Source organism: Chenopodium quinoa, unplaced genomic scaffold, assembly GCF_001683475.1.
Source record: "Chenopodium quinoa cultivar QQ74 unplaced genomic scaffold, ASM168347v1, whole genome shotgun sequence".
Taxonomy (NCBI): domain Eukaryota; kingdom Viridiplantae; phylum Streptophyta; class Magnoliopsida; order Caryophyllales; family Amaranthaceae; genus Chenopodium; species Chenopodium quinoa.
The window spans coordinates 2,746,153-2,818,241 of NW_018744113.1; the positions used below are offsets into that span (position 1 = coordinate 2,746,153).

Genomic DNA, 72,089 nt, shown 5'->3' on the forward strand with positions numbered 1-72,089 from the left:
GCTCGACGGTGCAAGAAACGCGTTTCTTAACTCTTTTATCTGTTTAACTAACATTGTTTTGCAGGTATCAGCGTTATAAGAATGATTTAGGATCGCAGAACGTCCTGAATCATTCTCCGTCCCTATCGATACTTTGACTTTTGTTTTCGAAACCTAAGTTTCTCCAAACTCAGTCAAAGTGGGGGCTTCTGTAGACACCCATTTGTGTCTCCCCAAAACCAAGCCCAGTGATGAATACCTTTCACGTCAAACCATAATTGAATGAGGTGAAAGTGTGGAAATGTCAAGTGTTGCGGTTTAGTTTTATTTAAAATTCTCTTCTCTCTGTTTTTTAAAATAACTCTATTTATTAAAAATAACCAAACCAGTTTAGTTTGGTCCATAATAAGGGTCCAATAATAGTGTAGTTGGATGGGTTCGAAGAGACCTTTCCAACGATATATTATAAGCCCAATTCCGATGAATATTGAGGAAGTTATGGCCAAAACACTAAACTGGGCCTGGTTAATTATTTACATACGACCCAATGATCTAGAGGAGGGCCCAATGTTAATTATTATTCCTAAAATTATTGGGATTAATTATAATTTTCTAGAAGGTTCATTTTAATTCTAATATTATTAGATTTAATAATTATTTTAAGATGGATTTTTATTCGAAATAAAATATTATTATTTTATTATTATAATATTATTTTAAAGATACGTTTTATCTTCTGTACGGATTCCGTAGATCAATTTGATTAAAGATCGGATTCCGCGTGGAAAAGCGCGTGCAAGTCAAACTGTCGCCAAACGAAAAGTCTGTCGCTTGGCGACAGACCTTGTCGCCTCGCGACAGCGTGTATTTCTGGCGACAGCGTGTAGTTTTATTCCTTATCAAATTCTATACTTTTCCGGATTATTTTCCTTATAAATAGGGTCTCAAAACTCTGTTTTCATTCATCAACAATCACCCAATTCTCTCTATTCTCTCTCTTGAGCAATATATGCTTTCTTTCTCTCTCTCTTTCTAAACCAACCTTTTAAACACAATTCCGCATACACAAGATTTAGAACCATCTAGCCAAGTTCGAAGTTGCCTTCGCCCTAGACGTGCAAGGTTTAATATTTTCTGAGGGTTTGGTCCAAATCTAGTCAAAACTTTATTTAATTTGATTCTAATTTAATTCTTTAATTTTATATTTTCATTGAAGTTTACTAACTTGTGTATTTTGTTATTAGAAAGAGGTACGTGGCTTCAAAGTATGTAATCTTGTCACTCTCTTTCAATGTAGAAAGCATGTTTAGATTTGATTAATTCCTAGTATCATGTTAGGATGTTTTTAATGCTTTCTAGTATCGTGTTTAGTGTGCCTTTACTCTTTTCTAATATTCTAATATCTTTTTAGTATCATGCCTAGGATCTTGCTATTATATTTAAGCTTTATTATGCCTTAACATGATTATTGTTAATATTGTTATTATTATTATTATCAATTATGTTGCTTGATATATTTTATTGTTATTGCTTGATCACGCCTTTTATGCTTGTTAAAGGAATTTGTACTTGAAATCACGCTTAATAAGATAATTAATAAATTGTTTTAGGATAGTCAAAGAAGTCCGACCGACAGAAGGAGAGTCGGCCTGCTCATTCGGCTCCCAAGCCAGAAGAGAGCAAACAGAAAAAACAGGTCTGGGCCGTTGATAACTCCGATCAGCCGGCCCAGAAAAAGAAGAAAGAGTGGAAACCGTACATTCCAATGTATGAATTCCACAAGGACTGCTACTCCATCCTCTTGGAGATCAAGGATCGGCTGACTCTTGAGAAGCCGACTCCTATGAAAGGTTCCGCTGAAAATCGGAATTAAAACAACACTGCCACTTCCATGAGGATGTCTTCCATGACACAAACGACTATTTCAGTCTCAGGAGGGAGCTTGACCGTCTGGCCGTCAAAAGACAGCTGAAGTCCTATGTGAAGTCCAAAGTGACTTCCAAAGCAAATCCGGGGCAGTCCAAGAAAAAGACTCCCCAGCCTACTGATAGTACCGAGACGAATGAGGATCCGGTATATACAATAGCAGGAGGATTTGCTGGAGGTAGCCCGACCATTCGAGGCACCAAGGACCATTTGAAAAAGATGGTCAATTCTGTTGAAGAGGGAGAGGCGACAAGCATATCCGCCTTCCCTGAAGTCATCATCACCGAAAAGGACAGAGGCAAAGTCCGTCGGCCGCATGATGACCCTGTGGTCATTGAATGCAAAGTGGCCAACCAACTGGTTGGTCGGATTTTTATTGACACAGGTAGCTCCTCTGACCTCATCAGCCTTAAATGCTTAACCAACCTCAAGTACAAACCGAATAGCATGATGGAGGTCTCCCACACCCTTGTAGGGTTGGGGGGAGGACTTGTGCACCCAGTCGGACGGATTGATTTGCCCGTCCGCCTAGGAAAGAAGGGAAGCGGTATGCATCTGATCATCCGTTTCCTAGTGGTTGAAGAGCTCACTACCTACAACCTCATCATTGGCCGACCCACTCTAAACGAGTGCAAGGCTGTCATCATTACTTCCTTCATGCTAGTCAAGTATGAGAAGGATGATGGAACAGTCGGTTCCCTTAACGATGACCAAAAGACGGCTCGGGAGTGTTATCTCTCGGACGTCAAGCCCGCGGCCGCAGCATCCATCTAGGGCAAACAAACAATCGACCTAGATGATATCAAGGAAGATCAGGCAGCCCCACCAGCTGCTAAAAAGAGAAAAATTGATCAGCTGGTGGTGGTCAAAAAGAAAAGCAGTAGCAATCACTGACCGAGGAACGCTCAGACGACCTCCGTCCTAGCCTACTGGTGATCACATTGACATCCCTCTAGACGACAGTCGGCCAGAGCGGACGGTTAAGGTGGGGATAGTTATCCACTACCAAAGATCGACAGTCTGGTCGATTCAACAGTCGGACATGCCCTGATGAGTTTCATGGACGCCTATTCAGGCTTCCACCAGATCCCCCTGTGGAAAAAAGATCAAGAAAAGACGGCATTCGTCACTGATCACGGGTTGTTCTGTTATACTGTGATGTCGTTTGGTTTAAAGATTGCGCCTGCTACATTCCAACGAATGATTAATACGGTCTTCATTAATCAAATTGGGAGGAATATGGAGGCGTACATTGATGACATGATAGTCAAATCCAAACCATTTGTATTGAGGGATTTAGCTTTGAGGGACAACCTCTTTGTCCCCCTGTTCGTTGGTCTTGACGGACACTCGGAACAACCCCTTGTCAAAAATCTCCTCCTAGCCCGCTTAGGGAGAGGCGGCAGGGCACTTTTGCCAGCCAGGAGGGGCGGATCCTTGTTCCACCGAATGTACTTCAGTATCAGTCGGCTGTTGGAGGAATGGACTATGTAGAACTTTGTTCTCCAGTCCTTCCACTTATTCTCCTTGCCGAATTCCATCATGTACCCCTTGTAAGTGGACAAGGTGTAGCAGTCGTCCTCTCCCTTAGCTGGCGCCCGGCTGAGATAGTGCATATGGGCGAACGCCTCAAAACTAGGTTCCACCTGCAGCATCTCGCAAGTGGCAACGTACCCAATAATGTTGATCCAGGAGTTGGGCACAAGTTGCCAGATACCCAGTTGGTATCCGTCTAAAATCCACACTACGGCTAGATGGAGAGGGAAGCCGAGGCCAGCTTGGAAGACCACCTCATAGCAACTGAATGCTTGGTCCCTATAACTACCCAAGCTCGGTCAAGTGATGGTGTCTCCTTCTTGGGGACCGACAAAGAAAAGCCATGACCTAAAACGACCTGAGGGGCGGAACATGATGATAGTAGGGAGCTTTGTCCAAGTGCCGAGAAGCACTCGGCTTTGCCCAGCCCTCTCCCATTTCCACTCACAAGGACTCCCTTGCAAAGCTTATTTTGGTTCTTGCCTCATCAGAATTGATGGAGGCATTCTCAGAAGATGACGAGGACGACTCGTCACCAGAGCTTTCATCAGAGGTGGGGGACTGCCGACTGGTACTGGCAGGGTCATCCCCCAAACTCTCTTTTGGCGCCTATCCAGAAGGCCCGGGTCAACATTGATCATCCGCCTCCACCAGGATTCCATCACTAGGAGTCCCACTTGAGGTGGACGAATGGTAGTAGGTGGGGGTAGGAGGAAGGTAAGAGGAAGGACTTGGAGGGTTTTCAAACACCTCGTCAACAGGCGCCCTTACAAAGCCGTCTGAATAAACAATCGACCCATCCGAATGGTATGTACCATCGGAGTTATACTTTCTTGCAATTCTTTTCGTTCTAGCCATAGTGTCCTGCATAGACACAGAAACGGTCGGATTCGGGAAAGTTAGCAAAGCAGGATCGTTGGCCAAGCATTCGGCACCGCTATTTCTAGATTCAGCCGTCCCCGGTGACTGGCTGATCACTATCCTATGTCATGCCGCATGCGTTTGGGAAACCATTTTTCAAAAACAAAGAAAAAATGTAAAGTAAAATAAGAGAACAGGCGGTTACCTTAGGAGAAGGTACTGAGAGGCACTTAGTTTGCTGAAAAACAGACGGACAGTAAGCCGAGTGTCGGATTCCTGGAAAAGTCAAGTCCTTTAAAGTCTTTGAAAGTCTTTGAGAGTCAAAAAGTCCAGAGTTTCTCCAAAGATTTGCAAAGGTTTGAATCCAAGGGGGGGTCAAACCTTCCTATTTATAGCGGGTAAAACCCTAATTATTCCCTCCAAACAGTAAAATTTTGAATCCGGCCATACGGATACCGACATCTGTCACAGGAGACACATGGCAAGCGCGTGTCCCCTGTGAGGAGCAAATGATTTGGGTATTTTTAACCCATCTAGCTGGCCCAATTAGAGCCCGCCATGTGTCACTAGAAGGGGCGCCACTTTGGACCTTCCAGATGGCGACACGTGGCAGGCAGATAATGGCCCCTAGAAATGGCGGCTTTCAAGGCCCAAATCCCAAGGGGCCTGCAAAAACGGCGTGTCCTTCCCAAGGGCACAAAACCCTAGGAAGGGCACACATTCCTAGGACCCTATAAATAGGGAACATTCCTTCATTTATGGGGTAAGATCTGATTCTTACAACCTTATGACATAACCATAATTAAATACCAATCATTGTCTAAACTGTCACTCTCAAGAAACAGTACACCTGAGCTTGGAATTCAAGCAGATAACCTTTCTTTCGCACGTTTTCTTTCCGAATCCGTACTAACTTAATCTTCGGAGGCGGACCACTGACCATTCGGTGCTCCGTTGTTTTGCAGGTACAGGCGTCTCTTGCTGAATCCAGTCTTAGTGTTGTAACTCTCCGGAGGGACAAAAAACCCTGAAACACCTATGATTGGGCCAGCTTGGCCTACGCTGATTTCTTGCTCGGATTGGGACTCTTCTGTAGTCATAAGACATTCGAGGGGGACATTGCACTCTCCAGTTTTTGAAGAATCATAAAGGTATACTTTATCTCTTATAAAGTTAGCTCTAGATTTGTATTAGCGCTTGTTGATTTTTCCTTTCTACGAATATTTTCTGTTCCTTGCGTCGACGAGACCTTTGCCTTGCGAGCTCCCCATTGGTGCCTGTTGGGAAGGTCGCATCAGCGACTGGGCTAATACTGCTCGCATATGAGATTTGATCCTCTCGTTATGTTCTTTTGATGCTTATCTTTTGTATTACCTTTTAGTAGAGCTTCTTCTCATGGACATGTATTTTGTAGGAGCATGTTGTGGTGTTTCGGCCATGGGCCGATCAGGCTATTCGTGCGCTTGCTGCGCTGTACACTACTGAGCATCGTGACTTCTGGGGGACGTACGATGTTGTTTTGTACTTAGGTGAGAGAGTGGATATTCAGCACTCCTCAGAGGCCTTCATTGTTCCTACTCGCCCACCTCAGCATATGTTCGATCAGGCGAGGGTGAGAGATTTGGAAAGGAGGTCACCTGCTGGTACTCCTTGGCAGTCTCATGCTCATCCAGAGCAAAGTTAGGGAGAGGATTTGCTGCCACGTTTGGCTCCGGCACCTACTTTGTCGGAGGAGGTGGAGGTATACCTTTTATCTCGTGTATTTTCTTTTTAGATAGCCCCCAAGTAGATTTTAATCACTTGGATTTATTTTGCTAGGCTACGCCTACCGAGTTCGTTCATCCTTGGGTATCTATCAGCTATCAGGGGATGTATGGTCCAGTTGAGGAGATGATTCCTCTGGCTCTTGAGGACAAGCACTTTTTTGAGCGGTCGATTCCTCGTCATCAGACTTGGGTGAGTTATCTGTTTACCCCTTACTTGTATTTATCTTTGACTGTTACTGACTTTGTCTCTTGATAGTTTACTTGTGAGGCAGTGACGATAATGGCGAGGTGTATAGACGCCTTTCGTCATCAGCTGGTGAAATTGAGAGATCGAGCCACTTGTCGTCCTGACAACGTTGCTGAAAAGATATCTCTCTTTCTTCATTTTACATTTTCTTACTTTCTTATTTTCTTTGCGTCTGACTTAATTTTCTTTTGCAGGGACAGCCTATTCCTCCACTACGTACTCGGACGAGACCCAAGGCTAGGAGAGAGCCGTCCAGGTCTGGCTCGAGGCGTCGTCGTACTGCTTCTGGTAGCCAGGGTGGCCGAGCTGACTGGAGAGCTTGGGCTCTTCGTTTGAGAAAGCACATGATGGGCCTACAGGCCAAGTGAGTGGTGGGACATATGAGTTCGGCTCGTCGTCGCAGCAGTCTCAGCCTCTGGATATTCAATATCAGGGTGAGCCTGGATGGGCTTGCCCTTACTTGTCGATGCCGACTTATGGCGACCTTTGGAGCTGGTGAGGGGAATACTCCCCGGTCTGCTTTGTTTTTTGACGCGATGAACATTCCTCCTCATTTGCGTCCTCCAGCACCGTAGTTGTACCTTTACTTTCTTTAGCTTGACTTTGTAAGACTTTGCTGGTTGTATTATGTGACTTGTACTTTAGACATATTGTATATACAAACTATTATATATTGTGCCTATTTTATCTTTGCATTTTATTTTTCATTTTATGTGCATGTGAGTGTGTGAGAAAATTATGACTAATTTTGCGCAAAAATTTTCGTCATTTTCATTATCAATGGAGGGTATCCGACTTTCTCCCCCCAAAAGAAAAAATGAAAAATAAAATAGTTTGGACTAAAATAAGCCTAAAATTAATTAAGCTCAATTTAATCAAAATAAAAGGAAAAGTGTATTGACTTTTGTGGATAAGGTTATTGAACAAAGGGCGAAATCGTATAGTCATTGTACAAAAATCGAGTCATAGTCAAGAAAAAATGCGGTTTGCACAGTGCGTTGAGCTGGCGTTGCACCGCCATTTGGTCGCCGGGCGTTGCGCTCTGTCGCCGGGAGCTGCACCCTGTCACCTGGTGACTGGCTTTGTCGCCAGGCGCTGCACTTGTCGCCTGGCATTGAGATTTTTCCTCTGAATCCTTTTGGGATTCGAACTGTACCAGTTTCGTGCATAAATAGCCCCCTAATCTGCCAATTTCTATATAATTTGAACAGATTAAAAATAATCATAGCCTTAGTTTCTCAACAAGTAATCATGTCTAAGAGATTTAGCGATTTACTCGTGAGTGGTGTCGGTCTTTGACTGCTAAGGAGAGGAAAGATCTTAACTTTTTCCATTTGGGCGGTATTCATGGTATTAAGGGGGTAGATATTGACATAGATATTATTCATACCGCCTTAGAATATTGGCATCCTAATAATCATTGCTTTAGACTAGACTATGATGAAATTAACCCTTTACCAAAAGAATTTGGTGTCATTCTAGGCTTCCCTTCTTTAGATCTTGCGGTAATTCCTAGAGTGAGTGAGTATTATTATAAAGATTTTGAGTGTTTCTGTAACCTTAGGGATAGGAATTTAAATAACATTGTGCATGGAAATGTTGTTAATTTAAAAGAATTTGCGCATCATTATTTTGATAGACCACACTCTGAATCTTTTCATGTTTATAAGAGAAAAGCTTTCCTCTTTTTCATGTTTTGCCAATATCTTCTTACTAGTGGTAATAGTAATGAGGACAAGCAATTCTAATATTTGTCATGGAATAAATTGAATTTGGGAGGAATCCAATGCCATTAATTGTTGGAGAGACTATGCACCTCTTCGAGGCTCTCCAATTTTATTACAGGTAGAAAAATAATATTCTCAATTACAAAAATCGAAAATATTTATTTTTGTATAGTAATACTAATTATTTGCATTGAATCTTTGCAGATGTGGCTAATGGAGAGGCTAGAATTAATTAGTCCTCATGACAATATTGACAAATATACTCCAAATTGCTTTGTTAAGCGAAAGAAGCGCTTTTCCATAAAGATAGGTCGCCGGGAGTGGGGCAAAATATTTTAATCCTCTAATTTTTCCATCAAGTGGGTCGTTCCTTGGTGGAAAATTGAAAAGATGATTGGTGTCAACAACCAACCCTTCTGCCATCTTCCTAGCTTATCCAAGTTGACCTTTTATTATCCCTCTAGGGTGAAAAGACAATATGTCCTTGCTCAAGCTATCCCTTCTAGTGATCTTCGTCGTCCTTATGAATTTCCTGTTTCACAAGACATTGAGAGATTTGACAATTATTGGTGTGCTAGGCCTTTATGGGAAATCATTACCCAAAAGGTTCCACCTTCTTTGTATAAAGATGTGAAGCAGTGGCTACTTGGTAGATCTCAAAAGGACAAAACCAAAGTTAAAAATAAGACCAATGTGAAGAATCGTCTGGGAAACTACAAAATTCCTGCTAAGGAGCGCCTAGGTGAAAAAGTTGAATTCAAGACTCCTATTATGCCTAAGAAGAAAAGTGCTACCAAAGGCAAAGGGGAAAGAAAGGTTGACTCTACAAAAAAGAAAGTTTGGGTAGAAAAGAAGACTAAGGAAGAAACCAAAGTTGAAAGTAGATCCTCTAAAGGGTGTCTAATAACAAAGGTAATGGATGAAGATGAGGACACTGACTAAAATTAGAAAAAGGCTAGGAAAGAGAAGACAGATTAGAGCATTGCTTTACAGTCAATTTATTAGACAATTTTTATTTTTAAGTCAATTTTATTTTTAAGCCTTATTTAAATTCCATCAATAATGTAATTTTACTTTATTTTATTAATGCAATTTCATCTTTTTAAATTAAATCAACTTTTACATTTAATTTTTATTAAAGCAATGAAAACAACTTAGATTATTTTCCAGAAATTATTCGAGTACGGAAGTTGAAAATTTTCCGAAATACACCGAAATTAGCCCAGATCATTGTAGAAAACTGGCACCACGATTTTAAGTTTGTCTCTAGATTTTGTCTTCATCGCCAGGCGCTGCAGTTTGTCGCCTAGCGCTGTATTCTGTCGTTTGGCGACAGACTTCTTGAGTTACGCTGATGTTGCTGATTCTTCGTTGATGCTTGGATGCGACATTTGTAAAATTTAAAGTGGTCGCACCCTGTTAAGGGCTACCTACGTATCCTTTCCTAAGGAATCTTCTATTGGAAAATCCGCTAAGAAGTCCGAGACCACAGATCCTTTAATGGCCTTTTGGGGCTTGAATCTTACATCGAATTGGGCTAAGTTGACTATCCATCTTGATTAAGTGTAGATTTCTCGAAGAGATACTTGAGAGGATCCATTCGAGATACTACGAAGACTGTGTGAACGAGCATGTAATGTCGTAACTTGGTTGTGGCCCATAGGGCTGTGCACGGTGCGGTTTGGATCTCAAACCGCACCAAACCGCAAAATTGCGGTTTATGATTTTTTCAAACCGCACCAAACCGCACCGCAATATACAGTTTGGTGCGGTGCGGTTTGTGGTTTATCCACAATTTTTTTACCTCACAAATAATGATTATTTGCTAATCTTCTCTTATGAGATTTTTACTTGAAAAATGTACAACTATGCAGATGATTCAATGTTTTCAAAAAAAAAATGCAGATGATTCAATACAGATCAGAGGTAGTGCTTTACCTCAATGCTAATAGTGACCTAAGTAACATGCCAAGGCAAACATGAAGCAAAATCATTAAGTAAACCACAACCACTCCATTATAACTTAACTGATAAAAAAACCAAAAGTTATATCACAAATGAAAAAGCCTTACAACTCCAAAGCACAAGAAACGAGAGTAAGAAAGAAAAACTTTTGGTTTTCTTAATAATGACCCACACAATCAGTAAATATAAATACAATATAAGAGTCTACTTTCTTAATAATGACCCACACAATCAGTAAATATAAATACAATATAAGAGTCTACTTTCCACGTTTCCTTCCCACACCAGCTCAGATTTCTTTGTGAATATTGTATTGGTGCGAGCAATTAACAATCTAATTGTATGTGGTGGTCGATTGTTTGAAAATCAATGGTCTTGACCTCTCAAAAATTAAAATTTGAAAGATAAAGACATAGTAGAAATTGTGAAATTGAATCAAAGAGTCAGAGAGGAAGAAAAATGAGGGAGAGGAAGGATAGATGAGAATTAGAGATGAAGATGTCGGCTACTAATGTATTATAAAATAAAATCAGTAACCCTAAAAACTTTTAGGATCTTTTATTTTTACAGTTGTTTATTTTTTTATTATATATTTTTTTATATATTTTGTGAAAATTTTAGTATATTTATTGATTTTACGATTTGCGATGCGGTTTGATTTGAATTTTTTTTTGAAACCGCACCAAACCGCGAAACCGCGGTTTGGTCAAATTTGAAAACCGCACCGTAATTTCCAAACCACAATCGAACCAAACCGCAAAATTTGTGGTTTCGTGCGGTCTAGACCACACTCTGCACAGCCCTAGTGGCCCACACTAGTGCGAGGCACAATTTCTCAAGTTATGTGTAGCGTACTTCATACTTGAGCATCTTCTTACTTAAGTAGTAGAAGGCATTCTCTTTTCCTTCTACTTCTTGTGCGAGCATAGCCCCCATTGTCTCTTTGGTGACTGTTAGGTACAACCTAAGAGGAATTCCTGGGAGTGCTGGTGCTAATACGGGAGGATTAGCGAGATAGGCTTTGATCTTTTCAAAGGCTTTTTGACATTCATTGTCCCATATTACTGGCACATTTTTCTTAAGTTTTTTTAATATTGGTTCGCATATTGTTGTCAGCTTGGATATGAACCTACTTATGTATTGCAACCGGCCAATAAATCCTCGAATTTGCTTCTCGGTTTTGGGCGGTGGCATAGACATGATTGCTTTGATCTTGGTTGGGTCTATCTCTATTCCTCTAGAGATTATGACGTATCCCAAGAGTTTCCCTAAGGTGACTCCAAAAGCACACTTGGATGGATTCAACCGCATGTTGTATTTTATTAGCCTCTCGAAGATTTTTCTTAAGGCCACTTGGTGTCCTAGGCGATCTTCTGATTTCACAATCATGTCATCCACATAGAATTTAATTTCCTTGTGCATCATATCATGAAGTAAGGCAGTCGCTTCTCGTTGGTAAGTGGCACCCGCGTTTTTCAACCCGAATGGCATTACCATGTAATAGTAAGTACCCCAAGGTGTTATAAATGTTGTTTTCTCCAGGTCTTCTTCCGCCATAAGGATCTGGTTGTACCTTGCGTATCCATCCATGAACGAGAGAAGTGTGTGATTCGCTGTATTATCTACTAAGATGTCGATGTGTGGTAAAGGGAAGTCGTCCTTTGGACTTGCCTTATTTAGATCTCGATAGTCGACACACATTCTTACCCTTCCATCCTTCTTTGGAACTGGGACCACGTTTGCGACCCATTCAGGGTATTCGGATACCCTGATAAAACCTGCAGTTATTTGTTTTTGAACTTCTTCTTTTATCTTAAAAGCTACGTCTGGTTTCATTCGACGTAACTTTTGTTTTACAGGTTTCATTCCTGGAATTAGTGGTATAGTGTGTTGAGCTATTTCTCTATTAATTCCTGGCATATCTTCATATGACTAAGCAAATACATCAATAAATTCTTTAAGTAGATTAATTAATTCGGTTCTTTAATTTCATCTTTATTAAGTGTTGGTCCCATTTTAACTTCTCTTTTAATGCTTGGATCTTTTGAGATATCAACCGTTTCAGTATTTTCTATTACCAGTGTTTTATTTTCAAGTGTTTCCATTGCTTTAATGATTTATTTATCACTTTCATTGTTAGTTAAGTAATGCTCATCATCTTGGGTTAATGAATGACACATGGAGTAAGAAGAAGAAGACATATTATTGAATTCTGAGATCATTACATCAAATAAAGAAATGTCCACTGGGACTTGATTACTAACTATTCTAAGAGTAGGTGCTAAAATTGAAGAATTGGGGGGAGGTGTTATAGCTAGGGTTTTAGAGGACTCGATAGGGGAAGAATCTGACTCAGACGACACTTCGAACATTGGTCCTTGTCCTGTTGTTATGGAGATCTTTCTTCCACTTGGAGTAGTCACCTTCACAGTCTTGCGCCATCCTTGCACTAAATCCTCTGCTGGAGAGATAAGCTTCGAAGGATCGAAGTTCTCACTTTGTAGAACTGTTTGAATGAGTGAGGAGTTATCCTCAACATATTTTGGCTTATTCTTCTCGCACCTAAAGAGGGGTCCCGTGACATTAAAGTCAAAGCATGGGGGTGCTTTCTCCTTTTGTATAGGAATTTGGATGTCATCTAAAAAGTTGCAATCTAGAAAGATTTCGAACCCAGGTTGTCTTATCCCATTCACAACAAAGAGTTCGAGAAATTCATGGCATGGATAATCCTCTCCTTCTTTTATAAACTATCCATTTAAAGTAAGAGGGTAGTAATCCATTGGGATTGCTTTCTCTTGGGTGCGAGCGTTCCTATGTGCATTAGACTTTTCCCGGGCTCGTTTAAGGTTTTCTAGAGTCGGTTCAAAACCAAGTCCAAAAGTATCCAATTTTGTAACACCCCAATAATTCTCTCTTAAAACCCTATACATAACCTGAACAATTTCAAGAACAGTTTTCCGCCACGTGTTCAAACGTTAAGGCTATTTCAGAAATTAGCACCGGAAAACTTAAAACAATTATAAATAAACCTCAAAATCAAAGGATTAAATCAAAATAAATATTACAAGTTGGAACCATTAAGGCCCTTTATCAAAACCCAACAAAAAGTAGTAAGTAAATAAATCCAATGTTCGAACAAATTCAAACCAAAAGAAATAGTGTCAAATAAAAATCGAGTTATAATAAATTCAACTTGCAAAAGACATAAACTGCAGTCGACCAACTCTCTACTCAAAATCCCACGACCCTGATAAATGATGCATGTGTAAGAACCTGTGGTTATTCTGCTCCCCGATATTACAAGTGTAAAAATTGGATCGTCACAGGGTCATTGAAAGGCGAAGGCCATGACCAAAGAAGGACACACACAAAAGCACGCAATCAGCAAAGCTGAGTACATACAAGCTGCGAAATAATTTAAGAAATACCTAACATGCTACTAATAATCAAACATATGCATCATTAAATAATAAACTCAACACATGACTCAACTATCCAATTTATTAAGACTTCACTAGTTAATAGTAGCTAACTCATTTCAATTTACTCATTGGATTTAGTAATAGACAAGGTTGTCCAACCCATGTCCCATTTGGAACATCAATAAAGAAAAACCCCATGCCTCCTTTCGGAAACATCAATAAACATCCAACGACCATGGGCGCGACTCCGTGACCGTAGTTAGTATGAGATCTCACCTGACTCCTAGTTTTAAGAAAAATATTTGAAATAAGAGACTCGTAGATCAGACGGCCTCGAGAAAAGTACACAGCTAATACCCCATGTACCCCAACCCCTGATTGTCATTACTCTAGATGTGCACCAATCTAGAGTTTTATTGCTCATCCATCTTGCACTTTACGTGATTTACAGGTTTAAACTTGGTGATGACTCATATGCATAACAATACAAACATTCCAAACACAATTAAATCAAGCAAGGCAAGTTTTCGATTTCAATTCTTGATTTATTAGTGACAAAACAATATTTATTATTTATTCCTTTACTACCTCGGTGTATAAACACCTTGAGTGCATAAGGCACCCCAAATTCTTAACCTTGTCTTATAAGACTTGAATCTTTCATTTACTCATCCTATTTCATTAATCATGAATGAGTAATAAATAAATCATTTCACCAATCACATACCTTTGCCTCTAAGCGCACCTTGCATAATTAGAGCATAACCAATAATTGCAATTAGGAATAGTGCACATCAAATGAAATTCACAATGTATAACCAAACAATTTAACCCAGTCATCCCTAGACATGATACTAAGTTCTCGATCCGTCCTTAAACATGCACCTAAAAGTAAGGTTTTGTAACTTGTACGTACCTTTGGCGACTTTAGAAACTAGAAGTCGCCTTCTACAAAGTCCTCTTCTAAAGTAAACAATGAGAAATAAATCAATACTCAAGCCATTAAATTTACAGCAATACTAAAGCATTTTAAAACCTCTCAAATCATTAAAATAAAGCCTTTAAATTGTTCCCATTAGTCAAAACTAGTAGTACAACATCCCAACTACAAGTTTATGTGTTAAAATTATGAAAATATAGTGTATAATATAAAATTACAGCAAGTTTAACTTAATAATACATGCTGAAAATTCGTTTTATCATTAGTTTTTGTAATTCAAATAATTTATACTTAGCATATTGCATAAAAATTTGTTTAAATCATATAGAAGCATTCTAAAACCTTATTTTTCGCTCAAAACTAATAAAAATCATATTATATCAAATCTGAAAATTAATTTAAATTATAAATTTCAAACCTTTAAAGATCTACATTAATATTTCAATGATTAGAATAGTGTATTACACCTTAAACCTTAAAACCCTTCAAATAAACAACATAAAACTCAAATTTTACAATATATAAAATCTGAAAATTAATATACAACCAAAATAATCATACTTTAACATAATTTAAACATAGAATAATTAAATAACTTGCTTAGTACGTTATTAAGCCTTAAAACATGAAAAATCAATACTTTAAACCCTAAATTCATACATACCCAAATCTGAAATTTTATATAATAATTTAAACATGTTAAAACCCATAAATTTATAATCTTTTATAATCTAAACATACTATCAAACCATAATAACAATAATTTAGAATTGAAATAACATAAAAATTGAAGCTTTAAATCAAATTAACAAAGTAAGAGAAGTGAAGGAAAAGGGGGAGGTAGCTTATTGTTGTACGGTGGTTGTCGGGGTGGCCGGAGGTGGCAGCGGCGGGGAGGTAGCGGCGGCGGCGTCGAGCTGGGCAGCAGCAGCGTTCGAATTTTTTTTTCCTGCTGGAATTCGTGAAGAGGGAGGAAAAAGAGAGTGAGGTTTCTTTTTTTTTTTTGTGTGTGTTTGATCTTACGTGAAAGAGGAGGAGAGGAGTAAGGGAATTAAGGTGGGTTTTTTTGTGTTTTTATAAAAGTTGGGCCTAAATTCCTAACCCAAGTAGAATTAGGATTTGACTTTGGCAAATTTGGGTTTGGGTAGGAAATCAACTTTGGGCCAAATATATTCAAGAAAAATAAATTGTAATTAGACTAAACTTAATAGTTTAATAAAATCTTATTATTTTCCTCAAAATAATTCATACTTAGAAAATCAAAAATAGAAATATTTGTATAAATAATTATAAATAATAAACTAATACATTATAATTATATCGAAAAACGTGGGGGATTACAAATTTATGGAGGCCAGGTAGTCCCATTTGTTTCGCTATCTCCTTTTTCTTTCCAAGAGTCATTCCAGGAAAGTGTCCTTGTTTTCTGAAAATAGCATTTGTTGTCATGTTAGAGTGGAGGTCATAGCAAAAAGGTCCTTTCATCCTCCTCAATTAAGGAGACTTCTTCGTTAAAGCCCCACAAGTCTTCATCGTTCTCATTGTGCTTCACGTTGATAATTGGATTTTCAACGGCTTTGATTCTCATAGGTGAAGCATCAATTGTGATAGGGATTCCTCCAACTATAGCCTTCATTTGTTGATGAAGGGATGAAGGGACGGCCTTAAGGTCATGAAGCCAAGGGCGTCCCAACAATAAGTTGAAAGATGCTTTAATATCTACCACTTGGAAAGTAGTAGCATGTTCTATGACTCCTACCATTACGTTCATTGTAATTGTCCCACGAGCTTTGCAACGATTATTGTCATAGGCTCTTATTCCTAGTGTTGATGGAGACAAATCTTCATCCCTTATTCCTAACATTCTCGCAGTTCGAAGTGGACAAACATTAATTGTCGATCCATTGTCTACAAGGGTCATTGGGACATTCATCCTTTTGCAGATTACTGTGAGGTTTAGAGCCTTGTTATGTTTGTCACCTTCCGGGGGAAGATCCTTGTCAGAAAAGGTGATCAAATTAATAGGACTAGGAAGATCACTCGAGAGAAAGTTAGCTAACCCCTTAGGAGTGGTTTCAGAATCTATTCCTACTTTAGCTAATGCATCCATGACTGCGACTCTATGCTCGCGGGATGTAGCTAGAAGTTTCCATACATTTATCTCGACCTTAGTCTTTTTGATTGTTTGACAACATCGTTGTCTTCTATGATAGGTATGGGAACTTGTTGACTAGTAGAAATCGATTGTGCGGTGATAGGAGGTTGCATTCTTCAAGATCTCGTGAGAACGTCTATAGGTGAATCTTCTTCATCCCAAATGTCGTCTACTGGATATATCGTTGAAAGTGGAGGTTCTTCCATATCCTTGATATAGACGTCATCATCATCACTCTCCCAAACTCCATTGATGGTAGCATCTTTTTCTTGTGGAATTTGGACTAACTTATTATTATCAATCAGCTTTTGAATTAAATCCTTGAATTTAAAACAATGTTCTATAGTATGTCCTCTTGATTGATGGTATGGACAATAGTACCTATCTTTCCTCTTTAGTGATTCAAATGGTCTCGCTTTGAGAGGTTGATCGCTGCTCTCGGAGAGCACTTTGAGCATACTAGCATAAGAAGTCCCAATTGGGGTATAGGACTTGTTACTCTTGTTAGGTGTATCGATTACTTGGAGGGAAAATGTCTTCCTCTTAGTAGCCTCCATGGGTGGAACCTTTATATCGACATGTTTACTTTGTTCCAACCTTGTGCGTTCGAGAACTTCACTACACATGTCTATGGTTTTCTGCATTCTATTTATGAGGAGCGTAACCTCTTCTATAGTGGTGGGTTGTTTACTTGGACTGGTTTAATAAGGGATGATGGGTCGACATGGTCTTCCTCATCAAAAATAGCCAAGGAGTCAGAAAGTAGTGCATTATTAATACTTGGCTTCTTACTTGCAGGAGGCAATGGGAGTTTGTTGATATCAATTTAGTCTTGGATAGCTTCTTTTAGCTTCCAACAATTCTCAGTTAGATGGCCCCTGCCTTGGTGATACTTGCAATGTGCGTTGGGGTTCCAATTAGCCGTTCTCTTTTTGACTGGTGGGTCTCCAAATGGTTCAATAGGAGTTATAAGACCTTTCGCATGAAGACGGTCAAATGTGGTGTCATAACTCATACCAATAGGAGTAAAGTTTCTCCTAAATGATTTCTTTTGTCCTTGATTGTTCATAGCAAGGACTTCATTAAGATTAAAGGTACTAACATTATTTTAGTGGGTGGTTTTGGAAGAAGAAGGATTGTCGCTCTTCTTTCCTTTCCAGCCACTGTTGGAGTTATTGTTAGCAGCTTTTTGTTTTGCAAGGTCGTCTTCAATATTAATTCCAATGTCATAGATGGCCTTAAAAGTGTTCAAGTTGCTTTGGTACTTGAGATGCTTAGAGTACTTTTCTTGGAGATTCTTAATGAACATCCTCATAGACTCTTTCTCAGTGGGTACCTCGATTATCTTAGCAGAAGTTTTCCTCCACTTATTAAAGAAAGAAGTAAAACCTTCATTCTCTTTCGCTTAAGTATTTCAAGTTCTCTATGATCATTTTCAACTTGAATATTGCATTTATATCTATCAATTGAGGTTTTCTCTTTGTCAGGGGAAAAGAATCATTGTTGACAAACGGTTTCAAGAGATAAAGAGAACAAAGAATGAAAGACTTTCCTATCAATGCCCTTAAAATTCATTATAGTCTCAAAAGCTCTTAAGTGGAAGTAAGGATTTCCTGTTGCATTGAATCTAGGGATGTCGTTGGCATTGAACTTCTGCGGAAGAAGCTCTTTGTCCACCGAGACCCCTTGCGAGCTAATGCCATGGAATCTATAGTCATTAAAGATCTTACTCAAGCTTTCTTGCATGAGCTTCATTTGTTGCTGCCTCACAGGGTCATTAATTTGAAGGGTTAAAGCCTTCATCATTTCAGTCATGCTAGCCACGTATTTCCTAAGTTCATTGACTTCTTCTTGACTTGCCATTATCTTTTTAACTTTTCTCTTTCGACTGACTGGTTTATCAAAAAGTTGTACTTGAACGAAGGTGTTGTCTTTGATTAAACACCCTTCTTTTCTTGACCACGTGCTGTAAATTAAACCATTTTACTTATTTTAGTGACTTGACTCAAATTAACTTTGACTTTACTGATTTTTTAAAAAGCAAAAATGGGTACATATTTTTGGGAAACAAGGGTTCAAACAAGCAAGGTTTAATAGGAGGATTAATATCCGACTTACCCCCCATAAAAAATGACGGAAAACACGCGCATACAAGACTCTCTAGACATGGTCAAGGTGTAACATGCATATTAAGTGTGTGCTTTATTAGTGAGTGTAAGTGACATGCTTTGATGCTTGTGTATGACCATGAAACTAAGTGCTTAGAGTCAATTAAGGACTAATCATGGCTACTGCCATTAATAAATTGGTCAAATTGATTAATAAACTGTTTAATTAGACTCGTCGTGATGACTCGAGCAAGAAACTGGACTGTCGCCGCACACTGAAGCGCAGCGTCAGTCGCCAGGCGCTGGACACCAGTGTTTGGCGCCACAGTCCAAATCTTTACGCCATTGCTGGAACATCGATCTTGGACTGTTTCCAGTATTTTACTTTAAAGGGACAAGCTTAAAGTCGTGCTAAGTCAGGTTTGATTAATTTATTAGACTTTAATTGCTTAAATAAATTAATTAATAAATTAGGAAAGTCCTTTTAGTCATTAATTGGTTTATTTAGGCTCAATCGCAAGTCAAACAAACGGTTAGTGTAAACACGCATAGGTTATATATGCACAAGCAAAGAATGCACAAGTAGTCAAGTAAGCACAATATGATGCAATGAGTTTGCAACCTAACCATGGCTCTAGTTCTCTAAAGTTTAAGGATATGGGTTAGTCAAATAGGGTCCATAGTTATGAGTCCAAATGCATTGCGCGGAAGCCTTACCTTTGAAAGGGTTGGCGCGTATGGATGGGACCCCGCAAGTTAAACTTGCTTCCATGGTTTGGTGGATTCACAAACTCGGATGTACCCGCCGTTGCCAGGAGTGTTCGGTTGGGTAGATGAAGCGTGAACCCCTATAGGGTTATGGACATATGTAGAACACATATGGGTTCATAAAAGAGAGAAAAACTCAATCAGGAAGTAGAATCGAGCAAAAAGTACTAGAATTAGTCAAAACAAGAAGGCAGATTATTGGCTCAGTATTGGAAGAACTTGGCGCAAGACAACAGAGACTGGCGCCAGGAGATGACTCTCTCAGCACACGACATTGCTGTCGCCAAGAGACAGAACCATCGCAAGGCGCTGGCTCTGTTTTCTCGGCGCTAGTTCTTACATGCCTCAGCAGCTCTCTATGCTCTTAGAATTTTCCATTTTTCGCAGTATTATTTCGATTCTAGTTGTGAAAGATTTTTCTCAAATTTCCTACGTGTTAAAATCCTATGTTTTTTACTCATTACGGATGGTCTTTCCAATGAGGACCTTTTTTATGCATATGTCAATAATGTTAATTAAAATTACGCACATGAAATACTTATAACTTTTTGAGTCTCATCCGCACATTCTAAATCATTGCCAAAATCAATTTTAGGAATTAAAATAGAAATCCTCTCAGTGGAGTCGCCAAAAATCGTAGGGAATATTTCAAGCATTATCCCAAACTTGACGCCCACTGTGATCATACACTTAAGCATTGTGGCGTCCAAAGGGAAGGAAACATGAGCAAAAGAGTCGCCAACAAGTTTTAAGAACTTGTAAACCGTTCACATGGTGAAGGTTACACCCCTAAACAATCCATGAGATCGTCAACTTCAATAGGTCTGGAACCATGACTGGTGTTCGGGGATGAGGGTACGAATCCAATCTAAAAGAGAAAGAACTCGCCCTATAAAATAGGTCTCTACTTTATTCTTCTCGTATTCATGTGCACTTTTTGACTAACATGCAATCATTAGGTTAACCCTAGACCTATTTAATCTATGTTGGTTGAATTCTAATGCGCAAATAAAACTATCATTGGCGATCACTTGAATTAAAATCATATAAGCCTAAAGCAAATTATTAATTATCTTATTAGGCGTGATTTCAAGTACAAATTCCCTTTAAACCTGCAGAAAAGGCGTGATCAAGCAATAACAATAAATATATATCAAGCAACATAATATTATTGACAATTATAACAATCATAACAATCACCATAATCTCAATCATATCAACGCTAAAGCATAATAGTAATAGCAAGATCCTAGGCATGATACTAACAAGATGAATAACAGATCTTAGCATGTCACTAAACAATAAAAAGCAAAGATTTAGACCTAACATGATACTAACATAATATTAGAAAGAATAAAAAACATCCTAAACATGATACTAGAAAACAATAAAAAACATCCTAACATGACACTAAGAATTCATAAATAACCATGCTTTCTACAATAACAGAGCAATAAGACTACATACTTTGATACCTGTGCCTCTTTCTAATAACAAAATACACGTGTTAGTAAACTTCAATAAAATATTAAATCAAAGAATTAAATCAAATAATTGAAAGAAAGAGTTAAAAAGTTTAGACTGGATTTGGGTCCAAACCCTCAGAAGGTATCAACCTTTCACGTCTAGGGTGAAGGCAACTTCGAACTTGGCTAGGTGTGTCTAGATCTTGTGAATGCGGAGTTGTTTTTGCAAAAGGGGTGGTTTAGAAAGAGAGAGAAAGAGAGTTATATTGCTCAAGAGAGAAGAGAGAGAATTAGGTGATTGTTGATGAGAATTGATGATTGAAAACGGAGGTCCAAGAACCCTGTTTATAAGAAAACAGTCCGAAAACCTATAGAAAAGAGATTGAGCTTCAAACGGAGTAAAACACATCATGTCACCAGCGACAGGACCCAAATCCTAATCAAATATATGATTATAAAAAACGTAGACAAAAATTAATCAAACAAAAATGGCGAAAACCTAACTTCACACTCAAATCGAGCAAAATAGATCGCAAATCAATAAAAAAAATTCACAAAATCACAAAAAGTATAATAAATAAAAAAATAATTACCTCAAACAATGACGAAAATCAAAGAATCACAGCAAAAAAAATTAATCAGCGAAGAACAAAATCCCGATTTTGATATAAGAGAAACGAAAATACAGAGAGATTTAAGAGTAGAGAGAGAAAGAGAAAAAGAGGAGAGAGAAACAAAAGAACTGTGAAAAGAACAGGAGAAAGGTCATTCAACTGGTGAAATTACAAAATGCCCTTAATGAAATTGAAAAAGGCGGGTAAAACACAAATCGTCGGATTGAGAGCAATCAACGATCACGATGAGTTCCTAGTTTCTATTATAGAACTTGGTTCTCACATGATCCTTATTTTATATATATACATATACATATACATATACATATACATACAGATACATACAGATACATATACATACATATACATATACATACAGATACATACATATACATATACATACACATATACATATACATACACATATACATATACATATATATATACATATACATATATATACATATATATATATATATATATATCCTTCGTTTTTTAATACTTGCAACACACCCTTTTTCACGATATTTAAGAAAAGTGAGTCTCATGTGATTTAAAACACTTAAAATGGAGGAGAGAGATTGTTAAGAGTATAATTTAGTGGGCCATTAGATTATAATAAGGGTGATAGTACCACTTTTGACATAAAATACTTTCCAATTATAGTGTGTTGCAACTATTATGACATTTCTATTTTAGAGAAGTATTGCAACTATAAAGAAACGGAGGAAGTATATAGATTTTGAATATTGAATATTTCACTCGCTTGTTTCTTTATTCCACTCTATCTTTAGTTTTCTTACAAAAGATAACCAAGAAAAATGATGATTTCTATGATTTTTATTTTTATGATTTAACAAAAATTCATAATTTTTGTTTTTATAAGTAATCAATGACCTTTTTTTTTAACTGGATATCAATTATGGGGACAGAGTAAGATGTAGGGAAATGGAAGTAATATTTAGGGGAGTTAACTACTTATGCAAATCTCTAAAAAAGAAAATTTCCTTAGGTATTGTAACGGTTCGGATACCCGATAATCAATATCACTAAAAGTGATATCCATAAATCAAACCGATAAGTTCAGGTACTCGGATTTCGGGTACCCGAATATTAGGATCGGTTATCGGGTACCCAATAAGGTATCCAATAGTGATAATTAAACCTAATAAATTAAGGTTCGTTTGGCATCGCTGTGGTTTTCTGTTTTTTGGTTCTTTTGTTTTTTGACAGTATATTATATATGTCACATAATAAATCAAAAATTATTTTGACTTATTAAAATCATGATAATTTTGAAAACTGACAACAGAAAAGTGGAAACACCTTTTCCATATTTCCTGTTTTTGGTTTTTAGTTTTCAAAAAAACAAGAAACTGAAAACAAAAATTATTATGATATTTTTTAACACAAATCAATAAAAATACCACATGATCTTGACCAAATTATTAATAATATTACTAATCATTGATATTATATAGTGAGTATGAAGTAAAGTAAGAGTTTTTATAATGGAAAAATAGATTTAAATAGGAAAAAAAATTGCTTATCGGATCGGAATTGGTAACCGTTAATATAATTTTAAAATGATATCCAAAACTATACCCGATAACAAATAATCGGAACGGGTACCCGAACCGTTATGGTTATTGGATCGGGTACCCTAATTTTTAAAATGGTAACGGAACGGGCTTTTAGATTTTCGGGTAGTTTTGCTCGGCCCTAGAAAAATCAAACATTAGGTTAGAATTTTCAAAAAAAAAAAACATAGGGATATATTGAGAATTTGGTTGGCGATACCTGAGGTTAAATTCCCTAATTTTTTTGGTTGTCAAAGCAAACACGTTTGCCGGTATAGAGCAGGCTGGGAATTTCACTAAGACTGATGTCTTGTAATTTTTGCTTGATTTTTGCCCTAATTTTTGGACATGTGTTGATTTTTTAATCCGATTACTTAGGGACTTGTTAAACATCGCCCGCGTTTTTCTTCATAAAGCCCACAATTTATAAAATTTTGACAACTTTGCCCTTGTTCTAATTTTAACCTAAAACGAAATTTTGTCTCACCCAAAATGTGGAACAACGCCGGATCGCCGAGGGACACCAAAGAGCCGCCGTCGTAGCCGGAAAACGAGGTCTGAAGTGGTTAAAAATCAAGTTTTGGCGGCGAACGTCTGGCCGGGACGCCGCCACCGTGGATGGGGCGTCTGGCCAGGAGGCCATCACCGTGGCTGGGGCGCCTGGCCAGGACGCCGCCACCATGGTAGTGGCGTCCTGGCCAGGCGCCCCAGCCACGGTGGTGGCGTCCTGGCCAGGCGCCACCTCCTCGGTATATTTTTTTTAAAATCTTTTTTTTCGTTTTGGTTTTTTTTTTTTTTTATTTTGTTTGAATTTTGATAAATTTGAATTTTTTTTTTAAAAAAACAAAAAAAAAATTAATTTATTTTGAAAATATGCTTTAGTAAATTCAAAAAATAAACAAAATTAGAAAGAAAAAACCAAAATAATAAAAAAAATTTAGGAAACAAAAACATAATAAAGAAAAAAATTGCAAAGAAAATCCAAAAAACAAAATACATTTTAAAAAAAAAAATAGGAAAAAAAAATTGAAAAAAAAAATTAAAAAAAATTTGAAAAAAAAAAAAAAAGGCTACTGGCGCCTGGCCAGGACGCCACCGCCACGGTGGCGGCGCCTGGGCAGGACGCCGTAGCCACGGTGGTGGCGTCTTCAGTGGACGCCGCCACCGTGGCCACGGCGTCTTGCCCAGGCGCCGCCACCGTGGCCACGGCGTCTTGCCCAGGCGCCGCCACCGTGGCGGTGGCGTCCTGGCCAGGCGCCAGTAGCCTTGGTTGTGGCGCCTGGGTGGGGCGCTGCCACCACGGCTCCTTCGCGATCCGGCGACTTTGTTTACTTCCACCGCGAAACCGCCTCCGGTGCCGCCACTTCCCGTTTATTAGCCATAACAGTGTGTTTTAAGATAAAAGTGTGTTTTTGATGTTGAGGGCAAAAATGTCATTTCATTTCAAATTTGTGGGCTTTATGTGGAGATTTGCGGGCGATGTTTAGCGTTTTAGATTACTTAACAAGAGCAGGAATCTTTTAAAAATCATTAAAAATTGAATACTATCCTAAAAATCCTAAATATTTGATGTGTTCTTTCTGGGACAGTGATGAACCTTGTGTTAATTTTTCAGTCCATTAGAGTTAGTATATGTCGATTCAAAATTGTTCCTAACCTTGAAACTTGAATTTACCCAGCTTGGTGTATTGACTTATAAAATTCATTAAGGAATGTTCCTAACCTTTAAAAATTCCAATAATTTTACACAAGGTGTATAATAATACCATATGCATCCTGTTAGAATTTGAGCTTTTTATTTTTTACCACTATAAGCTATAACTAGGTTTAGTAATTTTATTTGATTCAATTGACCATTTTTTTTACTAAAACCCTAACTCTCCTTAAAATCCTAATAAAATTGAATCAAATTTGGACTTGGCCAAACTCATTCAACCTGATTTTAATCAAGTCACATGGACCCAAGGCTCATTTTAAGTGTAATCTCCTAAATTATTGTTGTAATTACGCTTTAATTATGCATTAATTATCCTTTAATCATGCTTTAAATATTATTATCATTATTTATGGCCATCATTGTAGTCGGTTTGTCCTAGTTGGTCTAACTAGTACGCATAATTATATTTTTCCTCTTCGATCTTTATCGCTTTTATTATTTTCCATGCTTTTATTTAAGAAACAATTAGGCCTAATAATCATCAAAACTATGCCCCAATCAAAGTGGTCATAATAATTCAAAGTGCCTTAATTTGGCTAGCTCACATAAAGTCACAATTTAATCACTAAACCTGCTTTGTGTTGTCACAATTCGAATTGAATTTGCGGAAATAATTTGGTAAAGTAAGTGATTTATCTCTAGGTAACGTAGACCAGTGCATAGAGTCCATCAATACAAAAAAAGGACAATTATTATTAATAACCGTTACCTTAAAAAAAAAAAAAAAAAAAAAAAAAGATAAGTCATTTACTTCCTCCGTTCTACTTTAATTTAAACGCAAGGAGAAACCTATATTATCAATGTCTTGTAAATAAGGTATTTTTTAAGATAGTATTCAAAGTAACTTAAATACTTAATCAATCTATTTTCATAAGTTATGGATGATTCTAAGAATGACTAAACAATTATAAATAAAAATATGAATAACATAACCTTTTTTTATCAAGAAAAAAAATGAATAACTAAATATGGATTCAAAATATTCTAGAAGTCCAGAGAAAAGTAAAAGAAAAAAAAAAGTGAGATTGAGAGGGAAAATAGTAGGATTTTAGGAGGGAAAATTAAAATTTTAAAGAGTGGACATTGTTTTAGTATATTTATAGACATATTGAACAAGATCAAATGGTTCGAATCCCATTGAACTAGATCGGACAAAAAATTTGTGTAAAGAAACAAGGTATGGGACATAAGATGTACAAATTAGTTATCTGACCCCTTCACCACCTGCTGCTAACACAACAATTACCATCGCAACCCAATCAACCACCATCAAATCAGTATTTCGGTCACCCAAATACAACTGCCAATTTAACCCAAAAATATGACTACTAAATCAACCACCACTAGCCACACCCAAACATCGCAAATATAAAAACAGTGGTGCAAGGTTGAATGTTGATGGTGGTGCAGCAATGCAACTCACTGCGCTTTACTTATTGCTTACCTGAAGACTGACATAAGCCTTCCCATCTTCAGCCCGTATCTCTCAAAACATCCTTTTCTTGCCTGAAATGAGAGCATTTACTAAAAGAATTAGCAACAAAAAAAAAAAAAATGGAATAGTAATTATAAAATATAAATCCACGAACGATTATAATTAATGCACAAAGAGGCAAATATAGGAGATCGATCCCTAGATTATTGACAATAATGATATTCACGCCCTTCAAGTTTTTTAAGATAAAAACAGGAAAATATTCCATGATGAACATAAACTAAATTCAGAAGGCTATATAAACATGGAACTTTGATCTTCTAGCTCAGGGAAATATAAGAGTAATTAAATTCTTTGCAATATAAAAACAACAAAGTTCCCCAACGGTATAATAAGTGACTGTCTCTCATCTGCTGTCTCTCATCTGCTTTTACAGATAAAATGATGGGTGCAATCCTTGTATAGTGGAGGGAAATCTATACATAATATTGTAAGTTCAACTCACTCTACATCATTCAGTGGTGCTTGCTCTCAATATTATTTTTGAAATAGCCTCTTGAAAAACAAAATCATGTGCGTGTAATTTTGTACACAAATTCACGCAACTACCACAAAACCAAAAGAAAAACAAACTTATAACATTTAGTCAGTAAGAAACCATATGATCAAAACTCAAATGCTAACACCATTTATCAAATGCAGATATATAGCGGTTTGGGGGTTCACATTAGCAGATAACATATTGAAATAATTCAGCACATTTCTCTACGTTGCTGATTACGATAGCACTCCCCAATTACTTATTTTTTTCTTGTTATAAGCCATGGTACAAAAATTTTCCTTTTTAAGGAGAGGGGAGTTGCTTTTGACAAATAAGAGCATCGTACACCAGAATTGTGTTTATTAAAATGACTTTTGAAGCGAAAATCCATAGCATTAAGTCAGTTGAGATTTACATTTATGTCAATTTCCAACAAAAAGAATCGTTGTGGTGTAGGAAGGTAAATCAAGATAAGTTACGAATCTCATTGTATCATTAGTTATAGTACCCACTCAAACAGAAGCACCAAATGAAGAAGATAAACTAATGCCTCCAAAAGTTTGATAAAAAAAGTTTTTTGAAATTCTAATACTCTCACTATTTAGACAAACCAAGTAAAGCCATTTGCACAACAAGAAGTGTCCATTTGTGCATTGTGATATTTTTGTTCAAAAAGAAGTGCCCAAATGTCATACATTTAACTAGAAAAGGGTACTTACAAATCTAAAGAAAGACTACAAAAGATTATGAATCAAAACACAACTAATAATCATGTTCTTGGTACACATGCATTAACAAGGCATAATTGCTTAGCACTTCAAGATCAGACTAGCAAAAGAAACATGACAAATCATCAATGCACCTAAGCTCTTCATTTCTAGTCGTGAGAGAATAGCATCAAAACCAAAGTCCAATAAGAAGCGACAGATAAACCATGTACAGAGTATATGTTTATTGAAACAGTATATTAGAAATAGCATGCAATATGGGTTCAAATCAAGGTAGTGACAAAATCAGTAGCCATGAAACTAGATTAATAAATGGTCTACAATGTAGCAAATGAAGCACATGAAGCACAAAAAATAAACACACTTCAACTTGTCATGAAGAAATCAAAGAAATAAAAAGAAAATAAACAAAAACAAAGTCCCTTTTTCTTCTACTTTTTTACGAAGTCAAAAATGAAAAGAAAAAAAAAAAAAAAAAAGAATACTCTCAAACAAAAAGAAGTCATTCTATAACAAACGCAAGAATTACAAATAAACAATTATTATCAGCAGCTAAACATCATAAGAAACACATAAAATCCAAAAACAGTATTCATATTCAACAACAAAAAATAGCATTAATCAAAATAATATTATCAGCAATAAAAGAAAGAAGTAAAACACCATACATTCAACAATCATACCCACTAAAATGTAAAACAAATTCAGCCACATTAACAAGACACACACTCAGAAAAATAAAAAAAAAACCCATAAAATCCTAAATCATGAAATTAAAACGAAAGAGTAAAACTTCATTATACCAATGTTCAATAACGATAGTAGTTTTGGCAGAAGAGGAATCATCATCACCAACATCATCTTTAGCATCTTTTTCAGGTCTTCTTTCAGGGGCTTCCAAAGGTTTTTTTCCCTTTATCTTGGAAGAAGAAGGTTTAGGTGCAGAAGAAGTGACACTTTTGCTACTAAACAGTCTTATCAAATCCTGTGAAGAATGAGTTAAAACAAAATCATTGACTTGCTAGAGATTAGTACAGAAAAACAGAGTGATTCTAGCAGAGAAGAGAGATAACAGCCAAAATAAGATAGATTGTATTGCAAGTCAGAGAAACCTCAATACAACTCCCTTCTTTTGAGAGGAAAGGATGCCCTCCCAAGGAATGAAATCCACAATAATTCTCTAGATACATTTCCCCCTTCACAAACCTCCCTTAAATACTCAAAAATAACTAACAAGCAGAAATAACAAACTCAGCACACAAAACAAGGACTAACAAACTATTTCCCAGATTACCAAGAATACCCCCTCCCTGTAACTAACTGTCCAGCTCACTGTCCAGCTCCTATTTCTCCATCTGACTACCGTTTGGGCCTTCTCCGAGCATATGTGAAATGCACAACTGGTCTGGGCTGATCTCTTGCAATACCTCCCACCCAAAAAAGCACCTAGTCCTCAAGGTGGAAGTGAGGGAACCGAGCTGCCATCTCTTCATAGTTCTCCCAAGTGGCTTCAAAGTCCTGTAGCCCTGTCCATTTAATCAATACCTCAGTGGCTGCCTGTGACTTTCTCACACCAAGCACTGACCGGCTCCACCTCCATGACAAGGTCAGCTGAGAGCTGGGCAGGCAGTTGGGTAGGCATTTTCCCTGGCCCCACAGCTTTTTTAAGCTGAGAAATGTGAAATACAGGATGTATTTTAGCCGAGGGAGGGAGCTGCAGCCTGTAAGCCACCTTCCCAACACGTTCTAGGACAGGGTAGGGTCCATAGAAACGAGGTATAGGAAATTTATCCGGAACCGTCCGTCCTTATTTAATGCCCTATAATCCACACAAAAACGCCAACTACCATCTTTCTTCTTAACTAGCAGAACAGGACTACAATATGCACTAGTAGAGGATTGTATGATACCTGCCCACAACATATCAGTGACCAGCTTCTTGATCTCGTCTTTCTGGTGGGTAGCGATACGGCCGTACACTGATAGGATCTGCCCCACTTTTCAGAACAATGGAATGTTCAATCTGCCTCCTTGGAGGTAATCCCTCTGGCATGTTAAACACTTGCTGAAATTCTTAAATTACAGCCTGAAAACCTCCTGGGCACTACTGGGGTTTCATTCACCACCCTTTCCATCTGATTAAATTCCAGTAAGAATCCTTGCCCTTCTTTCTGTAGTGACTTAAACATGGCCTTCAGTGAAATTCCAGTTCTGCCCAATTGAGGATCACCCTTCAGAGTCACCGATTCACCTCCCACCTGAAACTTGGGTTTGAGTCTTCCAATCGGAAGTGGTCGTACCCAACTTCTCCAGCCACTGGATACCCAAAATCAAGTCAGAATTTCCTAGTGGAAGAACCAAAAAGTCTTCAACTATGGTGACTCCCTGAACATCCACCACGACACCTTTACAAACGCCCTTTCCCTGCACAGCCTCCCCCGTGCCCAATGTTACCCCAAAATTCTTCACCACCGTCACCGGAATCAGGAGTTGTTGCGTGGCTAAGGTTGAAATAAAATTATGCGTTGCTCAGGATCGACCATAATCACCACATCCTCGCCCTCGATCGACCCCGGCAACCGCATTGTCTTAGGGCTGGTCAAACCCATAACAGAGTTAAGTGAAACCGCAGGGGAGGGTTCAAATGGAAGATCAGGTGGGGCTGAAGGAGCGAAAAGGGTTTCGACTGCCGAAAACTCACCGGAGCTATCTCCCTCCTCCTCGCCATCCACCGTCAAAAGGACACTCAGTCCCCGGCGTTGACAGCGGTGTTCGAGGCTCCACTTTTCGTCACAACGGAAATAAAGGCCATGTTCCCGGTTCTTCTGTAGCTCTCTCTCCGACAACCGTCTCATGTCGTCGGTGGGTTTGTGGTTGAAAGGGGTGGCGCGATTTGTAGGGTAGAGGGTTGGTTTCGTGTTTTGGGTTGTAGTGGGTTGTGGTATGGGATTTTGGTTAGGGCGCAGATTTGGGGTTGGATTTCGCCAACTAGGCAAGTTGCTAACGGGTTTGGGTCGTGGGCTAAGCCTCAATTTCTCCTCAACCCGAAAAGCTAGCTCCATAGCCCGTCCAGAGTAGTCGGGTCTAGAAGTCGAACCTCAACCCGGATTTCCTCTTTTAGCCCCTTTATAAACTGCCCTTTCGCAATCTCCACAGGAACTCCTTCAACAGGAGCTATAAGCTCGATGAAACGGCGTTATACTCCGCCACCGTACCGGTGCGCTGGTGGCTAAGCCACTGTTCATGCAAGGTACCTGTCGTGGTGGTTCGGAAGCGGCGAAGGAGGTTCTTCATCGCCTCACAAGTTTGCAAGGGTTGCCGCCTGTGCTCCCATTGATACCATAACAGAGCATCACCCTCAGCGCAACCAACGCCGCCTCGAGCTTGTCCTCATCAATAAACCGATAGAAGTGGAAAAATCTCACCGCCCGAAACCCATCAGGGTCGATTCCATCGAAAAGCGACAAGTCAAGCTTGCACAGCTTCCAATCTAATTGACCGCCCTCAAATCCACCATTGCCGAACTCCAGTTGGGGTTGCGAGGCAAACGGATTATCCTACCGACTTTGTGTCAGCAGTGAGACATTAATGTGGTGATCTCCTAAGCCATGCGCGACGGCAGGCCAGCGATCTCCTGCTCCAACAAGTCTAAACACTGACCAAGATTCAAGTGGGCCATCCTCACTATACCAATTTGCTAGAGATTAGTACTGAAAAACATAGTGAGATAACATCCAAAATAAGATAGATTGTATTGCAAGTCAAAGAAACCTCAATACAACTCCCTTCTTTCGAGAGGAAAGGATGCTCTCCCAAGGAATGAAATCCACAACAATTCTCTAGATACATTCCCCCTTCACAAACCTCCCATAATACTCAAAAATAACTAACAAGCCGAAATAACAAGCTCAGCACACAAAACAAGGACTAACAAACTATTTCCCAGATTACCAAGAATACCCCCTCCCTGTAACTGACTATCCAGCTCATTGTCCAGCTCCTATTTCTCCATCTGACTACTGTGTGGGCCTTCTCCAAGCATATGTGAAATGCACAACTAGTGTGGCTGATCTCTTGAATGACTCCAATAAAACAACACGCTAAAAGAACAACATGCAGCAATACATGTCGAAGAAATCTTATGTATTAACTTTATTTTTAGTGTTAATGATAACTGAAAATTCTAATTTGGTTCAGCCATTTGACCTTCATCTTTCTAAATCATTCAAAGTTGAATCACAAATAGGAAGTTAGTGCTTAGTTTTTAGTCTTTTACATAAGATTCTCTTAGCTTTACCGATTTTTTCCAACAAATACAACTACTAAAATTATCATTTCTTTAAACTACTAATTTGAGTAATAAACAAAAAAAAAGGGTACCAGCTTATTTAAAACTCGCAACTAACCTGCTCATCAAACTCATCAAAACCATATAGGCATACTCGTTTGAATTCCAACTGCAATCAAGAAAAGGAAAAAAAAAATTAAATTATCATTAACAAAAACTAGAAATAAAGAAACTAAGGAAGAAAGTCTACAAAATGATTACCAGATAATATAGAAACATTGCTGAATTGTAAACACTATGCACCACAATTGGTGCACAGAGATTCCTCGAATACAGGAAAACAACTCCTGAAAACAGACCTAAAAATCAAAATTATTTAATCATTAAAAAAATGCACAAAAATATATTGGAGTAATAATAATCAAACTTCTGATTAAGAAATATACCAAAGAAAAAGTGCTGGGAAAAAAAACTGAAGTTGAAGCCAAAAGCTCCAACATGTGACAATCCGAAAGCCGCGGAAGAAAGAAGAAGAGCTGTGGGTGTAGCTACCCTATAGATAAAGAAACAACAATAAATTTTAGTTAATAAAAAACTAATAGTAAACTTAAAAATTAAAGTAATCATTAAAAATAACTATATTGTAATACACCAACCCACACCACCCATTGTGTACACTTACAACAAAAGAAAGCAGCAACAAAAGGAAACAAGCAACCCACAACAACACGCATAAGACAACTAAATCAAAACAGAGTTACTTTTCGGTGACTCTCTAATGGAAGAAGACAAAAGTTGTTATTGAAATTAAAGCTTAGTCACATGTGTAGTGTTGTAGTAAGTTAAATAGCAAGAAGTAAGGAGGGAAACATTCATTCAAAAAGATGTTATAGTTTAGTCATAAAGATGTTATAGTTTAGTCATAGTAGCTTAGTTGTAAACTCTAAAGCCTTTTAGCTATTTCAATTCACAATCAACCATCTTCTTCCTTACCTTTCTTCTACTTTCTTATCTAAAACACCAACTCGAGCACGCAATTCGTTGCATTTGGTATAAGAGTATGCACGACTCTGGCGGTTGGAACAAACACACAACAAATTGAGGCTTTTCGCTTTCGAAGGGCACTTAATAGAGGTAGTGTCAAAGATGGATGGAGGAGAGAACTCTATCCAGGCCATTATGTACAAAACTAAGAGTATGGAAGCTAGCAGCAAGAGGCCGCGGCAGGCGGCACAACGACTCAACTGTTTCCGGGATGACCACAACCAACAAGATGCCTTGGTAAGGAGCAAAAAATTCGAGGAGTGATGACATTGTTGAAGGATAGGCAAGAACAACCTATCATGGTGGAGGATGAGGCAGAGCAACGGTTCGGCTCGGGTGGCGCTCCTATTAGGCCATTTGGCTAGGGCGGCGAGCTGGGTACCAGTGGGAAAGTCGGCGACGCCCGCACTACAATGGGAAAGTCGGCGACGCCCGTTACGTGGGTGGGAGCACTTGAAGCAACGGACCCTCATTAAATTCCGGCTCACTAACGCCAACCTCATGAAATTCCGACTCACTAACGCCAATACGCTTCACGAGCAGTGGCTGGCCGTAACGCACACCACCACGGTGGCCGAGTATTGGAGGGAGTTTATTCACAAGGCGTCGCCGCTCACTGATTTGCCGGAAAGTCTGATGAAGGGTCCATTTGTGAACGGTTTGAAGGAGGATATAAGGGCCAAGATCCGAATGTTGGACCCGTTCACGTTGGAGCAGGCAATGGACCTGGAAACCCGAGTTGAGGAAAGGAATCGGATCCATGGGCTAAAGAAGTCGAGTGGGGCGTTTACTAAACCTATAGCCCATATTCTTACTTTAACAAAAGTCCAGCAAACACATTGTTAGGGGGAGGTGCTACCTTCCAGCAACTAGAAACAGGAGCTGGAAGCTCAATTAGATCACTCAATTTTATCAACGACCAAATCAACAATCAAAGCTGGATCAAAGCTCAAATGGATTAGCAAGGCCTCGGATCAACTGGAGCTTCGCAACGTAAATTCACCCCAAACTACTCTCGTTTCAACGGTGGTGTGAGGAGATTGACAGAGAGGGAAATTTAAGATAAGAAGGCTAAGGGGTTGTGTTTCAAGGGTGATGGAAAGTCGGATTTTAATCATGCGTGCCCAGCGAAGGAGTTTAGTGTACTACTAGTGGAGGAAGAGTTAAGTGAAGGAGAAGAGCATGAGTTCACTGCCATAGAATGACCTTCGAAGGACGAAGAGGAGTTACCCGCTGTAATTTCAAAATTGGTTAGTATTACCAACCCTAAGACTATGAAGCTAATCGGGACAATGAATGGTCAAGAGGTGGTGGTAATGATCGACCCATGAGCTACTCATAACTTCATATCCTTGCATACGGTTGAACGATTGGGAATACTAGTGGTTAGAAGTAGAACCTTTAAAGTCTCCTTAGGAAATGGGGAAGCCATGAGAGGACAAGGACTATGTTCGGGGGTGCGTCTTGAGTAAGGAAATAGAGTAGTGGCGGAAGAGGATTTCCTTCCCCTTCAACTGAACTCCGATATTATTCATGGGTTCAATTGCTTGAGAAACTCAGAGCACATTGGAAGACTCAATAGATGAGCTTCACGATGAACGGACAAACTACTCACATTAGGGGCGACCCTTCACTAGCTCAAACTGGCATTACACTTAAGGCAATGATTAAATCATTGCGCAAAGAGAGGGGGTTTTCTAGTAAAGTTCAACCGAATGGAGGAAGTAGAAAGTGATGGTGGTGAAGAAATTCCATAAATTTTGAGGGCCGAAATTAATAAATTTTCGGTGGTCTTTAAGAGTTCCAAAGGACTACCTCCAAGCCGAGTCCGAGACCATGCTATTGTCCTCAAAGAGAGGAGCAATTCGGTTAGTGTTAGGCCATATCAATATCCTCAAATTGAAAATAAATGAGATAGAGAAGCTTATTGGTGAAATGATGGTCGCTGGAATAATTAAGCCCTCAACTAGTCAGGTTCTCTTAATCAAGAAGAAAGATGGGTCTTGGAGGTTTTGTGTGGACTATAGAGCCTTACGGACATATACCCGATTCAGGTCATAGATGAATTACTTAGATGAATTACTTGATAAGTTACATGGTTCACAAGTCTTCTCTAAGTTTGATCTCAAGGCCGGTTATCATCAAATCTTGGTGAAACCTGAAGACACTCACAAAACGGCGTTCTGAACTCATAAAGGTCATAGGTCATTGTGAATTTTTAGTTATGCCTTTTGGGCTTACTAGTGCTTCGGTAACCTTCCAATCTCTTATGAATAAGGTATTTCGACCTTATCTTCGTAAATTCGTACTTGTATTTTTTATGACATTCTTGTATATAGTAGTAGTAAAGATGAGCATGTAAAACATTTGCAAATTGTCTTAGCTACGTTGAAGGAACACCAATTATTTACCAATAGAAAGAAATGTGAATTTGGTAAACAAGAAGTGGCATACCTAGGCCATATAATTTCAGAACATGGAGTTGTTGTGGATCAGGACAAGATGAAATCTATGTTAACTTGGCCCGTTCCAAAAACATTAAGAGAGCTTAGAGGCTTCTTGGGCCTAACGGGCTATTACAAGAAGTATATATCTCATTATGCCCATATTTCTCATCCCCTCACTAACCAACTTAAAAAAGATAATTTTAAGTGGTCGGTGGAGGCAACCCAAGCCTTAAGAAGATGACAACCACCCCTGTTGGTGATGCCCGATTTGCACAAGGAGTTCATCGTCTTCCACCGACGCATCGGGGTATGGGTTTGGCGCTATTCTAATGCAAGAAGGTTGGCCAATCCATTTTCAACAAGGTTTTAGGGTTGGGCGGCCGCGGAAAAATCAGTTTACAAGAAGGAATTAATGGTGGTGGCTTATCGATACAAACATGGAAGCATTATTTGTTGGAAGGAGGTTTATGGTGCTAAGTGCGACATATTACTCAACAGCGTGAGGTGGGGAGAGAGTATCAAAAATGGATCCAAAAATTAAATGGATTCAATTTTGATTTGCAATACAAACCCGGATTTGCAAATCGGGTCGCTGATGCCCTCTCAAGACGTGGGGAAGGTGAATTGCACCTCAATGCTTTAGTGAGCACGCAAGGAGTAAATTGGGACTCCCTTGAAGCCGTAATTGCAAATCGGTGAAAGAAGCGGTATTGGAGGAAAGGGGAATGGAGGGGTATACTCTTGTCTCTTGAAGGAGGGAGGCTGCTATACAAATGGAGGGTGGTGATACCAAAAAACTCAAGTATCAAACCACCTTGTTAAAGGCGTATCATTCAATTTAAGGGGGGCATGCAGGGGAGACTAAAACTTATTTGCGTATGGTAGGGGAGTGGTTTTGGCAGGGAATGAGACGCGATGCGGTGGATTATGTCAAGGCTTGTGACATCTGTCGGAGCAAAGTCCTAATGTCAACTCAAATGTCATTGTTTCGGGTTTTATATGGTAGAGATCCACCTAAATTAATTAAGGCGGACACGAGCTGCACACATGTTGAGTCCCTGGATGAATTGTTACAAGAGCGCGATTTAATGTTGGATGAGCGAAGGGATGAAGAATTCCACGTGGGTGAGTTTGTGTTTCTTAAGTTACAGATCGTCAGCGTTAGCCATAGTAGCTTAGTTGTAAACTCTAAAGCCTTTTGGCTATTTCAATTCACAATCAACCATCTTCTTCCTTAACTTTCTTCTACTTTCTTATCTGAAACACCTACTAGAGTACGTAGTCCGTTGCATATATCAACATATTTGACAATTAATTTGTTTTGTTTAATATATCAAAACTAATTTTCAACAAAAAAAAAAGGATCAAATAAGTTCAAATAAATATTAATAAAAGTATAATATTAATATAAATAGGTCAAAAAAAAGTATTAACACTCGTAAATAAACCAAATAAAAAAAAATAAGTTGAAAAAAAACAACTAAAATGGGCTCATTCACACAAGTTTTTGGTGCAAAGTTAATAACAATAAAAACCTAATTTTGTAAACTTATAATACAAAAAAATAGAGAAAATTTAATAACGCTAACCATTTCGTCAGCGAAGTAAGCAAAAAGCCTCTGTACACTACTTCTTCGACAACAGCAGCTACATTGACTTTGATGAATGTAAAACCGGCAGCTAAATTGGTGCAATACGGCAACATCCTCAGTTTAACGCTGTCATTCTCAGCATATTCCTGAAATATAAGTAAATGAATAATATATAAATATATGAAAATGGTTAAAAATATTCAACCTTAAATAATTTGCCAGCAATAAGTTATTCTTTTAATTATATAACACTTTTTTCTAGAAATTATAACATCTACTCCCTTGTCCCTTCGTCCCATAATATAGTTCTTGTTTGTGTTTATTCATGGTATTTAAGAAATAGGAGGAAAAAGTGGATAAAGTACATTAATAAAAGTGAAAAGTACAACTATTGGCAAAAGTTAGAGAGAGAAAGTGGAAAAAAGTACCGAAGCATGTGTAAAATTCAAGGGTAATTTAGGAAGTACAATGAATAAAGTTAAAAATGTGATGGTATAATAGTCTTTAATTTCTATCCAAAAATTAGAAATAGGAACGACATTTTGGGTCTCCAAAATAGGAAAACAGAAACTATATAATGGGACAGAGGGAGTAAATACATAAATAATAAACAACAAGAGAATCACATGCGTCACATTGAATTGGTAATGACTTATTAAAAATAGTTTAAATGGTAAGACTTATGTAATAATTTATCCTAAGAAATATAAGGAAATGTTCATGGGGTATTCTTGTGGTCTTTGGAAATTCACTTTAATGCCTCGAAAAGTCTTAATATTAATGTGTCGCTCCTGAAACTAAGAACTGAATCTGAACATGTAAACTATCCATTAGATTTAAGGCTAAATCGCATCTTACCACCTGAAAGATGGCCTTTTAATTACAACTGAATCTTTTTTTCTTTTTTTTTTAATTACCACCCACCTTATGCAAAACTATAGAAACTCCAACACAATAACAAAATTTGTCACATAAACCATTAACCTTCCTAAATCAAGATTATTAATACATAAACCCTAATATTGGAGCCATAAACCCCAAATTCAACCCCATAAACCCTAATATTTGACCCTAAAATTCTACCCATAAACATCAAATTGGACCCCTTCATCTCTAAAATTTGACCCCAAAATCCCATATTCCGACATCAAAACCCTAAAATTCTACTCCAAAACATAAAAGTTCAACTCATAAATCAGAACATCCGAAACTTACATCCCTTCATTCGCCCCAAAACCACGATATTCAACTTCAAAACACCAAAATTAGACTCCAAAACCCTATATTTTTTAACCCTAAACCCAAAATTCGACCAATAAACCTCAAAATTTGACTCCAAAACCACAAAATTAAACCCATAAACACCGAAACTCGATCTTTTAAGCCTAGAATTCCAATAATTTTGGGTTCAAGGGGTAAATTTTTCAATCTTGGGGTTAATCGTGGTTTGGGGGTGTAGACTCGTGATTTTGGGGTTAATCGTGGTTTGGGGGTGCAGACTCGTGATTTTGGGGTTAATTCCAATCAATTAGTTCATTTGTGGGCTAAACTAACAGTAAACTTAAATACCTATTTGTTTTTAAGAAGTCATGAATGATACCATGATGAATAGGTTATTTCAATAATTTAATTAATTCTAATCTACCTTTTCCTTTTCAACCTCTTTCCCCCACTAAAACATCAAGTACCACTACCATCAATGCTGAAAACCACCACTTTAAGATACCCAAGTCCCTTCAAACCTCGCTATAACAACCACTACAACCCCACATTGAATACGAAAAAATAATCTGAACAAAAGCAAATTGTTGTAAACTTTCCATTAGATTTAAGCCTTATGCAAAACTTAGAAACTCCCACCCGAGTACCGCAATCTGTCAAGTCAAATTAACCGTTAACACAACCAATTCCCAAGTCAAGATTATTAATCCTTAAACCCTAATATTGCAGCCATAAACCCCAAATCCAACCCCATAAACCCTAAAATTTGATCTACCACAAACCTCAAATTTAACCCCTTAAACTCTAAAAGTTGACCCAAAACCCCAAATTTCAACACCAAATACCTAAAATTCTACTCCAAAACACTAAAATTCAACTTATTATTCCAAAAAATTCGACCCTTACATTCCATAATTCGGGCCCAAACCCTGATTTACTTCAAAACACCAAATAAGACTCCAATACCCTAAATTTCGAACCCTCAAACCAATATTCGACTTCAACTCCAAAATCCCAAAATTCAACCCATAAACACTGAAATTGGATCCTATAAGCCTAGAATTGCAATGGATTTAGGTTTAAGGGCTTGAATTTTTTCAATTTTTGGGTTAATCGTGGTTTGGGGGTGAATACTCGTGATTTTGGGATTAATTGCAATTAATTAGTTCATTTGTGGGCTCCACTAACAGTAAACTTGACATGATCCGTTAGGGTGGGAATTTCTATAGTTTTGCATAAGGTGGGTGGTAATTAAAGAAAAAAATTTCAGGTGGTAATTAAAGAAAAAAATTTCAAGTGGTAATTTAAAAATAGGGCCATCATTCAGGTAGTAAGATGCAGTTTTCCCCAGATTTAATGATAAATTTAAAGATTTTCCCCCACTTAATAATATAAAATAATTAAGTTTGATATTTTTATTTTTTTCAAATGAAAAGCTAAACTAGATAAGTTTGATGATATTAAGTGGGGGTCAAGTTGCAATTTCATAATCACATCTAGCAAAAACCTACAGGCAGTAAGCTTTTTGTAGTTACGAATTAACTTTATATATTAGGGGTACCAAATGGATATTTAAACTTCAAAAACGTTGATTAGTAGGCTATAAAAATTCCCAAAATATTTACGGAGTATAAATTCAACGCACTATTTAAAAATTAACTCACCTCAAAACTTGTCAAATGAGAGGAAAACATGAATGCTGCACCCCCGAACAAGCTCAAGCCAACTAGTCCATAAGAAAAACTAGTACGGCTGAACTGCCAGTAGAACATGTCGGGTGGTGGTCTGTAGATGTGACACAAACCATACAGACCACCCAACTTCATTCCACTGGAAACACTGTGACATTTGTAAAAAAAAAAAAAAGTGTTAGCATATATATATATACTTGAAAAAAGATAAATGATATTGTTATTCAGATATCCAAAATAAAATAAATTACCAGTAAGAGAGCAAGTGAAGTCCATAGAGCACTCCCGGGTCAGAAGAAACAACAGAACTGGAATACCACTTGAAAGCGCATTAGTCGCGGCAGAGCTAAACATCAAACAAGGGTATTAATAAGTTAAAATAAGCAAAATTTCAATAAAATTAGTTTGTTTAATTTTTTTTAAGGGTATGATTATTATATTATTGTTATTTTTTATCTTACGTATTGTTACTAATAAAACCAAGTGAAATTAGGCTGGACATTAGTAGATTAATTCAATTAGGTGAGGGATTAAAAGTTAGGATTAGCTTTGTTTAGGAGGAAAATAGGATTAGCTTAAAAGACAATGTTTAGGAAGAAATTAGCACTAGCATATGATAATTGTGATACAACCAAATGTGTAGCGGATCCATACCTTCATACCTAGTATATAAAACCAATAACCCTAAATGCCACATGTCACATATCCTCATATCACTTCTTTAAATCCTACGTGTGCTTAACTCAATGTATATTCCATTCCTATGCCTTCTTGATTATCTAACCCGAGCTTGTCTATAGCCTTTCTTCACCCTTTATTGCCTCCTAACTCTTTATATGCACCCATCCATTTTCCTAGCATATATATAAATATATATATGGTTGCACTACATGCAACACACCATTTGATTTTGCTGGTTTAATAGCATTTTATAATCTAATAAAGAAACTTGAAAGATGGTGATTCATAGATGTTCACAAAGTAAACAAGTTATCGCTTCTCCTCCCCATTTTATATCAATGGCTATAGAGGCGAGAGGGATTTTATTCAACGCTGATAAATTAGCATTATTCGGCTATTAGGGTTTTGACTTTTTTTTTTTTTTTTTTTTTTACCTTTTCATCATGTTAAATCTTTAGTTTTGTGATTGTTAGATTTTTCCCTTACAATTGTTGATAGGTTTCAATTGGGTGATACTGAAATCAATTACAAAGTAATATTCACTTCCGTTTTTAGGCTTTATGTTTCTCGCAACACATTTATGTTTCTGATTTTGTGGACGGTTATTGCACGCTATATGTTCAATGAATTGATTAGTTAACTTATAATGTTATTTATTTATTTTTTTTGAAAATTTATTATTATAATATTATTCTTAGATCTAATTAATTTCTAAAGTTATAGGACTTGCTAGGGAGAAGGCTTTGATTCAAGTTTCTCTTCTTCCTTTCAACTAAAACAGTCAATTTTTTTTGCTATTTTTATGATAAAGCATGTGACCTTCAAATTGCCATTAGAGATAACTTCCTCTAAATTCATTGATATATAGTTCATATTCCTTCCTTTTTATTGCACTAGATATTAAGCTAACGAGTTGATCACTTCTTAAACTAGGTATAGATTCTGGCCAAAATATATAGTTCCTTAATATTTGATTTTTCAAATCCTATGATATAAGATCGTTAAGCAATTATATTAGTTAAGTGTAATACGCTACCACTAAATATAGAAAAATCTAATATGAGAAGGAACTCGAGATTTAATCAAATTAATCAATCAATTAAAGCCTTAGTCCCATAAGTCATAGAAGGAAATCGAGATTGATTAGGAATAATGGAGACTAAAGAGATAATGGATCGAGAAAGTAAATTTTTGAGTTAGTAGTTTAATTGCATAATACAAAGTATCGAAGTATAACTTAGTTCTATTTTACTTTCGAAATGTTCGAGTTTGATTCTTAGAAATTTCTTTATGATAGTTATAGCTAAGTTCTAAAAAAAGTCAAACGTTTGTCATAGTCTTTGTCAGTTAATTTCTTTGGCTCATCATATCTTATTACGATTTTATTGTTAGTTTTTCATTGACCGCATGGTAATATCGAGGGAGAATATGTGAAAAAGGTCAATCAATGAAAGAAAACAAAAAGAGTAATTAAAAGAGTAATAGCAAAGCTAAAGGAATAACAACATAACTAATAGTCTAATAATTAGTACAATGACTTAATTACTTAGTTGTTTAATAAACAATGATGTTTACACATTAGTGATTCTCATAAGCAAGATATATTTAATTTCCAGCTTATTTTATTTAACATAGTTGTGTTACCATACTTCCAAATAATCAATGTGGGGTTTTATCCTTCACTTTTTCAAAATTTCATAATTATATTTTCTCTTATACTTCTTATTGTGGATACAAACGCTGGTTTTATGTGTTGCCCTTGCATTCAAAAAATTTAATTGGCTTGTATTTCACCTTCATTGATGAATTTATAGAAAATATGAAGATAGAAGCAGCATTAAGTGAATTGAGTAATTGTTGAGTCCTTGAGTAATGCGGTGGTATTTATGCAATAGATTGGGAAAGTTGGAAGAAATTGAGAAAACTAACTAAGGGTTCGTTTAGCATTGCTGTCGTTTTCTGTTTTCTGGTTTTTTTGGTTTTCAAACTCATATGATATAAGTCATATAATGAAACAAAAATTAGTCAAACTTATTAAAATCATGATAATATTAAAAACTGACAACAGAAAAGTGGAAACACCTTTTTCTTGTTTCCTGTTCTTGGTTTTTTGTTTAAAAAAAAAAACACAAAACAGAAAACGATGCCAAACAAGCCCTAAGATTACCTTTGGGGGTTGTTTGGTATAGGGTAATGAAGAAAGGGAAAGGTAATCAAGAATCATGATTCCGTTAGAAACTTAGAATACATTTGGTAAGTGCTTTCAGAAAATCCCTTACCCCATAAATCAGTTTTAAGTTCCCCCATTTCACTCTATTCTAATTCCCTCCCACCCCCCAAATCCCTAATCCCTATACATCCACCAACTTTTCAGTTTCCACCAACACTTACAACTCTAACTGCCACTACATACACCATCATTTTAACAACTACCACTACCGCCATTATCACCAATGCTGCCGCTGCCACCACTACAAACCTAAAAAAATACATCCCACAAATCCCATAGCATACTTAACACTTGCATGTAATGCCTTGTAACCATCCACAACCTTAACACAATCACCGTCGTTACCGCAATCAACCACAAAACCCAAAAGCACCATACTTCTCAAAAACCACCATACCAACATAAAACTGAAAGAGAACACAAGTCTCTAACATCAATAATGGCTTTTTATGGTTTAATTTGACCATGAAAGCTTTAGATCTAATACTTTAAGAACCATATAATGACGAAAAAATCTTGCAAAAGTTGGGTAAGATGTGCTTTAGACGGCAGACGCACTTTCCTAGTGAATGGGTCGTGGTGGATGGGTCTCTTTGATGGTCTATTTCTATCATTGAGAGTTGGCTAGCTAAGACAGGGCAGCTAGGCGGAAGATATATGAAGTATGGAAAAAGTGGAGGTTTAAATAATGGGTTTGAGGTTGATGTAATGTGAAGATTAAAGAAAATGAGTGAATCTACTAGATTTGCAACAAACATAGTTGAAGAGTCTAGAACTATGTATAAAAAGGCTTAAGACGCACCAAGGCGTTTCGGAGTACTTGCGCCTAAGGCACGCCTCAATGCGCTTCATTGAAATGAGGCGCTTATAATAAGCAATAAAAAAATTCTGAAAAAACTCTTTGTGCGCCTCGTTGAAGTCGCCTCGCCTAGAACATAAAAAGCGTATGACCTCTAACGCCTTGCGCCTCGGCGCGCTTTTACAAACACTGAAACCCTTTGTTTTGATTAATCAAACAAATTTGAGGAATTGGAGGGTTTTTCTTATCTTTCCTTTCCATTCTCTTTCTTCATTCCATTTCTTTCTTTATCTCCAATCAAACAGCCCCTTAAATTACAACTATAAGAAAAACACACGATCATAACAATAATGTTTTGGCACTAAAGATACTTCGCCAAACTTTTTAGTTTTTCAATGAGATAAAAGCACGATAATTCCTTATAATGTTCCGATTGTTAGGTTTACTTGGCTCAAATATATCTAGATAAACTCACATACTTCCTCTATTTTTATTAGATGATACTCAATCCATTTAAGGAAGTTTAATATTAGATGATATACTATTTTTTTGGGCAATTTTTTCACTCTATCTCTCTCATATCACATGGGTCCTATAATTTTTCTCTCTCATCCACCAAAGTTCATAAAATAAAAATATATCATCTAATAAAAAACGGTGGAAGTATATGAAATAACATGATTGACATCAAGGGAGATAGTACGTTTTTGTGAACCCTTTTGCAAATTGAATAGACACAAAAAAAATCAACACACCAAAGATCAAGCAAATCAAGGACTTAGGCCGAATTAAAGAGTTGTCAAGAAGTGCTAGTGATCAAATATATAACCGTTAGGGATGGCAATTTAATCCAGGTTCGATTCGAGTCCGATTTGATCCGAAGGAAAAAGTTCGATCCGAATCCGAAATAGAAAAAAACCGAATTGGAATCCGAAAAAAAGTCTAAGTCCTAATAGGATTCGGATTGGATTTGGACCCCTGCGAAGAGTCTGATCCGTGAAGAGTCTGATTCCGGTTACTTTATGTATATGGGCTGTAGAGATATGCTAACTATAAAAGCCCAAGTGGAAACCTTAAAGCTCTAACAGCCGCCTCATTCCTCCTTGTAAGCTTCACTGCTCGAAAACACCCACTGCGGAGACGCGTCATTTCCTCTCTCTGGCTCTTACCCATGCCTTTATCTTTCTTTAATTTTCATTGAAAACATACCCTCATTACTCAATACTCATGATAACTTCCCTCATTACTCATGACTAAACTACATCAAGGTCATAAACGAATACCATAAAAATCAATTTATGAAGTTTTTGCCACGCCAAAGATAATACTCAAATATCAACGCTTACACATCTCATTAAGTCTCGATCTAGATTTTTATGTAAATAGTTTGAACTCAAATTTCAGATCTGAATTTTGAAGGTTTGATTATATATGTTATATATTTGTTTTAAATTTAACAAATTCGATTATAAATAATTTCGGTCAATGTTTTTCTTATACCTTTATGTTTCTTCATGTTTAATTAAGCACCATTTTCTTGTGTTGAATGAAACCTTCAAAGATGTTGAAAAAAGTACCAAAATGCCTTGAAATTTCCAGGATTTGAATTCGAATTCGGAGTTATGATCTGGATTCGTAGGCGGACTCGGAGGTAAATATTGGATCCGTTTGTTAATCGGATCGGATTCGGACATTGTAGGGTCCGACCCAAATACGTGTCCATTTCTAATAATTGTGTTTACATTGAGTCATTCACCTTATTAAATTATTCAAAAAGATTTTAAATCATGTGCCTAATTCGTCATTACATGAGTAGGAAATAGCGGAGATTCAAACAACATTTCCTTTTCCTTTTGAATTAAAATATTTCAAAACTTAAAGTAGCAATTTTAATTACATATAATACTTTTAGGTAAAAAAGATGTATAAATGTATTTAAATATTCATTATTATTTATATATATATATTTATTCTCATTAAACATAAAAACTAAAAAATGAAAATCCATGTATTGTTGGTGACAACTTTAAGTAAGATTTTTAAGAATTTGTATTAAAAGAGAAAGTATTATTCAAAAGTAAAATCGTGTCTTTACTATGGGGGAAAAACTATTTAGACAAAATAATATGCAACTTATATTAATTCCTCCGTACCACAATCTTTTGTGCATTTGAGTTTTTTTCACTATTCACATGTTGAGAGAATCTCTTATATTTCTATCATATGTACAAATATATATAGTCATGTGCTCATGTGTGGTCTCGTTTAATTCGTCTTAGTATAGCAATCATTAATATTCAATTATTATAATTTTTACAAATATGAAATTATAGATATTGCGAAATAAAATGTGCATTGGGAAGCGTAAGAACAGTAAACACACAAATGATTATGGAATGGAGGGAGTACACACGTCATATTTCGTATTAAATTTCACATAATAAGGCCATAATTCAAAAAAACTAGTTATTAACTATTAATTCCTAGCTAATTCAGAATTCCACAAACAATCTGTTAGGGTTGTACTTATTAACCATTTAACTTATTAATCAATAGTAAGTTTATAACTAATATTTTAAAAAAGAAAAAAAGAAAAAATTGATACATGGAATAAAACATACCAAGCCTCTAAGCCACAAAGGCCGCAAACTGTCGTGTCAAGCGACCACGGAACACTCCACCTAGTGAGAACTCTCTTCTTCAAGCCATCCTGAAAATTTCAAAACAAAAAAAAAATTAAATCACTAAATAAGAGAAAAATAAATAAATAATTTCAAGGGCTACAATTTACAATTTGAAATTTCTAAAAAGGAAAAAAAAATTAAAAAAAAAAAAAAAAAAAAACCTAAATTTTAGTCGACCATTTTTATCAAGAACCTGAATAGAAGAACACGCACACACCACCCCACTGCTATCTCTGACTACTGCCCCAAGCCCAGAACCTAACTCCCCAATAATTACACACAGCTTCCAGGCTTAACTTCCAACCTACTGCTTTCTTCACAAACTTCCTGGCAGATCTTCATAGCATACTTCACCGTGTCCTCAGATTCATTGGATTTAAGTTCCATAATCCTAGAGTTACGGGCTCCCCATATGGCCCAACAAAGGGTAATAATGCAAGCAACATCATCATTATCATCAAACTCTACAAAGATACTCTCCCACCAATCAATGATACTACTCACTCTAGAACAAGCAACATAGGCATATTGACTTTTGTTCCAGATTTCCTTTGCAAGCTTGCAATCTCAAGGGCATGAAGAGTAGTCAAAATCTCGCTGACAAATACAACAATCAGGATCATAGTCTTGGATTCGATAATGAATATTATGATGGGTGGGAGCGCAAACTGACAGGCCCTCCACGCAAAGATCTTAACACATGGGAGAACCTGTAAGTGCCAAACTGCCAAATGCGATTCCAGATAGAACGAGCAGAAGAAGCAGCTTTCTCACCATGTTTCCAATCGTCTTCAAACATAGCTCGATAGGCTGACCTGACTGAGTACTCACCATTTCTCTCTAAATCCCATCATATGCGATCACCTGGTAGTCAAGAACTCAGTGGAATGTTGCTAATACTATCACACTCAAAAGGCATTAAATATTGCTGCAGCTTTGCAAAATCCCAGCAAGCTGCATCCTGCACCAACAACTCACTCACCCTCAAATTGCAGTCAGCATTCCCTCAAAGTGATAGAATCATGTGTGTTTGAGTATGAGGTACCCATGGATCAGACCACACACAAATTGACTCAACATTTCCCACTCTCCTTCTAGCACCTCGTCGAACCACCCATCTGGCCTCCGCAAATCCCCTCCACGTATAACTTGGGTTAACCCCCAAATCAGCCTCCATAAAAGAGGAATTGGGATCGTAACGAGACTTAGGCACCTGCTCTACAAGACTACCCGGCTTCATCAATAATCTCCAAGCTTGCTTACCCAGATAGGTTTTAGTTGTTTTCTCTTTTGGGTTGTAATAATATATTTAGCTACGTTTTGTACTCAAACATTATTCATTCAATGGCTTGTGTGTAGCCAAAAACACTCAACCATTCTCAATTAAGTTGGGTGAAAATCGATTCAGTATACTTAATATTAATTGATTAGGGTTTGTGGATGGAGAGTGGTCCTATAAACAAATCAATGATCAGCTATTTCAAATGATTCATGGTGGATTTATCCTTATTGAATTAATCAGACTATCCTAATCTAGTACATGGGCATATTTGCATAAAGCCACGCATCACTTTCACTAACAATGAATATAATTTAAGTACATGTCATATTCATACCAATTTAATTAGCGTTCTCAATTCAATTTCAGCAGCAAAGGAAGGCAATGTAAATTGATCAGGCAAGAAAACAAAACAACACTATCTTATAAGTTATAACTAGAGGATATCACTGTAAATGGTTGAATCATACCCCTTGCCATTTGGGCGAACGACGCAGCTGACGCAGTCCACCAATCACACGACCAAAGATCTTCATGGTCTACACATTTTGATTTTAATGAATTATTACAACTTAGAAAAGAAATTGCACAAAAAATTGATAACAAAATGAAAGATGTAGCAAATATACTTCAGATTATTCAAACAAGTTGTCCTTATCCGGGTTTAAACTCTAACACACATTTCAACAAACACTAATTTTTACATCATAAAATCACAATCAAAAACAAGTTACAACCATATATTAAATGGATTTCAACCTTGAAACTAAATTTGCATAATTTGAACAAAAGTTCAAACATATGAAACACCTAAACCATAACAAAAATATGCCAAAACAGAAACCCTAAGTTTAATAGGAGGTTGAATCAGATAATTGATAGCAGAAGAAATAGCACATCTGTTCCAAACATTTGAACAATTTGTACTTAAATTCACACAAACCTCAGATGAAAGAAAATCGCATACAATTGAAGAACAAACTTGAAAAGCAAAAAAAATCAAACAGAACATACGAAATTGGGGGAAATGAAGATACTCAATCGATTTCAAAAACCCTAAGATATTGTTGAATTGAGAACAAATGGCTACAATTACCTGATTGACAAAACACCTAAATCATAACAACAACAAAAAGTGCCAAAACAGAAACCCTAAGTTTAATCGGAGGTTGAATTTGATAAATCATTGCAAGTTCAACAACGAATAGCACGAAAAGATTGATAACAGAAGAAATAGCATATCTGTACTAAAAATTTGGACAAATCGTACTTAAATTCGCACAAGCCTCATATGAAAGGAATCGCATACAATTGAAGAACAAACTCGCAAAAACAAAATCAAACAGATCATACGAAATTGGGGGAAAATGAAGATATTTGATCGATTTCAAAACCCTAAGGTATCGTTGTTGAAATGAGAAGATCGAGATCGTACCTGATTGATGGAAGCTAGCAAACTTGAGACCCACGCACTGAGGTTTAGGTATATTCCTCCTCTTTATATAGGAGGTACTATAATTTAAGCTCATGTTGTTTTTGTATGATAGTATTCTCCGAGATTAATCTTAGGTGCAAACTAGAGATTGTCAAAAGAAAAAAATAAATAATAAATATTTGTATTGCAGAGATTGTGAAAAAGGATGAGATATAGATTTGTAAAAGTAAATATGAAAATTTTAAGGTATAGGTATTTCAATCTCCATAGCCATGGAGGTAGAAAACCAGAAACATGATGAGAAAGACAATAGGGGCAAAACCAGGGGTAAGAAACATGATGAAAAAGACAATCGTTGACAGTATTATTAATATTATTAGTAGTACTCGTATACTATAGGGCAAAACTAGGGGAATGAAACATGATGAGAAAGACAATAATATTTTTTTTTTAAGGGATAATACTTTTTTATATTTTTGATGTAAAAAAAAATAAATAATACTTTTTTTTAAAAAAAAAATTGATTGTGAAAAATGTTAAAAAAATAATACTAATTTTGAACCGGCTACCAAAAATAAGTTAATTTTCTGATTATTTCTAAAAATACAAACTTTAAGGGATGTCCGTAAACAAGTTATGACTTGTTGGTGACTTGCTTAATAGGTTATATATGACACATGTCATTGTTTTATTAATTTGGTAATTTATTTATTTCTTTTCTTTTCTAAAATTTATTTAATGCTTATAATTTTTAAAAGATATAAATAATATTAATTATTGTTATAAGAAAAACCACCATTATTATTAAAACTCCTTTTATTATTATTATTATTATTATTATTATTATTATTATTATTATTATTATTATTATTAGATGTAAGCCTGTGTGATGCACGATTCTAGTAAATCAATTTATTTAATTTAAAATTTTGTACATTTTTGAACATCATTCTTTAAATATGTGGATAAAATTCCTAATATCATCAGATAAATTTTTAAATTCTAACACTAAAGTTATCTTTTGTTGTTTTATTTATTTTATGTGATGCTTGAATTATAAATCCCAAACCTTATTCACTATTTTTTCTTATGTGACAATTTCAATTTTTAATTCAAAAAGAAGTGAAAAACATCGTTTTTTTTATTGATCAAAATAAGTCTTTTGCCTATGCGTTTATTTAATATACTCTTTCTGTTTAAAATGTTAGTCTCATTTATAATCGTTTAACTATTAAAAATTATGGGGGAATTATTCATATGAGATATAGTTTTATTCGTCTCGATGACTACATTATTAAAATAAAACTTTTATAATATTTGCTAAGGGGAGATTAAAGATATTTGCGATCAAAAATTTGCATCCAAATAGGTAAAAAAAAAAAGATAATTATTACTTAGTGGTTTTTTTTTTTTTTTGAGAAAGAAGTTAATTATTGGTTTTTTAGAATAAATTAAATTTTAATTATTCTCTATTCGTTATTTTTACCTATGTGTCAAAATTCTTAAATCTTATTCGTCACTTTTTCTTAGGTGGCGAGTAAATTTTTTAATTCTAAAATAAATTATTAATCTAATTTTTCATTGGACAAAATACTTTTCTTATGTAGCACGCCAAATACTCTCGAAAAATGCCTACTTTATTTATATATATTATATTATTATTATTACTATTATTATTATTATTATTAGATGTAAGCCCATGCGATGCACGATTTTTTTATATTTATTCCGATCTATGGTTCACTATAATATTTTCATTTCTATTCTAGTTTCCTTTAGATAAATCGAAAAAATAAAGATTTTATTTAAAAAAAACATGATTGCTAAATACAACCTTAATCTACTTAACACACCCCCCTAAAAATCCAAATTTACCCTCACACGCAAACTCCCTGTCAAACTCTATCATTTCTTTTGTTCCTTTCTTTCAACCTAAAACCCAAAAATTTTCAATCAAAAAATTCATTCAATACTCAAAATCAATTTGAGAACTTGTGTTGTCATTCTTCAATCGAAATTTGTCGCTTGATCTTCCCTACAAATTTTTCACTGTTGTTGTAAGGGTAATATAATCTACACAATCTCTCATATTTTTGTTACTCCATTTTACAAATTAATATAGGTTGTAATTTCGTTTTTTTTTTTTTTTTTTTTTTTTTTGTTGTTGTTGCTTGACTATGATGAATTTTGGGGGTTTTATATACTCTTTATTCTATTTGTGGGGTGTTTAATCTTTGTTGAGATCGAATTTTCATTCAATTGAAAAAATTGAATTGGAATTGGGTAGTATTAGATAAATTGACTAATGCAATTTCAACTATTTTGTGTAACTGGTATGAAATTGATTTGACTGTTTTGTATGAATGGGCTAAAATAGAGGAATTTATTCCGTATAATTGGGATATAATAGTTGTAGTTTTTTTTGTTTAACTGGGATATAATAGTTCTAGTTGTTTTGTATAACTGAAGAAATCACTATTTCTTTCATTTGAATCTGAATTACTAGTTTGCATTCTAATTTGTGAGCTGTATAACCAACTGTTAATTTATTCCTCATACTCCTTGTTGCTTAATACATTTAGCAAAGAATTATGACTAGATGTATTGGGTATTACTATAGGATCTGATCACAATAGTTTCAGTATAAATTCTTAAATCTTCTAAAGAAAGGAGACCAAATGGGTATAAAATAAGTAAGATGAATGGCAGCTTGTTTCTTAATAGCATGTTCCTTTATTTTTTGTAAGCTATGATCTAATTTGTCTCAACTAGTATCTATTTTCATCGTCTGGTTCAAGCCTGCTTAAAATAAGTTTAATTCTTTAATCTAAATTGTCTTTCATGTTTCTTGTTCCATTTGCTAACAAAATCATGCAGCGCCTACACGTGTATCATAAAAGTTATGTTAATTGGTTGCTACACTTGGGAGGGGACGGGGGAAACAGCCCACACCGCAAGCTGCCTGCTGCTCACTTGGGCATGAGCAGACTGCCCCGCAACCACCCTGCAGGCTGCAGCTGTCCTCCACAAGAACCTAATGGGTCTCAAACAAAAGAAGTAGAGGCAAAACGAGCATGGAATAAAAGGCCTCGCGGAAGAACAACTGCAGCACCAGGTGGTCTTTTGTCGATCAAGTTGCTTCGGGGTTATCGTGGTCGTGTTTTATTTAATTTGTGAGAAATAGAGCTTATTGCTTTGTTCAATATGTACGAAATATACTATACAATTTTGTTCAATATATACGAATTAAAGTATACTATTTTGTTCAATATGTATGAAATAGACTAATAGAGTATATAATTTTGTTCAATGTGTACGAAATAAAGTATATTGTTTTGTTCAATGTGTGCGAAATATAGGCATTGATATTGTCCAATGTCGTCGAAATTTACTTGTTTCACACGAAGTGTACTCGAAAATAATAATAATAAGAAAAAAACGAAAAACTTACATCAATTTTGAGAATTGTCCTCCATTGCAATCTTTAATCAGTATTTTGAATCAATTTTGGTACTCGTGTGATAAAAAATTTCAAATTTATTAATATGTTTTACCAAGTTGAAAGAGGGGGAAAAAGATAATTTTTATAATTCTATTAAGGTTGAAAAAATAAGGAAAAATGAGTTGCGTCAAATAAACTTAGGTTGCGTTTAGCAACCCTCAAAAAAAAGTCAACACTAACGAAGTAACCACATGTCTCTATTAATCACTAAATATAACATTAAATATTCATAGGGTGTACACGGTGAAAAATGAATGATCTTCCATGTATCTAGCATATTTGTTTATCTTATGGATCGCTAATTATGCAAGTCGCTGAATCGCATACTTTAATTCTGCCCCTTGCAAAATGAACATTTTGGCTCCATTTATGATCATTGTTCATCGCTTGTTTTTATTTTCTATTTATTTATTTATTTTAACTTTTTTATGTAAAAGTTGTAGGCACTTTAGATAATACTTTCATTATTGAAACTTTAATAGTGTGGGATTGACGTTAGATGAGTTTATATAGACTTGAAAAAAGGTTGAACTTAAGGTGATGGTAAACTTTTATCATGAATATGATAAACTTTGTAATATAGGGGATTTTTCTGTGTGGCTGAGGTTACTCGAGTTAGGGCCTGTTCAATTCAGCTTAATTGTAGTTCAGTTCAGCTCCAATCAATTCAATTCAGCTCCTAATTTCCTTCTCTCATAAAAATATTCATTTCAGCTCACTTCCGTTCAGATCCAATCAATTCAGTTCAGTTCAGCTTCAATTAGTTCAGTTTAGTTCAGTTCAGCTCCAATCAGTTCAGTTCAGTTCAGCTCAGTTCAGTAAATGTGAACATGCCCTTACTCCTGACCGGGTAACCCATCCTGACCAAACCCCTCAAGTAACCCTTGACCGAGTAACCTCTGACCGAGTAACCCCTCGAGTAACCCCCTGGCCGAACTCCTCAAGTAAGCCTTGACTGAGTAACCCCTGATCGAACCCCTCAAGTAACCCCTGACCGAACCCCTCAAGTAACCCCTAACCGAGTAAACCCTGACCGAACCCCTCAAGTAACCCCTAACCGTGTAACCCCTGACCGAACCTCTCATGTAACCCCTAATCGAGTAACCCCTGATCGAGTAACTCAAGTAACCTCGGACACGTATAAAATTTACTTAATCTTTTTAGTCGAATAAATGATAAATGATAACGATTTTTTTTGTTTGCGCAAGATAATGAGAAATGATATATTTTTTAATTCTAAAGATTTTTTTTATTATTAATAATGTGATTTAAATTTTATTATAAATATATAATTTTTATCTTTTTAATGTAATTTCTATTTTATTTTAGAATTATAAAATTCACTTGCCACCTAGATTAAAGTGACAAATTAGATTTGATATATCTCCAATTTGAATGGCATGTAGATTAAAATCCAAGAATTAAATTATTTTCATGGAAAAAAAATAGAGTAAAAATCTAACAATATAGATAATCTACATATTCTCCAAGAAGATATTATTAATTAAACCACTATACTATCTAAAAACTATTTTCATGAGAATACTTGCATAATATTAAAAAATATCTTTGATTGATTCGTCGTTTTTCAAGCTACTTGTAAATTGAATTTGAATTGTTAAATTTCATTCGTTAATATTCCTTAGGTGGCGATTGATGTTTTTTATTCTAAAATAAAGTATAAGTCTAATTTGTCTGGTCGAATATAAGTCTAATTTTGTCATTAGTCGAAATAATATCGTGAGACGCATGATTTTTTTTAATAAATCATTTTGTATTATTTTTATTTTTGTAAATAACATTAATTTTAATATCTAAAGATAATTATTGGTTCTTTAAAAAAGATAAGTTCTAGTTTTTTAATCTATTCGCTGTTTTATCTACATGGCGAAATTCTTAAATCTCATTTGTCACTTTTTCTTAGGTGGCGAGTGAATTTTTTAATTCTAAAATAAAATCCAAATCTAATTTTTAATTGGTCGAAATCATACATTTTCTTATGTGGCACTCCGAATGCTCTCAAAAAATGCCTACTTTATTTATATATTAGATTATTATTACTATTAACAAAAACCCTACAAAAGTCATTCAATTTACAAAAAATTGGTGGGGAGCCGAGATACAATCTGGGCCCCCACCCCTTTAGGTATAGCGAACCCGATCCTGCTGAAAATGTGAGCAGCTACATGAGCACCAATACCCTGAGTCTTAGTGAACGCCTCGATATTATAATAATATTTTTTTAAATGTTTCATTCTTAAGAAGTTTCATTGTTTAAATTTGTACCAATATCCTGAGTCTTAGAAATTTGTATTATTATTATTATTATTATTATTATTATTATTATTTTGAAGTAAATATTATTACAATAATAATTATTATTAATTAAAATGAAAAAAAAAAACCTTTTTTTTTAAAAAAAAAAGAAAATGAACAAATTCACCCGCCACCACAGCCTCACTCAGCCACCACCTCCTCCCCTAGCACCAGTCGCCGCCCAGACTCCCTCCGTCCCCTCACCCCGGCTTGCCGACCGACCAGCCCTACCCCTTCCCTTGCCCCGATTCCACTCCCCTAACCGAAATGTTGAACCCCTCCCCTAATCAGAATGTCGACCTCCTCCCCTTCTTCCACCGTAAGCTGCGCGACCCAAACCATATATATGTTAGCGCAAGCTACCCCAAATTTGTTGGAGGGAGTCAGAAGGATCGATGTTGGTGGTAATCTTTTATTAAAAAAAATAATGATAAATGATGTTTTAAGAAAATAATCATAATAGGACTTAATTATTTATTTTCTTTTTAACAAAATAAAAATTTAGTTAGGATTTATTTAATATTTAATTAATAGTTCTATGAAAAACTAATCATTCTTAAAATTTTTATTATAAGTAAAGTATGTTGTTAAAGGATTATATTAAAAAAAATTAATTTTTTTTAAAAAAGTAACCGATCATATAAGTTGTAGGTAAATTATCTTGTTTAAAGCGGACACCCCTTAAAGTTTGTATTATGCAGAAATAATTAGAAGATTGACTTGTTTTTGGCAAACCGCTCAAAGTTTATATTATTTTTGACAATTTTTCCTTTTTTATTAATTGTAGTAAGGCACACGAGTGAGCCGAGTATATATTCGAAAATTCCAAAGTTCACTCCAATTCATTTTAAATTATCGAACTGGATTAATTTTTTGCGACTTTTGAAACGGACTCGAACTCAAAAATCAAAATCCAATTTGTTTTATCGGATATGAAATCAAATTATTGGAGTCCAAAGTCCAAATTTAAGTGCAAATAAAGAAACATTACATTATAAAATTTTATGTAGGTGTAAGAAACTCTTATTCACCGTAAAAAAAAACTTTTATTCAAATAATATGGTTATTCGGGTTTTGTTTCAAGTGCAATTAATTGATTATGATGTAAAGGACATTGAAGGCAAAATAAATTAAAAGAGGGGCTACATGTTTGAGAAACAGTGTCACACTAGGAATGTTAATATATGGATGAGTCTATTTTGTTTTATAAATATTGAGGTGTTAAAAAAATTTAAACAATGAAACTTTTTGGGAAATTCTACATGGTGACCTCTAGGTTTAAATTTTTTTACGTGGAAAACGAACTTTTTTCCAACTCTCTTTAGTGGCACCCAAGTCTTGAAAAATTATCCATAATGCCCATTTTAAGGTTTATGGCTAACCTTAATGATCAAAATGGTTAACCTTTAATTTTTTTAATTAAAAAATTTATTTTATAAACAATAAAATTTATAAAAAAAACATAACAACAACCAACTTCTCAGCCACCACTACACCAAGTCGCCGGAACCCTAACCCGACAACCAGCTACTGCCCAGGCCTCTCCCTCACCCCCCTTGCGTCGGCCGGCCGATCAACCGCCACTCCTTTTCTGTTCCCAAATTCGACCACCCTCCTCTTCCCCCTAATCGAAAATATCCCCCCCTTCTTCCATGGTGACCCCAAACCTAAAACCTCTAACCCAAACCCGAAACCCCATGGCTTAAACCACCCCTTAATTCGTTATAGTTTAAGTTTCAAGTTTAGGTTGGGGTTTTTAAGAGTTCGTTCTCAATTCCGGTGAGGGAGGTTGGTGGGAGTTGGTTCGCCGTTTGCGGTGTTTGAGGTTGGCTAGTTCTAGGCTGGACTGGTCGACAGTGTTTGGTTGGGCTAGGTTGGTCAGTAGTGTTTGGGTGGGCTGGGTTGGTCGGCAATGGGGTTTGGCTGGTCGGCAGGTGGTTTGGAAGTGGGATGGCTTGGTTGGCAATGAGGTTAGAGTTCCGGCGGCGTGGTGGTAGTGGTGGTGGTGGTGGGGTTTAACAGGTGGTTTTTTTTTTTTTAAAAAAAAAAATCTTTATTTTTTAAATAAATTAATTATGGTTAACCAAAAACTAAAAAAGTTAGACATAAACCTTAAAATGGGCACTATGGGTGATTTTTCAAGACTTGGGTGCCACTAAAGAGAGTTGGAAAAAAGTCCGTCTTTCACGTAGAATTTCCCAAACTTTTTAAAGTATTATTATTATTATTATTATTATTATTATTACTATTATTATTATTATTATTATTATTACTACTACTATTACTATTATTATTATTAGTATTACTATTACTATTACTATTAATATTACTCTTACTATTACTATTAGTATTACTATTACTATTACTATTAATATTACTCTTACTATTACTATTACTATTATTACTGTTACTATTACTATTACTATTACTATTATTACTATTATTATTACTATTACTACTATTACCATTACTATTACTATTACTATTATTACTATTATTATTACTATTACTATTATTACTACTACTATTATTATTATTATTACTATTATTATTATTATTATTATTACTATTACTATTACTATTATTACTATTACTATTACTATTATTATTATTATTACTATTACTTTACTATTACTATTATTTTTATTACAATTACTATTACTATTATTACTATTATTATTGATATTACTACTATTATTACTATTATTACTATTATTACTACTATTACTATTATTATTACTATTACTACTATTATTACTCTTATTACTATTATTATTACTATTACTACTATTATTACTATTATTATTACTATTACTATTATTATTACTATTACTATTATTACTATTATTATTATTACTATTATTATTATTAATATTATTATTATTATTATTTGTTATGTAATAATATTTAATAACTTGTGGATGTCCATTGTAGAATGTGAATGTTTAGATAAATGTCCAGACCTTTTTGTATTACGGAGTCTTTCCACATTCTATATTCTTTTCATATAACTAGCTAGACTTTTCATTCGCCTAGCATTGTGTATATATATAGATGTACTCCCCATAAAAGTGTGTAGAGAATAATAAGAATAATAATATACAATATCTTCTCCCTAATATTCTCTCTATAATTTCTGTTTTACACTCTCTTTATACCATTAGTTTTATAACATCATTATTAATATTATTGTTGTTGTTGTTGTTGTAAATATAGTATGTTTTTTTGGTGCAACTGGATCATATAGTATGTGCAGGGAATATTTCAAGCACTATCCCCAAGCTTGAACCCCACTGTGATATTTCAAGCACTATCCCCAAGCTTGAACCCCATTGTGATCATACACTTAAGCATGGTGGCGTCTAAAGGGAAAGAAAAGAGTTGCCAACAACTTTTAAGAACTTTTAAACCGTTCACGAGGTGAAGGTTACATCCCTTAACGATCCATGAGATCTTCAACTCCAAAAGGTCTAGAACCAAATAGGGTTCGGGGATGAGGGTACGAATCCAATCTAAAAGAGATAGAACCCGCCCTATAAAATATGCCTCTACTTTATTCTACTCGTATTCATGTGCGCTTTTTGACTAACATGCAATCATTATATTATCCCTAAACCTGTTTAATCTATGTTGGTTGATTATTAATGCACAAATAAAACTATTATTGGCGATCACTTGAATTAAAATCATATTAGCCTAAACCAAATTATTAATTATCTTATTAAGCGTGATTTCAAGTACGAATTCCCTTTAAACATGCATAAAAGCGTGATCAAGCAATAACAATAAATGTACATCAAGCAACATAATAATAATGACAATCATCATAATAATCATAATTATAATAAGGCATAATAAAGCTTGATAACAATAGCAAGATCCTAGGCATGATACTAACAAAATTAATAATAAATCCTAGCATATCACTAAGCATCAAAGGTCAAAGCTTTAAACCTAACATGATACCAACATGATATTACAAAGAATAAAAGGCACCATAAACATGATACTAGAAAGTATAAATAACATCCTAACATGACACTAGGAATATTAAAACAATATAAGCATGCTTTCTACATTGAAATAAAATAGGGAGTAAGCTAATTACTTACTTCGAAGCCTCGTACCTCTTTCTAATAACAAAATACACGAGTTAGTAAACTTCAATGAAAATAATAAATCAAAGAATTAAATTAAATAATTGAAAGGAAAGAGTTTAGAAATTTAGACTGGATTTGGGACCAAACCCTCAGAAAAGTATAAACCTTTCACGTCTAGGGCGAAGGCAACTTCGAACTTGGCTAGGTGTTTCTAAATCTCGTGAATGCGGAATTGTGTTTGTAAAAGCTAGTTAAAAAGAGAGAGAGAAAGAAAGCATGTATTGCTCAAGAGAGAAGAGATAGAGAGTTAGGTGATTGTAAATGAGTGAAAACAGAGATCCAAGGACCCTATTTATATGAAAATAGTCCGGAAATCGATTGAAAAACAATCAGAATTTGAAAAGGAATATAATAAAACTCCACGTTGTCGCCAGGAATTCATCCTATCGCCAGGCGACAAGCTTGTCGTTTTGCGACAGCTTTGATTTCTCACACGTTTTCAGCACGGAGTCCACTTATCAATAAAATTGAGTTGTAAAGTCTGTACAAAGGCTAAAATCGTAATTTCATATAAAACATTATTTTATTCCAAATAAAACTCATAATTATCAATCCAAATTCCACTAGGATATAAAAAGAACCTTCTAGAAGTTTCTAATCCACCCTACTAGCTTTAGGAATAATAATAGGCCCTCCTCTAGATCATTGGGCCGTATGTAAAGATTAAACCGGGCCCAGTCTAGTATTTTGGCCATAACTTCCTCATTATTCATCGAAATTGAGCTTATAATATATCGTTGGAAAGCTCTTTTCGAGCCCCATCTAGCTACACTATTATTGGACCCTTATCATGGACAAAACTAAACTGGATTGGCTATATTCATAAAATAGAATTGGTTTTCGAAAACAGAATGAAAGATTTTTAATAAAAACTAACCGCAACACTAGACTTTTTCACACTTTCACTTCATTCGATTATGATTTAACGCGAAATGTATTCATCACTGGGTTTGGTTTTGGGGAGACACAAATGGGTGTCTACAGTATGTAAAATATATTTAAGTGTAAATTTCATTAAAATTAGGGAAATTGTTCCGTGTACCAAGAGGTTTTGAAAAATGCTACAAAAAATGAGAATAGGCAAAACGCAGAATTGCAAAAAGTTGTCAAATATTGCCTTCTTTAAAGGGCAACAAAACATGTTTGTTACCTTGGTTTTAAATAATGTATACTACACACTATAATGCAATGGTTCAAAAAGAGTTGCTTTACACTATGTAAGACAAGAATATGTAAAATGAAGCCCTTTTTTTGTTTACATAAGGCACCATTTAAAATTGTTTCATATCCAACAATTTTAAAAACGTTGTTTTCTTACCTTAAAAAGTAGGAGATAACGCTTATGAATAGTGCACGGACCTATATGCCCTTCAAAATGTTTGTTTACGTTCTTACCCCATATGTAATCTCCTACTTTTATAAGGTAGGAATTTATTGGAATTATATGTAAATTTAAAGTTTACCTCTCATAGTCGAAATTAATAAGATGACTCCATTAAATTAGATGGATGAATTTGAAATATCTTTCTACTTAAATAATTAAATTAAATGGAAAATGAAATTATAAAAATTTAAATGTTTGATAGAGCCCAATTCACAAGATTAAAGGAGGTTTCATCCCAAAATCAGATGGCAATAGGAGGAGTAGCCCCTTAGCCTTATAAAGTGTTTAATTCTCTCTTCTTCAATCAATGTAGGACACTAACATGTGGTGATACTTGGGTGGTTTTATTCTTTAACACTCCCCCTCACATGTAAGGTCCCCTTTTAACTTTGTCTCATGTGATTTTTCGGGTTAGAGTACTTTTTCACTCCCCCTCACATGGATTAACTCTTGGCCCAATGAACTTTAGTCATTTAAGGTCCCATATCATAAACCTGAATCTAATACCATGTTAAATATGGGTCTTGGCCGCACCCGAAAACCAAGAGAGAAATTCCACTTCCCAAGGAGGTTCCATCCCAAAACCATATGGCGATAGGAGGAGTAGCCCCTTAGCCTTATAAAATGATTAACTCTCTCTTCTTCAACCAATGTGAGACACTTACATGTGGTGATACTTGGGAGGTCTATTCTTCAACACTCCCCCTCACATGTAAGGTCCCTTTTAACTTTGTCTCTTGTGATTTTTTGGGCTAGAGTGTTCTTCACTCCCCCTCACATGGACCTACTCTTGGCCCAGTGAACTTTAGCCATCATGGTCCCAAAACCTTGAACTTGACTTTGATACCATGTTAAATTTTGAGAAAATATGAAATGGGTCTGGGCAACCCGAACAAGGAGGAGGAGTTCTTGCCCACAGTAATCAAATGTTTGTTTACGTTCTTAACCCCATATGCAATCTCCTACTTTTTATAAGGTAGGAATTTATTGGAATTATAGGTGAATATATTTTAGGTAAAGTTAAAGTTCACCTCTCATGATCGGAATTAATAAGATGACTCAATTAAATTAGATGGATGAATTTGAAAGATATTTCTACTTAATTAATTAAATTAAATAGAAAATAAAATTATTAAAATTTAAAATGTTTGATATTTAATGGGGGCTATAGTTTCATTGCATGACAATTTTATCAAACGGACAAGCAAAAGGTTGTTTCTTTGTGAAGGTCAAAATTAACGACTTACACATAATTGTGTTTAAATGACATTGAAACCAATGTAAAGAATCTGGTGATTCTGCCAAAGTAGATGTACTAAGAAAGGATACCAAACTGATTACGGTGAAAAGGGCGAAAAAGCAAGAAGGAAGTCAAGGGAATTATCAAGGGTTTAAAGGCTACAATTGGGGCTACATAAAACTTTTTCTACTGCATAACCAAATCCACGTCTTTGGAAGAAAGTTGTCAATGGAATCTGATATTTTTCTCTGATTGCCTGAATGTTAATGTGTTATGCGAGTTGGGTGTAACCGTTTCTCTTTTTTAGTTTCATATATAGTTAATCCCATATAATTTATGTAGAGTAATTATTAGGTTGGGTGAGAGTATACACTTGCAAATAGTAAATTCTCCGAAAAAAATTTCCGTTATTAAATGCATATGCAATGTTAAATTAGTATACAATATGTGGTCTATGATTTTTGAATTATATTTAATCTATTCCTAATTAAGTTTGTGCAGGAAAAAAAAGAAAAGTTTAAACACAACCCATATACACATTCCATTAATTTATCAAACTATTTTCTCTAATAACCCAATGTCGTGAAGAGTCTAAACACAACCTGATATAAACATCAAGAAAGGGCAAGTCACTCCGTGCTCATCGCGCACGTTGGTTGCCCTAGTCAATGTATAAAAGACAATGATTGTTAATGTGTTTTCATTGCCTTATGTAACTGACACTACAAAAATTTGGCCTTTTAGCAACAGGTGAAATCCGTTGCTAATTGCTAAAAATCCGTTGGTGGACATAGCTAGCTACGGATATATCGACGGAATCACTCCGTTGGCAAAAACCATGTCGCCAAATGAATTTAGAGACGGAAAAAAAAATCCGTCACTGGACTTAGCAACGGAAAAAAAAAAATCCGTCGCTGGATTTAGCAACGGAAAAAATAAATCCGTCGCTGGATTTAGCAACGAAAAAATAAATCTGTCGCTAGCTTTAGCAACGGATTAAAAAAATCCGTTGCTAGATTCAGCAACGGAAAAAAAAAATCCGTTGCTAGATTCAGCAACGGAAAAAAACTTTTTAAATCTAAAAAAGAGCTGCTATTTGGGTCGACCTGACACGGGTCAACCCAACTCGGCTTTCCATGTAACGCTCCTTGAATCTCTAATCGCAAGATTGTTGTTGGTAGGAGTCGAACCAGTGACCTCAATGTCAAATAGTGAAACTCTTACCAACTATACCAAATATTATTTGTTTACTTTTACGTACATAATTGATAATAAATGAAAGAAATATTAGAGACGGAATTTAAAATCCGTCTCTAATTTAGAAATGGATTTTCAAATCCGTCTCTAATTTAGAGACGGATTAAAAAATCTACGGCTTTTTCACCAAATACCATTGAGTTTCATCTTAATTCACCGTATACCACCAAAAACTTTGTAATACACCTTGTACCACTCAGTTACTGTACATTAACACGAAATGCCTTTTTTCTTAACTGTCGTTAGTCTGCCGTTTGAGGGAATTTACCAATTTGCCCTTAAACATGAAACTGGCGCCATCAATAGGGTTGACTCCCCCAAACATCACACTTGTAATTCGAAAAAATTGACCCCCCATTTTCCCTTCCATTGAAGCGTCTCTCTGTTCTTCTCCATTGAAGTTGATCATCAAAAATCAATTCAAAAGCTGTAAAATTTCTTCAATCTAAAGTAGGCGTTGCTAGTAGGACGATAATTAGGGGTTTTTGATTGAACACGGAACCTGGTTGGTGCGGTTTGAGAGAGGAAGTTGTTCGTGACTGAATTTCGCTTGAAATTCTCACCTGGGTTGGGTTAAGCTTTCTAAAGGTAATATTCTTCTCATTGATTTGTTTTTCGAGCTCTGATTTTGTTGGTTTTTGCGAAATTGAGTTAGGGTTAGGGTTTATTCGAAAATGATTATGTTTGTTTGGATGTTATGCTATTAACTTCGAATTATCCATTAATTTAGGTTAGATTAAGTTTGATGTGTTGCATGCAAATTGTTTGGAATGTGATGTTAACTGGTGATGTGATGTTTATTATTGTTGCTTATTATTCTTTGTTAGGATGAGTGCATTGTGGCTATTAGTTCGTTCGCCAGGTGGTAGTTTTGATGTTAGGGTGGATGACACTGATAAGACGAATTTGTTGGAGTTGTTTGAGCATATGTTTGAGTATTCAATAAAGCAGAATGTCTTCCTCCCTAAGTACTTCACTTTGTTTGTGAGTAAACCTAGAACTAATCGCAAGCTAGAGTTAGTTGATGATGGGGCAATGTTGAAAATGTGGGAGTGACATGAAGGGAAGGATGAAATAGAAGTGTTCATAGAAGAGACAGAAAACCCATCTGTTGTCTTCCAGTCTGCAGAAGCTAGTTGGGTTAGAACTTTGAAGAACAGGGCTGACATAATTAGGCAGAAGAAGGAAGAGAGAAGGAGAAATGCAGAGGATGAAGAAATTGAGGAGGATCTTAATGCTCAAGAAGCATTTACTGTTGCTGTAGAGGTCCCTTTTGTGAATGCAGAAGATGATGTGACTGAATATGTTAGGGTATTCCACACTACAGCAGCAGATGAGTCATTTCCAGGAGATTCTCAACCTCAACCCTCACAAAATGAACCATCTGAACCTCAACCCTCACAAAATGAACCATCTCAACCCTCAGCTGAAAAAAGTAAGACACCATCACCACCGAAAAAATCTCCTAGAAGGAAAAAAGTCACTCCAAGGAAGAAAAAAACCCAACCCAAGCAGTCAACTCAACCCAGTCAGCCTACATCTCCACCACCAAATGCTTCCCAAGAGCACCCTTCTCCACCGCCAACAGCAACACACCATGCTTCCCCAAATAACCCACACATGCATGACTCACCACCCCAAGCCAGGCAGCCTACACCACCCCCACCACCACCACCTCAACTAAATGCAGCTGCACCAAGACAACCAACCAAATCTGCTGGTGCTTCTAGTTCTGTTTCCAAGCCTAAAGTGCAGTCTAGAATTAAACCAAAAGAGTGGAGGGTGCCAAGAAGCACAGCAAAAAAGTATGGTGTTGAGGTTGGGAAGAATAAATGAGGAGGGAGGGAAGTGAATACCAGGAGCAAAAAACCTGTAGCTGTTGAGGACAGTGATGGTGAATCTGATCCATGGCCTTCTGAGGATAGTGAAGATGATTACTATGAATTTTCAGAAGATGAGGATGATTTGGATATGGAACTGAACCTTGATGATGACTAAATTGTGGAAGAAGAAGACCTAGCTGATAATATACAGGAGACGACTTTTGAAGACTACCTGGATGGGACTCATGTTTTAGACAAGCTGTACAAAAATGGAAAGGTCTGGTCTAACTTACCATTTGGGTCAATTCAACTTGAACCTTGGTTAATATTTGAAACCAAGGAACAATTTCATGATGTTTTCAGAGATTTTTGCATACAAGAAGGCTTTGCTGTGACAGTAGACTATGCTGAAAATTATAGATATACTGCAAGGTGTCTAATGAATGATTGCAGTTGGAGGATTCATGCAGCAGTCCTTGTTGATAAAGTCAGCTGGGCAATAAAGATATTGGAAGGGGAACATAAAACTTGTGGGAGGCTGGAAGAGAATCCTATGGTCTCTTCAGCATGGCTTTGTAGACATTTGAGGCCAGATCTGGAAGCAAACCCAGAAATCCCAATTGATGCACTGCAAAGGATGTGCCTGGAAAGGTTTAGGATCCAAGTGAAGCTCAGGCTGTTTTACAAAGTCAAGTGTTTGGCCAGGGACCAAATTCATGGTGGTTTTGCCCAGTCTAATGCTCTCTTACCAAAATATGCTGAGATAATAAAGGCCACCAATCCTGGCTCATATGCTCTCATTACTTGGACTGACAGTGGGGGCAATGGTGAAAAGTTCAAGGCATGCTTCATCTCTTTTGCAGCTCAGGTTAAAGGGTTCTTGGGTGGCCGCAGACCCATTATAGGGATTGATGGTGCCCATCTCAGTGGCTATTACAAAGGATTCATGCTCACTGCAGTGTCAATTGATGGCAATAATGAGATTTTTGTGATAGCTTATGGTCTGGTTGATACAGAGAGTATAGACAACTGGACTTACTTTTTCAGAAACCTAAGGCTATTATTTGCACAATATGGATCACAAAGGGATGACGGGACTTTTATAAGTGACAGGATGAGGGTTAGTTTCTTGCTTGTTAAAATAATTGAACTTTGTCTTTCTTTTGTTAGTTTTCAGTAACTAACCTTGTGTTTGTTTGTTGAAGGGTGTTGAATCAGCCCTTTTTGATGTATTCCCAAGAGCAACTAGGAGGGTATGCTGTCAGCATGTGTACTCTAACTGCAAAACAGTTGGGTGGAGTGGGACAGAGTTTCATAAACTCTTTTGGATTGCAGCCAATGCATACAATGCATATATGTATGACAAGGCAATGTCAAAGATCAAGAATTATGATGCAGCAGCATTTGATTACCTTACAGCTATTGAAGAGCAATGGAGTAGGTACAAGTTTGAAGACAAACAGCTACCAATTCAGCTTGCACATTAATTTTAGCAATGAAAGTTTGTTTACAATAATAATTTCAAGGCTACAAATACAATAACCAAAAACATAAGTACTCCTATTTTAATTGCTACGTCTACTATCTTTTGCTGCCTTGCTACTCTTTTCTTGAGTTCCTTCAACTCTTGCTTCAACACGCTCTCACCTCCATACACTTGCGTGTCCATCCCTCCCCTACTTTGGTTATTGTAACCCGATACGACATTTTGCTCCACATAACCCTTGCACCATCTGAATGTCTCACATACATCACACTTATAGTACAACCGTTGTGGATTTTTGGCTGAATCCGAGCTCCTTATTGCAAACTTCCTACCACAAGAACAAGTTTTGTTAGGCACTTTTACGTATGAAAAATCGAAAGAGGAAGATGATGATCTTGAATGTGTGGACATCTTAACTCTAGCTTTTAGAAGTGTGACTTGATAAGTATCTCCCTCAAACACTACATTTATATAAACAAAGTAGCCATTACAAGTGTGCAACGGTTATTTTTTTAAAAAATATTACCGTTACAAAAAAATGGGTTTCTGGTGAAATAACTTTCAAATAATGGTATATGGTGAAATAACTTTTCAAAATAGTGGCATATGGTGAATTAGTAAATTCATCAAACGGCAGACTAACGGCAGTTAATGAAAAAGACATTTCGTGTTAATGTACGGTAACTCAGTGGTACAGGGTGTATTACAAAGTTTTTGGTGGTATACGATGAATTAAGATGAAACTCAGTGGTATTTGGTGAAAAATCTATTTCTAGTTTAGAGACGGATTGAAAATCCGTTTCTAGTTTAGAAATGAATTTAACTTACATAATTCGTCTCTAATGTAATATTTTACATAATTAGTTTCAAAAATTATCTAGAGACGGAATCAAAAATCCGTCGCTCATATTAGCAACATAAAAAAAATCCGTTGCTAACTTAGCAATGGAAAAAAAATCCGTCTCTAAATTTAGCAACGGAAAATAAATCCGTTGCTAGATTCAGCAACGGAAAAAAATCCGTTGCTAATTTAGCAACGGAAAAAAAATCCGTTTCTAATTTAGAGACGGATTTTCAATTCCGTTGCTAATTTAGCGACGGAATATAAAATTCCGTCTCTAATTTAGAAACGGATTTTTAAATTCCGTCTCTAAATTAATTTAGAGACGACTTTTGGATTCCGTCTCTAATTTAGAAACGGATAAAATTCCGTCGCTAGAATTCCGTTTCTATATGGACATTTTTTTGTAGTGTGATTAGAGTCTTATGGGAAATGTGTGAAAGATGTGAATAAGGTATGATAACAATGAGTCAAGTTTATTGAGAGTATTTGACTTCATAATTTTACTAAACAACTTGAATTAGCGTAACAGTGAAGTAGAATCAGTCCAGACTATAGAGATGTTTGTAGCTTTTGAAATGAATTAACACTTTAACAAAAAAAAAAGTAGAACTAATAGTATTAGGAAATTTTGAATTTTGGTATCTCAAAAATGATCCAATTGAATTTTCGTACCCGCTTAAAATTTATTTTTGTTTTGGTACTTATCAAAGTCAGAAGGTATAGTTTTGGTACCTCCGTCCAACTTCCGTTAAACTTTTTGTTAGTGGGGCCCCTTATCTAAATATTTATATGTAATTTATTAGAAGAAAAAAAACTAAAAAAAGAACAGCCACTGCCACCCCTCCCCGTTAGCCACCCTTCCCCCTCCCCGTGCCGGCTTTCGATGCTCAAACATTCCCCCAACGCCGACAATTCCACCTCCTCTCTTCCCTCCTCCGATCTTCGCCGCAACTACCCTCGAAACAACCACTGATCGCCAAAACAACCCCCATCCCCTGTTCGATGACCCCCTCCCTGTAACAACCACCCTCCCCTTTTTGCGCGGCCTCCGAAACCCTAAAACCCACCTAAAAGAACCTGTAAAACCAAACCCGTTTAGGGTTTTTAAACAACCCTGAAAACGGGTTCAAGTGGGTTTTATGGTTTCGGGGCCAACTGTTGTGTACGGCGGTGAAGGAGATGGTCGGTGATGATGGTTGTTTTGCGGGGGATGGTTGGTGCGTCCGTGAAAATGGGTAGTTTAGGTGGTTGTGGTGTGATGGAGCGGCGATGGTGCGAATTGGAGGTGTTGGTGGTGTGATGGAGTGGCGCCATTGCGAATTATGTGTGCAGGGGGTAATTTTGGTGGTGGTTGACTGGTTGTAATACCCTGTATTTTAATGTATTTTATAAATTATTTTGGGTCAAACTATTTTAATTATTGGAGTATAAATAAAACAAGTTATAACATTTGGGTCAGTAAGTATTTAATCCAAATGAAGCCCATCTTCATAATAAACCCAATCATCTGATTTTTACATTTGGGCCAACTTTTTCATCATCCAAGTCAATAATTCTTATAAGCCCAAAATTTACCCTAACCTACTCTACACTATAAAATTCCTACAATCCCCAAAATTTCCCACACAAAAAGTCAATTTGTCAAGCTAATCATTTCTCCTCTTTATTTCTCGTTCTTTTCTTTCTTTTCTTTTTTCTTTCTTTTTCCTAACTTTTTTCCTCCTCTATGTGACCCATGAATGGGATTTGGTTGAGTGGAACTAGCTTGCTGCCAACATCACCCGCGCGACCACTAACAGCCGGCGACCACTAGCAGCCGGCGATTAGTCGCTTGCCGGCAGCCACCACCGTACCACCTATGCTCCTCTCGCTCTCCTCTCCTTAATTTTAATTATCTTGATAATTATATGTATAGGTTTTGGTTTTCATTGATTACACTATATTTGCGATGTTTTAATAATTTTAATTTTATTTTCATATTATTATTATTAGTATTATTTTTAGATTTTGATATGATTATAAGTTAGGATTTTTAATTTATCAAGACTTGATTTTTAGGGCTCTAATATCAAAAAATTTGGGGCTTTTGTATACTTAGGGTTTCTAATTGTTAATTAAGCATAAAAGTGATGTTTTGATGAAGTTTTAATGTGTTTTTGATTAAATTATAATGCTGGAATTTTGCCCAAAGTACTACTTTTGATGGTTTTATGAAAATGGTTTAATTACCCATTAAAGAAGAGTTAATTAGGGATTTTAGAATAGTTTTTAGATTATTTGAAGTAGTCTAAAGTAAATTTAAGTTGCTGGAAATTGTGTATACAAGGAGAAGTAATATACTGTTATTGTCCCTTCATGTAGGAGACTTGGTTCGAGAATTGTTGTAGCGTATTCGACTACTTTAAGGGCTTATTTGAGGTATGTTCGCGTACTTGTTATTTATTTGATGATGTAGAAACATGCTAGGCTTTGAATAATTAATTCCAAATAGTATCATGGTAGATTATGATTGGAATTTGTTATTTGATTGATGTTGGTGATTGAATTATGAAGCATGGATTATTTGTGATGGATTAATGATTAGAAATAATTAATTTGGCATGTTGTATATGAACCACACTTTTATTATTGGCATGATAATGAGTATGTTTAATCAAACTAAATGTTTAATTTGGTTTGGAATATTAAAAAAGAATTTTAGTATGTTTCATATAATTTTCATTGATGCTATAAGCAGGAGCAAAGAGCTATTTAAGTGTTTCTGTACACGAAGATTAAATTATATTTTGGTGCCTTCTTGCACTCAAGGTGTTTCTAACACCGAGGGATAGGAATTGTGGCGCTTTATGCGTTTAAGGTGTCTTTGACACCTAGGTAGATTAAAAAGGATTCAACATTTAATATATGTGGTCACTAATTATTCAAGAATATATATAATTGGTATGTTTGATTGTTTGAATAAATATAATGATTGACTGTGTTATGTTTTGAGAGTCATCACCAAGTCTAATAATATGTAAAGCAACGTAAACTAAAAGCTAGAGATTACGCACTAAAACTCTTGGAACGTATATACCTTGAGTATGAACATATGGGAGGAGTTATGCAACTTTATATTTGACCATAACTTCTATTGGGAGTACATGACGCTGTTAAAAAAAGCATCTCAAAAGTTAATAAGAAAAGCATCTCAAGGTAGCATTTGTTTTCTTAGTTTAGGAGATTCCTATCCATATGTGTTTTCATGTGCTAATAGCCTCACACTACACACACGCCCAAACAATCACAATTAAAAAACAAAGCAATTACCGAGGCAGAGAAGAAAATGAAATATTGAGGACTGATGTTTCAACTTTCCAAAAAGAACTGGTGGAGTTTGAAAGTTTGCGGACTAGTAGGATGTCAATTATAGTCCACTGTCATCTACTTCTACCTCATCACACACAAGCAGTCTGGGAAATCAAGCTCATTCAAAGTGTAGTAAAAATGTAATTAATACAGCCACACAATTACGCACACCCTTGTCTAGTATAGATCCTAGTAATATATATGTAATTAATTAATTTGATACGTATTGAGATGGTTATTGCTTATTTTAGATTTTTGCCTATGAGTTTTTACCTTTCACTTGAATGGTTTTTTCTTGTTTTAGGCCTTAGGAGTTTATTTTAATTATTAGGATATATGTGTTAGTTTTTATTGTTTAGTAAAAGATAGCTTTACTCTAAAGATCATATTTGCAAAATATTATCTTTACAAGTCAGGATAAGTTTCCTAGTTAGATTAGAATTTGTTCTACACGATTTTAGGCTATTTGTTTAGCTTATAAATACGTGGTTAAGAATTAATAAAAATCAGATTTGAGTTTTGATTATCATATAAAAAACGTGAGCTTAGCTTGTGTTTATGGTTTGTTAAACCTTGCCGTTGTGCTAAACTTTGATTCTTGAACCGAGCCTTCAAGTATCACCTCTCAACCGAGCCTTGGGAGTTCTATCATTGTGTCACAAATATTTTTTAACTCGTTTTTCCTCAAGAAAAACGAATACATACAACTATAATCGTATAATAAACGTATTAAATCCAAGAAAGGTTTAAAGATTGTTTCTTTTATTCAAGAAACTCAAAATAACTGCGTAATTACGCATCATAATTAATCTAGGATAAAGCAGATTAATTCATGCACTATAAATATATATTAGGCCAATTCAGTGAATTGAAAAAAGTCAAAATTTAATCAAAATATCTTACAAAATAATCATGCTATATATATAAAAAAAAAAGGGTAGGTCTAATGTTTCATAACTAACTTTTTTATTTGATATATTAAAACAAAGCTTATTTGACAAGATAGGAGCCAACAGGAGAGTTCTGTTGGTAAAATACCTATCGATTCCAATGACAAAATAGAGAAGATGAAAGGAAAAAATACTTATCGAAGATCTCAAACTCACAGTTGCGCCATGGAACATAATCCACTGCCTTAGAAGCGAAATACGCCACCACCGGTACAGGTTTCCTGATGACGCACACCCCCCAAGTTTAACGCAACTCTCCTTCGTAATTCGTGTACCCGAACCCGAAGCGTGGAATTACTTAAGAACTGTTCAGATCTCAAAGGGTAGGTTTGTGTATATGTGTTTTGGGTTCCAGAGATAACAAAACTGTGTATGTCTCAATTTGAGGGTTTAGGAGGGTATATATATATGTGTACAAAAGAAAGGATATAAACGAAGCAAACAAGGCCTCCACGATAAGCCCACGAGCGGACGAGCTCTCGCTCTCATATGAGCGAGCTACCCTGCCGTAAGCAATAAACGTAGTGAGCTAGCACGCGAGCTATAGCTCGCATCTACCGCAAGCAACAAGCGCAGCGAGCTAGCATGCGAGCTATAGCTCGCACCTGCCATAAGCAGAGCGACCATACGAGCTACCATCCGAGCTATAGCTCGGACTTGCAGTAGCTCATATGCCATGTGAGCTATAGCTCTAACGCTAGCTCGACCTTGCGTAGTCTACTTTCCATGCCATCTATAGCTCTCTCGCTAGCTCCATTGCTAGCTCGGTCTCGCGCAACTCACTAACTTGCTTGACACACCACTCCATCATCAACTTCTTGCACACTCACTTGGTAAACCTCCGATTTGCATTACTAGAATTGTAAAAACTCCAACAATCCCCCACTAATGCAAAACGGACATGAGA

At 36.0% G+C, this 72,089-nt stretch overlaps 2 protein-coding genes and 2 long non-coding RNA genes across 4 annotated transcripts; 2 read left to right on the forward strand and 2 right to left on the reverse strand.

Annotated features, from left to right (window-relative positions):
• Positions 1 to 25,534: 25,534 nt before the first annotated feature.
• On the reverse strand, positions 25,535 to 48,925 carry LOC110692498. The gene is made up of 10 exons (XM_021869517.1): positions 48,873 to 48,925; positions 47,908 to 47,976; positions 46,096 to 46,184; positions 39,738 to 40,110; positions 36,850 to 36,998; positions 32,216 to 32,322; positions 32,031 to 32,128; positions 31,888 to 31,938; positions 28,285 to 28,466; positions 25,535 to 26,283 (listed from the first exon to the last, which is right to left on the reverse strand). The coding sequence occupies exons 2-10, from the start codon at positions 47,971 to 47,973 to the stop codon at positions 26,250 to 26,252; spliced, it is 1,149 nt and encodes a 382-aa protein (XP_021725209.1). The 5' UTR covers positions 47,974 to 47,976; positions 48,873 to 48,925; the 3' UTR covers positions 25,535 to 26,249.
• On the reverse strand, positions 28,553 to 31,875 carry LOC110692499. The gene is made up of 2 exons (XR_002505473.1): positions 31,253 to 31,875; positions 28,553 to 28,593 (listed from the first exon to the last, which is right to left on the reverse strand). It is a non-coding gene; the product is annotated as an uncharacterized LOC110692499 (long non-coding RNA).
• Positions 48,926 to 50,714: 1,789 nt separating the features above from the next.
• LOC110692500 lies at positions 50,715 to 52,215 on the forward strand. Its single transcript, XR_002505474.1, has 2 exons — positions 50,715 to 50,935; positions 51,750 to 52,215. It is a non-coding gene; the product is annotated as an uncharacterized LOC110692500 (long non-coding RNA).
• Positions 52,216 to 64,823: 12,608 nt separating this feature from the next.
• Positions 64,824 to 66,041, forward strand: LOC110692442. The gene is made up of 3 exons (XM_021869436.1): positions 64,824 to 64,831; positions 64,918 to 65,674; positions 65,760 to 66,041. Exons 1-3 carry the CDS (start codon positions 64,824 to 64,826, stop codon positions 66,039 to 66,041), a joined length of 1,047 nt encoding a protein of 348 aa, XP_021725128.1.
• The last annotated feature ends 6,048 nt before the right edge of the window (positions 66,042 to 72,089 follow it).

Excerpts from the sequence above, each read along its gene's own strand:
- LOC110692498 (XM_021869517.1), bottom strand. The coding sequence starts at position 47,973 with ATGAAGATCTTTGGTCGTGTGATTGGTGGACTGCGTCAGCTGCGTCGT. Across the intron at positions 46,185-47,907 it reads GTTCGCCCAAATGGCAAGGG|GATGGCTTGAAGAAGAGAGT; the intron begins GTATGATTCAAC and ends TGAAATTTTCAG. Across the intron at positions 40,111-46,095 it reads CTTTGTGGCTTAGAGGCTTG|CTCTGCCGCGACTAATGCGC; the intron begins GTATGTTTTATT and ends TTTGATGTTTAG.
- LOC110692442 (XM_021869436.1), top strand. Across the intron at positions 65,675-65,759 it reads TTATAAGTGACAGGATGAGG|GGTGTTGAATCAGCCCTTTT; the intron begins GTTAGTTTCTTG and ends TGTTTGTTGAAG.